Source organism: Coenobita brevimanus, chromosome 47 (genome assembly GCF_032717465.1).
Source record: "Coenobita brevimanus isolate Jiangsu-jjx chromosome 47, ASM3271746v2, whole genome shotgun sequence".
NCBI classification, from domain to species: domain Eukaryota; kingdom Metazoa; phylum Arthropoda; class Malacostraca; order Decapoda; family Coenobitidae; genus Coenobita; species Coenobita brevimanus.
In genome coordinates this window covers 9,959,242-10,031,330 of record NC_137000.1, presented here as the reverse complement: position 1 = coordinate 10,031,330, position 72,089 = coordinate 9,959,242, and the positions used below count along the sequence as shown (strand labels likewise).

The following is a 72,089-nucleotide window of genomic DNA, read 5'->3' as shown; positions in this document are numbered from 1 at the left end:
TATTTTAGTTTATGGCTCTCCTGCCATTTTGTGTTCTCTGCATATTTTTTTTTAATTCCTCTTATGACTACTGCTTGGAACATTTTATATATTTGTGTGATGATATCAAATAGGCTACCTTCAAAAACACAGTGTGTAGCCATGGTAAAATAATCTGTATCCTATATAGGTTTTGTACACTGCTGTATTATCACTTGTATAAACTAGAATAATTGTTTTTCCATGGATTTCACCCAAGCCAATACAATTCTGCAGCTCCATGGATAAAGATGGATGTATGCTAAAACTGTTAATTTCTGTGAATGTTTTTGCTTGATCCCCAAATCTGGGAAAACTGAAAACGCATGCAGTATTTTCAATTAACCCTTTCAGTATGGTGATATATGCCATCCTCACCATGTTCTTGCTGCCCACAGATGATTTTATCCAGTGTAGGAAAGATTTCTGTTTGAGAGACTGTTTTCAGGATGAATACGACCATCTGGTGGTAGCTACACAAGGAATGGATGTCATCATACTAGAGGGGTTCACATCTGTGTGGAATATATCTTAACTGTTGCTGCAATGTTTGAGAAAACATCTTCAAGGCATACTTAATAAATTGTTGATTGTTTTCTAAAATCTGAGTGTTCTCTTAGCATAAGAATTGTAAGTTGTGCAGATTCACACTCCTAAGAGAATTTGCCAGAATGTTTAGTGTTTCCTAGAGAATGTTAACCACTTCACTTTGATGATGCATAGTGTTTTGTTTTATTCTGGCTGTCGGACAGATGATTTTATGCTACTTGTGGGAGACTTCCTACAGTTGTGGGGCTGATGAAGTTTACATCTGACAGCTCCATTTTAAGAACTGAAGTCTCTTCCAAGCAGAATGAATTATCATGTATCATTAAGAATGAAATAAAAGATGCATCCTTGGGTTGAAGTGGCTAAGATTAAGAACTGTGTGATTGTGCTGCCATGCTTGTTGGGAATTGTACAGAATTTCCCATCGAGAACTAGATAGATACTTAAATACTGCTGCGTGGCATGGGGTAGTTTTTATGTAATTTATATTTTCTCTACCATAATCGTTGTCTGCATATGGCAAGAGTGTAGGTTCATTTTCATGTTTTTTAGATAGAGAATGAAGAATGAGAGATTAGCACAGTAATAAATAATTGACAAAACTAAGTACAACAGTAGGATGTGTATATGTTTGTGGGACTTGTATACATAATTCACAAAGAGTACACCCTCAAAATTTGCAGGGGTTATAGTAGGTAAAAAAGCTGGAAAGAAAGAGAAATTACAAGTACTAAACACCATTAGCACTTGTAACAAACCTGAAATTGCTTCTTAATTTACTGATAATGAAGCTGCCATGAGTAATTATACTGTATAATACATGTCATAGGAAATAATAGCTTAAAAGTGCTTTTCCATCCTTAAAGAGCTATAAAAATTTTAATGTGTACAGTTACATACAGTACAATACGAGTTGTACAGTAAAAAGAAGTTAGTGTAAAGTAAAATTTAAGATAGATAGTAACTGTACTTGCCAGTCAAACCATGTTTCATTACATAGGTAACAGTACATCAGCAGCAGAAACTAGCATCATGAAATCTTTCATTGCAGTTCATATCCTGGATGACAAGCAGCGATTATAAACCCATTAAGTGGAAGCTACAAACTATAAATCCACAAATTTTAAGGGTATATTGTACCAATTATTGCTCTACTGTTCATATATGCTACTGTGAAGTTGTATAAAAATGTCTGTGATTTTTTTTACTTCATAATTTACTTGTGTTGATACTTGCCTGGGTTTGGTCAGATATCTAGGGATCATTTTTACCGTATCAACAAAAGCATCCCCATAAGTTAGGATATTTCAGTATGAATTTTGTACCAACTGCTTTTTTATTGTTATAATAATCTTGATGATGCTGATAAATAATGGCTCGCTGACCTCTTCACTACATTGATTTATTTTTTCATTTTAATGACACCTCCACTGGAGGAGTTTATTTGGTTCAATGGAGATTTCTCGTATTGAAGAAGATAATGAGGGTTGAATCTAGGCCCTCTACGTAAGAAAATCTCTCCTAAGGTGAATAAAATCATCTGAAGCAAACAGAAGAAAATATGAGACATTTAGATTGAAGGATAATGACCATGCAAGACAGGAATACAGTAAATACTCTAAACCTTGTTATTTTTATTTTATTTTTTTACCTGTAAAGTTTATTTGAATTTTCTCCCAATTTACTGCACAAGTGAGAAAAACAAGAAAAAAGTAATATTTTGGAAAAGTCCCTGGCATATAATGAGGACTTAATGGGCTCTCAGATGAAGTTTTGTGCTACGAATTCCTTGACAGTGTTGTTATTAGCTTTCATGTCTGGCTGTGGGGAGTTCCATCTTTTTAGTTGCTGACTCTTGGTGACCCACTTACCGTTTTTTCTTCTGTTGCTTTATTCAGCTTCGGAGAGAACAGTGGTAGCCAGAGAGTTGATTAAGGCTTCATCTTCTTCCAGTTAAAAAAGGTCATCTGTAAGTTAAATAAAATTGTCTGAAGATAGTAAGATTATAAAAAATATGTCCTTAGGGTGAAGGAGTTCAGCCTGAGCACTTACTTTGTGTGTTATTCTTACTACCTTCAGATGATGTTGTTCAGCATAGGATAGACTTTTCAACCATAAGGGGTTAGATGTGGCTGGAATTAGCCCTTTCACTACCAGAGATCCTTCATGCAGTGAATAAAGTCATCTTGTAGTAGCAAGAAGAAGAGTTATAATGGTAGTGAAGAGGTTAAGGACACCCAACATGCATCCTTAAGTGATGCTGCTAATACAGCATGCTAAATAGTCTGTGAAAATTGAAAGATTGGGATTATTATTTTTTTAAAACCATCGTACTGAAGGGGTTGAAGTTATTTTATGCTTTTAGTTTGCATTACACGCCATTTATTCAGAAAGTTTTGTTGCCATCTGCATACTGACATCTTTGGTATTATACTTTTGCTGTTGTCAGTCAGTTATATTCAGCTTTGAGGAGACCTCATGTAGATAAGTGTTAGCAACAGACATCAGTTACCCCCTAACTACAAGAACTCTCCTCTGTGCCGAAGAATATGTTGTGGCAGGAATAACTGAAAAGACGTTTGTACTGAAGGGGTTATTATGATTATTATTATTATTATTTTTTATTATTATTATTTATTTATTTATTTTTTTGACTGAACAAGCTATGGCAGAAGGGACAGACTGACCACTTTCTGGACCCTTCAGTATGATAGTCTTTATTTTATTCTTGCTATCTCCAGATGATTTCATTGAACTTATAAAAGACCTCTCATATTGAAGAGACAAATGAATGCTCTATAATATCTAACCCTTCTAATTGAGTGTCCTATTAGTTGAATAAAATTATCTGGTGGTAACAAGAATAAACAGAATAGGCATCCTTATACTGTACTGCAGGGGTCAACAGTACAGTAATTTGTTGTAATTTATTATACTTTGCATTTGACAAAGGGTGATACTTAACTGTACCTTAAAACAGTTTGCATTCATACACTGCTGTATTTTGCAATCATTTATTTTCCAGTTACCATTATAAACCATTTACCATATTAGTGGGACTAGCAGTACTGTACAGTATGCATAGAGTACTGTTGTTATATCTGAAGTTTCATGGATTACTGTACTCTCTTATGGATTTTTCATTAAGTAACTCTTGAATATTGTACTGTAAATGCAACACATTATGATCACCATCCATTTACATCATAGAATTTCTGCATTATTGCTTTTGGTTTGAATTTCCATCATCTTTCATCCAATAATTTTGTTAAAGTTTTTCCAATATCACTCCTAATAACTTTGTTTGACACTAATGAGAGATGTGATTTTCACCATGCAAATTAAAATTAAAATATACATACATATCTAGTGGTGCTGATTCCCCCAGACACTTTCATAATATACATGGTATATGGTAATGTTAATTCACCAGAGGTGGTATGTGGTGGCGACCATCATCCACTCACTTGATGTAAGCCTTCATACTTCTTCCATCGCCTTTATGACTATTTCTGTGTCTGCCCTCATTTCTCCCTATTTCTCTCATCTTTCCTGTCACTTTTTATTCCTTTTCTGGTGGATTTACATTGAGTGACAAGGCAAATGGTTTGCTGTAAGCCAGGAAACCTTTTACAATGCTGGGTGGTAACCATATGACCAACACATATTTGTTTCCTGCGTGTCAGCTTCCCTGTAAAACAAATACTGTAACTCTTAGACAAATGGTCACCCATTACGGGATTATGGCATATGGCTATAGATAGATAGAAGTCTCTGGCAGGTTTGTTAGTCTAAGCACAGCGCTTTTGAAAATATTAAGGATTAGCCAATTATCACTGAGCACTCCAGTGATGCTGCTGTTAGTAGCTACCTGTCATTTCACTTGTTTCTGATAAATCATGACCTGTTCTTGCATAAATTTGCTCATGTTTCATTATGAAATTATTTTAAAGTCTGAAATCAACTTTGTTGTAACTGCAGGATTGGGCAGCTTGATTTAGTTGACATTTTTGTGGAATATGAGTGGCACTATTAAAACCATAAAGGTGTGGACAAGTCTTTATATTTTAACTACAGTAATTTCTGAAGCATATAATGGTGATAGATTGTGTCTGATTTCTGTGTATTAATGCTAACAGGATGTAGACTGATCATATGTAACTATTACCATCAAACTCTGCGAGCTTCCATACGCCTTTATACATCTGTTTGCATATGACCACTAGGCACAGAAGCATCATATTTGTTTCGTCCAGTTGCTTGTTATTGTCAGCAATTGGATACAGTAGTTATATTTTTGTGAACAGTTCCAGTAGGTTTGTTCCCATTTAGTAATATATGTTCAGTCAAAGTTTGCAGGTACTTGGAGCAAATGTGAGCAGTCTTAAGGGATTGAAAAACTCCAGGGAGACTGGTGGAGACATGACAAATGCCATTTTACATGGAGAAATGCAAGGTGATGCATAATGGCCATGCAAATCCTGGGCTGGACTATTCACTTTTGGGGAGAACTTTGAGGGTGATAGATTTGGAAATGGACTTGGGTGTATTGATCACTCGCGACCTAAAGTTTTCCAAGCAGTGAATTGAAGTAGAGAAAAGGGCCCAGTAATTGCTAGGCTACATTCAGAGACAGTTTTGTCATAAGAATAAAGAGATTGTTCATACACTCTATAACTCCTCAGTGTGGCTGCTTCTGGGGTACACTGTGCAGTTCTGTTCACCTAAACTTAGTAAAGAGTCAATGAAAGAGATCAAGCTAGAGCTACATAATTTAAAAAATCTCTCAGGAGACAGTTATCAGGATCACCTGAGACTATGGTACTTTTTTCATTAGAAACTCATAGACTATGAAGTCAGCTTATTGCAGTGTTTAAAATATTAATTGGATTTGACAATATTGACCATAGAAAGTTGTTAGCCTCATCACACAATCTTGGTTGGAAGCTGGAGTTGAAAAGATTTACAATAGCATTTGTGAAAACTTTTTCACATACAAGATCTGCTCCACCTGGAAGACTCCTCATGATGTAAATAACACTACAATCGATCAGTATAAAAGAAGCCTCGATAGGAACTTGCACAAGGATGAGTGTCTATTAGGTATGCATCATCATTATTATCTGGAGGTCCAGGTGATGATGACAGCTCAAATTTGCCCAGTCCAATTGGCCACGATTCTATTCACTCATCATTCAAGCCCCTGGAATCCTGGCTCTATCTGATACCTGGATCCAGCCAGGTTTACATTCCCAAGCAAATATGAAGTATCACCTCAGTGTGGACTGAAGGTCCAAGATACAAACTTGTAACTCCTAATGACACAGGACATTTGAATGATAATTTTTGAGAATGTCACACTGATCCATAATACTTTCTGCACTCTTGTGTCAAGTAGTTACGGTAAGCTTTTGCGCTACCAGTTGTTTTCCAGCATCATTAAAGACACTAAGAATTTTCAGTACAAGGATCTCTAAAAAAAACACCAGAACTAGTTACTGCAATACTTTTCACAAGCGACCCCCGAAATGTTACAATTGTATTCTCTTAGAGAGCAGTCTGAGTAACCCACTCAGGTAACATTGGTTTCATAACAGAAAAGCAATTTCAGACCAGTACCAGACATAAGCTGCTTCATATGTAGGTGATGCAGTGTTTCTGAAGTTGATTGATACAAGGCAATATTTTTATATAGTAGGGAGGAGAGATTGGACATAATTTCTCGTCTGATTTGTGTCACCTTAAGATTGTAGAGCCTTGCTTTAGATCTCCCTGCTCACTGTGAGCATGGGAAATTGAAATTGATTATCATATTAGTATAACCACAAAATGGAGGTGAAGAGGGTTTTGAAAGGTGTCATGTACTTGGTTAAATAAAGCCAATTGCTTTATAGGGGAAAATGATGCCAAGACGGTGTAGTGAACATCTTTGTTTACTCATGAGGATGAACGTTAATTTATCAAGGGAAAGTTCAATTTTGAACTCGTTTTACTGTGAAGTGCCACAACGTACTGTCAAGCTGAAAAAGATTGATTGCCATTAAATATACTAAAATCTGAAAGCGTGTCTCTGGCATAATAAAAATGTATACATATTATATGGTTATTTAGGATAAAAAAGATTACGACAGTAAGTCACGGATCAAGAACGTCTGATGTTTTTTGGACATTGTTATTTTGTTTTCTGTTTTATGCCACTGTATCACCTCGCCTTCCTCGTTTGCTCTTCTATTCACATGCATATTATTTTTTATTTCTCTTGATTTTGGTGGAGTTTTCTCATCTGTGCTCAAGTGTAACGAGGTGGTACATGTAAACGTACACTGACCTGCCTTCGTGAACTGCGTCGGGAGGTTGGGGTTCCTGGTGAGTGTAATCTTCAATTTTTCCCTCTTAACTGTCTCACGGTCACTTCCTTTTACCTTGCATGACTTATCAATGTTCGTAGAAGTGTCTGCTGTGATTAATATGGGACTGTAATCTCTAGGAGTATCGTTAGCTACATTTTCCTGGTTTTTGCCCTCATTGCTGACCACCATAGAATTGTCTGGGAGAATACTGATCTCTCCATTTGATGTGGTAGTGACTTTACTATTTACTCTGTTGGGACTCCTTTCGGGTGTACATTTGCCCAAGTGCTTGTTTGGATAATAAGTGCCTGTCTTGTGTTCGGCTGTTGTTTCCACCTCAGTCTTTGGGGTTTCAGTTTCATCATTGTCCATTTCATTCCCATTACCCTCCGAGTCTGCTCCTTGAAGAGCTTCAGTTATGTTGAGGATTTTCCATTTACTCTCAGTGTCGTGCTCTTGAGTTTCTGTCATATTTTGGTAGCTGTTAGATGTATTTATAGTATTTGGGGGGATGCAGGATGAAGTGTTTACATTTCCTATCGAGTTTTGTGTCGTTCTAGAGTTATGAACTATATGGCATTTCCCGTGACCTTTTTCGGCGACCGAGTGATTCTGTTTTAATTTTTTAGCTCTGCACAAAGGAGTGAGATTTTGTTGGTAGGAATCTGGTTCGGGAGTTTGAAGTGTGGAATTAGAATTAGTATCGCTGCCAGCTGATGTCCCGTACCTGTCCATTTTTACCACCAAACATTTTTCACGACTTTCTGCTCTACTTTGTGGCACCCCGTCAGAAACGCTGCACGGAAATTTATCTGACATTTCTCTGTTTCTGGGTGTTATGCTACTGTCTTCACAACGTAACGAGCTGGAGGAAATTTGGGCTGGAAATTGGTTAGCATCACTGGCCATATTTTGAAACGAAAGTGATGTGTCAGGCTGGAAATTTGAGTCTTTGGGTATAATTTGAGGAGGTATAGGGCTTAAAATATCACCAACTTCTCTGGGAACAAAGATAGGTGGCCTAGTACAACCTAACATAAAGGGGCAAACACTTCTAACGTTAGATGGGATACTCGTGTTTTTTAAATTCCCCAAATTGCTGTTATATATTGCATCGGGTCTAATCCAGCTCATAGGGGTGTAAGAAGACACACCATCGTCCGTAAATATTGGTATTCTTTGTAGGGGCGCGTTCTCATAATTACCCGGCCTCACGTTGAGTGTGTATTCGTCGTTGTTCACGTTACTGTGACCATATGGTTCCAATAAACAGTCCATTGCCAGTTTTGGGCCAGATTGCTTGAGTGCCGACTGTTCACGGTGCTCTTGGCTTGCGTCTTCGTCTGTCTGAACGCTGGTGCTCTCGAGGAATTTCGGCAGCTTTTTATCCCATGAATTATCACAGTTATTTCCTATGGCTATTGTTCCTCTGAAAACCCCGCCGTAGCCATTGCTAACGTCGACATTTCTGATTTCTTGCACAGGATTGACGGTAATAGGTTTAGAATTTGCGACATTTTTGTGTAACGATGAAGGCGCGTCGCGGAACCTTGGGCCGACGTTGCTACATGGTGAAGAGCTGGACATTGAGGCATCGGAATTACAGAGAGAAAACTTGTTGAAATCTGAGATGGTTGAGGTAGAAGGGTTGGCAGGGTGGAGAGAAAACTTGTTGAAATCCGTGGTAGTTGAGGTGACGGGGAGGTTTTTGGGAGGTTCATTGCCAACTGTCTCCCCGGCTTGGCTGTGGGTGGCGCGAAGGATGCGGTTGATGGATGAAATGGAAGGGAGGTGTGCGTGTGGGCATATACCGTCCCTGGCCAGTCTGGATCGGATCTCCCACGCAAACATACCCGGGTTGCGTCTCTTGTACTCCCTGATGCTCGCCACCACGTTAGGGGTGGAGACTCGCGGCTTGCTTCCTCCTGTGGAAAAGAAAAAAATAACTATGGAAATGTACAGTGAAAGCACTCCACAATAGAAGAAAATGAGAATTAGTTAGTTCAGCAGTTGTGACTGATGATAGGTGTTCACGAATATAGTCAAGCAGTCAGCGCGAGATGTAATCCACATATCAAGTTGAACGGGTAAATTGGTAACCTACATAAGACTATAAATTATTTGGGAGAATAGGGCGCTGCCTAAAAAAAAAAAAAAAAAAAAAAAAAAAAAATAATAATACAGTGGGAACTTTTGTTTCATTATGTTTGTGGAGAAAGCATAGAAAATGGTCATATAGATGTGAAATGACGCGCCTTGCTGCTGATCCGTTGTTTTTAGTGCTTTTCGTCACCGCGCCTTAAAACCGATAAGTATCTTACATGGACACGACATGTGCCCATTGACCTTTTGGAAGGGTCTTAATTAAATTACCAGTGGTACAGGTATGTGAAGCTACATGCGAGGAACAGTCTCAACATTCCGTTAATGATTTTTGTTTTTCATATTTACTGGACTTAAAAAGCGAAGTTTATTTTATTTAGGCTAATTTGGAATATAATAGTATGGTCAAGGGTGGGAGGGCAAAGGTAGCACTTAATCATTTGGGAAGATGATGGGATCCCACCACCTTCCACGATTAATTTCTTAATTGTAAAAAAAGTTTATTATTATTATATTATTATTATTAGCAGTAGTAGTAGTAGTGGTAGTAGTATTTAGGCATAGGAAAATGTGGTGACATACTCTCTTACAGATGTATTGGAGTATGCGGCCGGATCATGTATCAGGCTTAGGGAAGATGGACGTCCCTGCCCTGCATTGTCCTGGGTCACCCGTGGGCAAGGTCTAACACCTGTTGCCCAACAAAAAGGTAGCACATGGGTGCTTACCATCGTGTCGGGAAGTACTACCATGGTAGTGACAAGAGGCCAAGGCCCGATACCTGGCCTTGCAGAACACTCCCAGGCTGGGTATTCAACTACATTTACTAAGTAGCTAGTCAAAGTCCGGACCGAGACGGCTACTCATATGTATCTTCTATACACAGCTCATCTTCCAGGGGGCGTTGGCCGCATTTGTCATGTGAATGGACCCTTTTCAGACCCTGGCGAGGCGCTGTCTGCCTCAAGAAGGCGTGTGCTTCCATGTGGTCGATGTGTCTTCTTTGACAGACAGACCGGAATTGAGCAGTAGCAACAATATACATACATATTCACTCTGAGCTGTACAGCAAGTATTCTGTTTTACCCCAGTACAATGTATTACCCTCTATCATAATATCTCCTCCGTCTCACCTATGGCGCCAGGTAGGATGGAGCCCGTCTCGGCAAACCTGGCGAGGATCTTTGAGACGCATCCGTGTGAGACCAGGAGGTGGCGGGAGATGTCACAGGGACGGTACCCCAGCAGTGCCAGGTGCAGGATACGCCACCTGCACAACAAATAGTAAGTGCTGAGGTTTAGAAAGTCTCCATTAACTCCTTCCGTCCGATGACATTATTATTATTATTATGATTATGATTATTGTTTTTTTTTTCTTGGTATGCGAAGGAGAGAGATCCTCGGTCTGAAGGTTGAAAGGAGGACAAAGTTGATGTCTTGTGCTTTCTACATGTCTTGTGTTTTCTGCATGCCTTGTGCTTTCTACAGTGATTGACAATTTTCCCCAAGTTTGGAAACCTAACATCTACCGTCTATTTATGGTACTAGGGATAGGGTCAGGATGATGATAATGAGGGAGATAAGGTGTGAGAGTTGGGATTAATTATGGAAAGAAAATTGTAGGTATGTAGCCTGGGTAACAGTGATAGCCCGGAGATGGAGAAGAATAGCCAGCACCGGAACTACTAAAAAAAAAAAAAAAAAAAAAAAAAAAAGTGTTGGGGATTCTGCAAGGAACTATTGGGATATACGGAAGGAGCATATATGAGAGATGGGGGAAGGATGTTAAATAAAACTGTAGTGCTGGAGCTACATAGAAAGAGGAAGAAATTGGAAAATGATGAGCCGAATAGAAGGGGTAGGTAAAATAGGTGGATGATTGGAAAGTGGTGCTGAGAATAAGAATCGTGGGAAGTGGTGTTGAGAATAATTATCCTAGATCATACTAATTATAAAGGGACAAGAAGACTGATTGAGGGGAATATTTAGATAACTGAATAGGAAGGATAGTGAAGAGAGGGGAGATGTTGAGCATCAAGTTGTAGCAGCTAAGAAGTATAGAGACAGATAAGACATACTGTACATGGGACGTTTTACCCCATCACTCCCTTGACTTTTCCTATTTGGATCTGTGAACAGAGTATGACTATTAATATGAGGGCCAGACCACCTCATTAGGATCGTTAAGTCTCTGTATCTGTGTAGTTGGGAAAATATGTACAGAATAAAGAAAATGGAATTGGTGTAGAAGCGGTTAGGTACAGGGATTTGTTAGGTTGATGCAGGGGTGTGTTATGTGATCATTTCGGTGCAGTGAGTTTGTGAGAGAGGAATAAAATTGTTACCTGCACTCAAAAGCTGGAATATTAAACCGTTCCAAGATCTCGCGATAAAATGTTCATTGTGATAGCTGACATTTTTTAGGTAATCTGTATTTTTCCTGATACTTTATAACATTTTTGGTAACCTGTATTTTTCCTGACACTTTATAACTTTTTTGATAACCTGTATTTCTCCTGATACTTATAACATTTGTGATAACCTGTATTTCTCCCGGTACTTAATTACATTTTTGGCAATATGTATTTTTCCTGGGTGTTGTCATCATACATTAATTGATTAAAAAAAAAAAAAACAACATAGGCAGATAGCAATAAACAATAGGGAGATAATAAACAATAGGGAGCTAATACTTGATGGGATTGATAAAGAACACGAACTGGAAACAGACCACTTGTATGTATCTATCTATTGCCAGACGCCATAATCCCGTAAGGGGTGGCCATTTGACTTTGAGTTATTTGTTTTACGGGGAGGGACACTAACCCATCACCAACCCTCTTGCTGACACGTAGGGAGCGCGTATGGTTTGGTTATATGGTTATCACCGAGCGTTGTAAATGGTTTCTTGGCTCACAGGAAACCATTTGGCTTGTGAATGTAAAGCCACCTGTGAAGGAAAGAAAAGCAATAAGAAGTGACAGGAAAGATGGGAGAAATAGGAAGAGAGGAGGGCAGGCACAGAAAAAGAACGATAAAGGCTAAGGAAGAAGTAGGTAGCACTACATCAAGTGAGTGGATGATGGTCTCCACCGCCTACAGACCACTTGATTCATAATAAAGCACCGTATTCTCCATGACAGCTTACTCTTAACTATTTACCTAGGCTACTACACTAGGATATTCGCATCCACTTTGCATCTTTATCCCGGAATAGTTTTCATCAGTAATATGCAAGAAAATGTGGGTGGGATGTTTATACCAAATCACCGAAGGAAAGACGATGCGGACTTTGTCTTATGGTCCGTGTTTGCTCATCGAGAAAGTATAATATTAAAGGAAAATATACTCTCAAGTCTACGGTATACCTGTACTCACCTTTGTATTTCAGTTGTACGTTAATTACTTATCAGTGCAATATGTAAATGTTGGCATTGTTATTGTTATTACCACAACTACAACAACAGCAACTACTACTACTGCTACTACTGTTACTAATGCTGCTGCTGCTACTACTATCATTATTATTATTATTATTTAAAATGAAACTATTCACTCTTGCTGACACCCACCTTGTGACGGCAGGTAGGGGACGTCCATTAGCATAGTGACCCCCCAGCTGATTCACCCCACACCGACCTCCTGACAAACAGAAAACGAGACAAAAATGAAAGCCTACATTTTGAGAGGTTCATTAGGGGAGATAAAACCGGTTACGGCCCCATTATATATGGGGGGGAGGGGGATTGTGGGTAGGAGAAAGAGAGATGAGGAGGAGAAGGGGGAAAGAAAGGAGGGAAGCTGCTGGAATACTGTAGGTGTAGGAGAAGAAGGAATTGCAGTTTTTACTCAGACAAGTAATCTGTGGCAGGTATTCTCATTAACACGGGAGGCTTCGTAACATCTTTTCCCTGGCGATTTATTATGCACATTACACCATAATATTATCGTGTTTTTAATGTACCTGTATATATAAAATCGACATAGGTTACACCCTAACATACAGGAAAATAAAACCTTAAAACACAATATATCGATCAGGAAGAGGTGATATGCCCTCAAGATTAAAGCCATTGGACCTCTCTCTCTCTCTCTCTCTCTCTCTCTCTCTCTCTCTCTCTCTCTCTCTCTCTCTCTCTCTCTCTCTCTCTCTCTCTCTCTCTCTCTCTCTCTCTCTCTCTCGACAAACTTATTTTCTTAGCCCACAGTTACTGCTCCCTAGGTTTTATACAGGACAGGTTGATGGGCGGTGAGTCTCGATAAATAAGTAAATAACATACAGGGAAATAAAATCATGTCATCCGGCGCTATTATGTCTGTTAGGATATTTTTCCCCCTCCATTACTACACTTGACACTTCATATTGCGGTACCTCATAACTTTACATTGTCACACATACTGCTGGACTTCATACTGCCATACTTCACACACGGTACACTGCCACACTTCATACTGCGATACTTCACACACGGTACACTGTCACACTTCATACTGCCATACTTCACAAGTTACACTGCCACACCCCACACTGCTGCATTTCATACTGTCATACTTCCCACACGTCACCCTGCCACCTATCAGACACTAACTCGTCACTTACATTACCCCACCACACACGGCCACACCTCACGCAGATTAGCCGTAATGACTCGTATCCGTCACACGTCACACAAACATTACAAACATTGCAGCTTGTCACACATCACTGCCACACTACACATTATAAAACTACACACACACACACACACACACACACACACACACACACACACACACACACACACACACACACACACACACCAAACTTCTCAGACTGCCACTTTTCCCATCGCCACTCACCTCTGGCTGTCATTACGCCGTTCTTCCCGCCGTTCTTCGTTCTTTAGGTAGCACAGTGAACAGAGAACGTACTGATGTGTAGTTAGTGAGGGGCTTGGTTTGTTTCAGGAAGTTGCAGTACGTGGTTTTTGGCGGAGTTTTGTATCCTTAGTGTTCCTTGCACCGGATTTCATTAACTTTATTCGGAAAAATTCTTATCCTTTCCCAGGAACCAGATTTCCTTTAACTTCATTTGGAAAAACTCTTATGTACTCCTCGTTTAATGCTTATTCCTCGTTTCTGACAGTTTGAGCAAGACAGCGTACGAGGTGTGATATTTTTTTGTAAGGGGAGAGAAATTATTGTAGGAATTCAGGTACCTTTTTTTTTTTTTTTCCCTGAATGTCAGTATGCTTGTATATATGTCGTCAGCGTGAATGTGTGTGTGTGTGTGTGTGTGTGTGTGTGTGTGTGTGTGTGTGTGTGTGTGTGTGTGTATTTAAAAAATGAGTTCAAGGAAATGAAGATGGACGTGCTTAGTGTAGCGTAATGAAAGGAGCTAAGTTTATAAATTTTCAAGGAATCGTTTGTTTTGGAAATGAACGTGCGTGCAGATTTGTGTAGTCAGCTTGAATGTATTTTGGTTTGATTTAAAAAAAAAAAAAAAACGGAAGTCAGTTATAAAGTTGAAGTATTTTTTTTTCCTGTGGGATGAAGCCGACAATTTTGAAGACTTGAATGTTGAGGGAATATGATGTATAAACGTATTTCTGCGGGCACTGTGTTTACAATTTCTCCTGCCTTGTGTTTACCTTTTTCCCCATATCGGATCTTACCTAGTCCACTGAAATAGTGAGAAAATGGGTTTGGAGGACTGTGATAAAGGTAATGATGCTCTTTATGTTTAACGGTTGAAAGTTGAGGTAAAGAATATTTACTGCAAGAATGAGGATGCAGGTCAGAGTGAGTGAAAGATAATGAGTAGGAGGATGAGGCAATGAAGTGAATAATGTTGGGATAAAAAAAAAATAATATGTGTATATTTTGTTACGAGGGATAAAACTGAAAGAAAATAAAGAATGAATAAAAAAGAGTGTAAGTAAATTTTAACTTCGGTAGAATTGTTTAAATGATACAAAAATATCAGTAATATTGAATGTGACTGAGGGTGTGAGACAGGACTGAGACACGTGGATGTTGAGTGTTGGGAAGTTGAGAGTGATTGAAAGAGGTCAGGCTGGATACTGGGTTTATATATGTTACCCCTGCGACCCCCTCGTCTCCGCCTCCTCTCCCCCTCGTCCCCTTTTCAGCCGCCCCCGACCCGAAATTCTCCCCCTCTCCGCCCCATCCCTCCTCCCTTCTCCCATCCTCCTCCTCCTTCCCTCCCGTGTCCTTATCCCTTCTCTACTTCTTGTCCGTCTTTTACTTTCCCCCTCTTGTTTTCTCTCCTTCCTCTCCGTTTTTTTTTTTTTTCGCTCCCTCCTTTTTTCCTGTTGTGTATTCTTTCTCTTCCCCCTTACAAATTCCGGCATCCTCTTCAGTCTTATCCCTTCGTTCCTCCCCCTCTCCCACTCCCTCATCGTTGCACACATTGTGATGTTCATATGTTCTCTTTCCATCCTTCCGTCCTTCCTTCCGTCCGTCCGTCCGTCCTTCATTCCTTCATTCCTTCCTTCATTCCTTCCTTCATTCCTTCCTTCATTCCTTCCTTCCTTCCATCCATCCATCCATCCATCCTTCCTTCATTCATTCATTCATTCATTCATTCTTACCTACTCAGCAGCCTTCCTGCATTCTCGCTTACCTTTCCTCACCCTTCCTTCATGTTCCGCGCCTTGTGAAAACAGGGGGACATTAATTTGCCTTTGTCCGTCTAGCTGTTCGTCTGGCACACTTTGGTACCGTACAGTAACTTTCCTAAATATTATCCAAATGGTTTCTAATGGTTTTAAATGTGATTGCGTTGGCAGGGATTGATTTTGGCTGTCATCAGTCACACGTGATTGGTTTGTGGGCCAAAAAAAAAAAAAAATGCTGACTAGTTTTCCCAGTAAAATAACCAGTTTCATAGCAGATAAGTTGTAAATGCGTAAGAATGTTGTTGATGGCATGATTGCCAAATGACATTCAAGCAGAACGATATATTCCGAATCAGGACACTAATTCCCCGACTTTGCGTGTTCCCTCCTCCCTTTTTCCTTCCTTCCTTCCTTCCTCCTCACTCTTCCAGTACCCCTTTCAGTTTCTTTTTCCCTTTAATTCCTCCATATCTTCATCCTTCTTCCTTTCTCTTCCTACTTATCCTTTTCTTCGTCCTCCTCTTACCCTCTCACCTTCCCTCTCCTTGCCTTCCTTTCACATCTCCCCTCTCCTCCTTGTTCTTCCCTTTCCTCCTCACCACCTCCTCAGTCTTCCTCCTCCCTGCCTATTTTCCACACCCCTCCCCCCTCCTCCCTGCTACTCCTTTTCTCCTCACCACCTCCTCAGTCTTTCTCCTCCATGCCTTCCTTCCACACCCCCTCCCTCCTCCTCCTTCCTATTCCTTTTTCTCCTCACCACCTCCTCAGTCTTCCTCCTCCTTGCCTTCCTTCCACATCCCTTCTCCTCCTGGCTACTCCTTTTTCTCCTTACCACTTCCTCAGTCTTTCTCCTACTTGCTTACCTTCCACACCCTCCCTCCTCCTCCTTGCTACTCCTTTTTCTCTTCACCACCTCCTCAGTCTTCCTCCTCCTTGCCTTCCTTCCACACCCGCCCCTCTTCCTTGCTACTCCTTTTTATCCTTACCACCTCCTCAGTTTTTCTCCTCCTTGCTTACCTTCCACACTCCTCCCCCCTCCTCCTTGGTACTCTTTTTTCTCCTCACCACCTCCTCAGTCTTCCTCCTCCATGCCTTCCTTCCACACCCCTCCCCCCCTCCTCCTTGCTACTCCTTTTTCTTCTCACCACCTCCTCAGTCTTCTTCCTCCTTCCCCCTCCCTCCTTGCCCTCTCACACGCAATCCGATGTTCTCTTTTCCGCCCACTTGGCAAATCCCTGTTATCGGATTCCGGTGACGAGGAATGAGAGGTAAACACAGATCCAGAGACTTCGCCCACCCTCTTCCTCGGCTCTCATGCTCCTTCGGCTTAGGTTGGGTCAGAGTGGTTTGGTTTGGTGGTTGGGTTGGGTTCGGGTGGACTAGATTTGAGTACAGGAAACAAGACGGGGTTGGGATGGGTTTTTAAGGCAGATTTGGTTAGGATAGGGCTGGATTAGGTTTTGTGTTGAGGGTTGGACTGGATTAAGTAAGAATATATTTGTCTTGGACTGAGGTGGGTTAGGTTAGATGTGGTTGGGTTAGGTTAGGTTAGGTTAGGATTGAGGTTGATTGGGCCTGGTTAGGGTTGACAGGGTTCGGTTAGGTTGGGTTGACATTGGTTAGGTAAGTTTCGATGGGGTTGGGCTGGTTATGTTTGCTTAGATGAGATGAGCGTGGATGAGTTAGGTTAGGCTGGTTTGCGTCCGTTTTTCTGCACTCGAGGTTATCCCAGTCAGAGAGAGAGTTAGTGTAGGATTGGTGAGGGTAGGTGTAGTGTAGGATTGGTGAGGGTAGGTGTAGTGTAGGAATGGTGAGGGTAGGTGTAGTGTAGGATTGGTAAGGGTAGGTGTAGTGTAGGATTGGTAAGGATAGGTGTAGTGTAGGATTGGTAAGGGTAGGTGTAGTGTAGGATTGGTAAGGATAGGTGTAGTGTAGGATTGGTAAGGGTAGGTGTAGTGTAGGATTGGTAAGGGTAGGTGTAGTGTAGGATTGGTAAGGATAGGTGTAGTGTAGGATTGGTAAGGGTAGGTGTAGTGTAGGATTGGTAAGGATAGGTGTAGTGTAGGATTGGTAAGGGTAGGTGTAGTGAAGGATTGGTAAGGGTAGGTGTAGTGTAGGATTGGTAAGGGTAGGTGTAGCTAGGTTAGGTCATGTTACACTCTTTGGGGTTGAGTTTCATGGTTAGAATCTGTTGTGCACGATTGCAGTGTGGTTGTGAGTCCATGTAATGCCTTTTTTTCTTCATCATCATCATCATCTTTTTCTTGTTCTTGTTCTTCTTCTCTTCTTGTTCTTGTTCTTCTTCTTCTTCTTCTTTACCCCAGTCCATGTCCATCGTTCCTCTTTCCTCCGCATTCGGAAATAATGTCTTTTCTTTCTTTTAGTTAATACCTTTTCTTCCTCACTTTTATATCCCTCACGTATTTAAATTCTTTCTGCTCCTCTAACCTCGACCGATGATAGCTTTGTTCTTGGTTTCTTTCCTCCCCCTCTCAAAATCATAATTCCTTTTTCCCCTTTTACTTCCTATCCATACCATTCCTTCCTCCGCCCCTGCGTCTCTTTCACTACTTCTTTTGCATTTCAATTCCTCTTCCCCTCCCCCCCCCCCACCCCGCCAGCATAAGGGTAATTGGCCGAGGCTCACTTTTTCGCGCCAATAAGTTCCCGAAGTCGTCTGGGTTCGGTTTGTTGACGGACTCGGCACCACCATCTGATTCTCTTTTGTGTCTTGACTCCACACACACACACACACACACACACACACACACACACACACACACACACACACACACACACACACACACACACACACACACACACACACACACACATTTACGTATATACTGTCACATGACTACACACGTATAAATATCACAGGAATACACATACTTCATGCTTACTCTCTCTCTCTCTCTCTCTCTCTCTCTCTCTCTCTCCGGCCAGACGATTTTACCAAGTTTAGGAGAGACTGATTGTGAAAGAGGTTAACTAAACAAGGAAACGACCTCACCCACCCACCCACTCAACCATACCTCCACCCACACCCACTTATAGCTTCCCCACCCACTTTATCACACCTTCCCACCCACCTTAATGATTCTTCCTATACCGTTATCGTCCTCTCATCCACTTCGACCACACCCACATACAACATCCACACTCATCCACTTCACCCACCTGTCCTTACTCATTCCACCTCGTTCGTCATCCTCCACCTCACCCATCTCGTTTCATGTTCACCCATCTACAGCATCCACACAAATCCACTTCACTACCAGTCCATTTTCACCCCCTTACAGCATCCACTCCATCTCCCCAATCCCTCCTCTTCCCCAACCCCCCTTCCCATCCTTTCTTGACTCCACCTTCTTCATGAACCTCTATCCACTCACTAAACCGTCCACATCCACACAAGAAACCCACCTGTCCACACTCACCCACCCACCTATTCACACCCTTCCACCCACCTACCTACACCCACTCTTCATCCACACTTATCCACTCACCAAACCCGCCTATTCACACCCGTCCACATTACTCACCTGTCTACCCACCTTACCTATCCACACTCACCTATCCACCTGTATTCATCCACCTTCCCATTCCCTCCCGTTCATCTCTCTCCCTTTCCTCCCTTTACTGAAAAAAGTCTACCTACGCAGGGCCAAGAAAAGTTGCAGAGTTGATGGAGAGCAAAATTATCTCTTCATAAATCTATCAAATGGGAGAAATCTCGGTTAAGCCTTACGAAGTTGGTCAGGCAAGATGATAGTCTTTTGTCCTGCGTCCCGGCGACCTCCCGACTTGGCCTGGGCTCATTTTAAACAAATGAATTCCCGTTAGACCCGAGGTATTTAAAAATTGCGTGAACAGAAATACGGTATGTTTATTCATTGTCAACTGATATATTCTGGTGGTGTGTGTGATCGTGATGTCCTTAGTATCGTGTTTGTTGTCGGTGAAATCTTGAAGGAGGTGCACGGGTTCGAACGCAAGAGGGCGATTATGGCGCCAAAATCTGGACTCGTGGCGGGAAAGTGGACATCCGGCGGGCAGCTGAGCCTCACGCGCCGACAGACACACAAACAGCCGCCATTGTCCCGAATTAGCCTCACACACGTTTGGAATATTTGAGTTGGCGCGCTGGAGGGGGGTGATGGGGGAAGGAGACAACGTTGAGGAAGGTAATGCCTTATTCTAGGTGACATGAGGCTTCGTAGCGTCCTTTTCTTGGTTTATTTTGATTATTATACCTTAACACTTGTAGGTTCCTGATATCTTTTTAATATTGACAGACATGTAATATAATACTGAGGTGTAATGTACAGACAAAATCGCAAAGGAAGACGTGATACGAAATCTCTGGTCACTCCCAAGGCGGTCCGTATTCTGAAGTTAGTTCAGGAGGCTCCGTAAATTATACGTTGATATTCTACTTTTAATTTTTTTTTTTTTAATGCAGTTGGAAGAATTATATCAGTCTTTAAAGTGTTGTTTATGTAGATGATACAAACAGTTTTCGCTTCACTTGGACACATCTTTTTAATAAACCCCGGCTCATCGAAGACAACACACACTGTACTGGTAATATCAAGGTCCAAGCCTCCTTGGACCTTGGGTAATATGAGGATTGGCACAACATACGAGATTGTTAGTGTGTTAATGTGTATAGTGGCAAATACTGTATTCAGTTATTGCAGATGGTTTGTAGAGATGTTAACACCATCACTACGATGACGTATTGGTCTAGTTCTTTGCCACCACGAACGATTTGACTCAACTACGGAAACACTGATCGTAGTGAAAAGGTAATGGCGACTACATCGAAACCTCCAGTCCTTAGAAAGTCTATCTAAAGCTGAATAATAATAATAATAATAATAATAATTTGCATCATCGGACTGTAGGAGTTAAGGCCACGAAAATACTGGTGTTTTGTTTTCGCTGTGGTTGTCTTGGGCTTCTTTTGGCTGGTGTTACAGGCATTGTAGCTGGCATAAGAGGATGTGTAGCACCTTTTCATTAGCGATTTATATTGCTTGTCACACCGTAACTATGTAGTGTTACATAGTTTTATCTGCAGTTCTACGTATTTTGCATTAGTAGAATATAAGGGGATGTTGACCTCATTGCGTTGTAATATACATAATAAATAACGAATCCACAGGTAAGTAAAAGTGTGTGTGTGTGTGTGTGTGTGTGTGTGTGTGTGTGTGTGTGTGTGTGTGTGTGTGTGTGATTTATTTTCAGTCATGTCTGTCGTGCTTTGTTCGTGCTTCCTTGATAGTGAGTTTTACCTTGGGATAGCAAAAGATGATAGATAGATAGATAGATAGATGTAAAGATAGATGGAGAAATAAGTAGAGAAATAATGGGTTGTAATGGAGAGGATAGTGAATATTACCTTGGGATGACAAGATAGATAAATTGATAGATAGACAGAGATGGAGAAATAGTTAGACAAGAATAGTGAGTTGTAATGGATAAAGATAGATGGAGAGATAGATTGATAGACATTAACAGTGGGTTGTAATGGATAGATAAAAGATAGATGGAGAGATAGATAGACAAATAGTGGGTTGTAATGATAGTATAAAGATAGATGGAGAGATAGATAGTCATGTTTATAATTTAGAGGATAGTTTCGTGTTCAAGACAGGTCCAGTCGTAATAAAAGTTACTTTGGGGTCGACTCAGGGATTAGGCGTCTGGCGGTAGATAAAACAAGTAGATACAGTTGTTGTTTAATTGTGAAGGGAATTTTGTTCAGTACAGTGTCGGGTATATTAAGGAAGCAGCTTAGGGATGTGGCAGTAGGTGGACGCAGATAGACAGGTAGATAGATGGATAGGTAATGTGATAGCAAGGGTAATATTTTGCTTAGGATAGTTGCATAATAAGGGGTTAGCCGAAGAATCAACTGTGGGATTAGGCGTGTAACAAGATAAATAGATAGAGGTAAATAATGTAATACAGAGGATAATATGTTCAAGACAGTTGTTTAAGGGTGTGGCAGTGGAGGTAAATAGAAAATACAGGCAGGTGAACTGACAAAGAAAAAAATGTTTAAATGATACGAAAACTGCCGTATTTAACTCTTTCGCCGCGATTGATAGGCAACATTTGGAGATTTTATTCAGGGTCACACACACACACACACACACACACACTATATATATATATATATATATATATATATATATATATATATACAGTATATTTATATATTTATAAGTATAAATGTACACTACATACATACATAGAGAGAGAGAAAGAGAGAGAGACCCAAGGAGTCACAGGGCTAAGACAATCCCATATCAGACAAGGAAGCAGGTTAGAGAAGGTTAACCTTGGGACCTGATATAGGCCTAGGGAAGAGAAAGGGGGACCTGCTGTCCAATCCGCATTCTCTCTCTCTCTCTCTCTCTCTCTCTCTCTCTCTCTCTCTCTCTCTCTCAAAGTGGCCATAATATAGCCGTGAGATCACTAAAATTTTGTAGCCCTTTCACTGCCGTCCGTACTTTATTTTATTCAGGCTGACAGCAGATTTTGTTCATTTAAGAAATCCTATAGTTTTTTCACTGTAACTTGGCCCAGAATTTCGCCTTTTGTAGCTTATTTCACGTACCTTAGTGGCAAATTAAGACTATACTACGGCTCTACATCCTCTTCATAGCACCTCTTCATTACTAGCGCTGTGTTCATGCATTAATCTCTTATTATAGCTCTGCATTCAAGGTAAGAGAGCAGTTTTAGGCCAAGTTAGAGTAAAAAGGGTATAGCATCTTATTCTAGTGTTTATCTTGTTACAGCCCAGCAGTGGAGATAGGAAGATAGCGATTTAGATAAGGAGATGGCTTTTTAGGCCAAGGTAAAAAAAAAAAAAAGTATCAAAGTAACCTTTTCTTTCAACTACCACACTTTTGGATTTTACACTGATACCAAAGGATTATTTTTATCAATTGTAGGGTTGAGTGTATATTCCACGTTGATTTCTTCAGTACGAGGACGACTTATGGTAAAAGGCTAATTAGACTCAGAACTGAATGTGGTGTCATGTATCGCACTCATACCCGAGACCAAAAAAAAAAAAAAAAAAAAGGATAGTACAGTATCTACAGTACATTATATGCAAGCGTTTGATTGAAAGGCTTAGCGCCATAAAAGTATGCAGTCTATGCTTATAAAACAAAAGATGTTTATCAGATCGATGTTTCAGTGTTTTTTTTTTTCTTTACCCAAGAATCACGTGAGGCGGGAATGCACCGTTATTTTGGAAGTTAAAGGACAGTTTACGTAACATATTGATTAGGAAGAGTGAGTGCGTTGGCGAGGAAGATGTTCAGCATGACTGCACTGTTAGATTATTTTGATCTGATAGCGCGTAATCAGCATGGTATGCGGTATACTCTTTAATAGAGGTCTGCTTATCTGATTATGCATGTTTTAGCAAGAACTGCGCAAATAAGAGTTAACATGGTGATAATACGCAAAGTTTTCCTAGTGCTCCCGGCAGCGAGGAAGGATTGACCACGCTGCCAGACGTGTCAGCGTTGCGTGGCAGAAGTGACGGTTCAGTTCTCTTTAACTTTGTGTTCCGCGGCGAGGCAGTTCACACCTTCTCTGTCATATCACTCCCTCGTGATTTCGATAAAGGTAACGTGCCCGTGGTTGTAGCTGGTCCGTTGTTCTCCAGTAAATGCCTCGAGAAGCAGGTTATTGATAAGGATTGTGACACGTGCTTTTGAGTTTGCCTCCGTTTGCTTGCGGTACGCGCAGTTGCAGATGTGTGATGAGGAGAGGGTGCATAAAGAATTGAATTGGCGGTAATCAGCGAGTAGTGTAGGAAGACTATTTACTCTGCATCTTTAACGTACTATATGGACGTATAATTATCATAATCATTATCTTGACCCCTGTTTTCGTGAAGTAGGTTATCATTATCGTCATCCTACGCTGTTTTCCGCTGTTGACAGTGTTGGTGGATATAGAATCATCGTCGTCGTCGTCGTTTATTGCAGTGTTAAAATTAGGAAAGAGTTAATTAAAAAGGGGGGAGTAAGGCCTTAAAATAAAAACTGTCGTCAAAGAATACAACGCAGCAAGCCACGTCTCCATTCGCGCTTCATTCAAACCTTGCTCAAACCCTAAAAGATTTTACCTATTAGGATATAACCGTGTCGTGTTTTCTTAAGGTTAAAGGTTAATAGGTAATTGTGTTCATCCTTCCTTCCTTCCATTCATCCAGCCACTTTGCCCCTTCGAGGACGTTGGGACCCTGGGCTAGGCAACATAATTACTCATCAGCTTATTTATCATCATCAACCGGACCTCCATTCTCACCCAAGGGCGAGGTGAGGAGTAGCAGCATCCAGATAGCCAAAGTTTGCCCAGTTCAGTGGGTCACGCTTCCATTCACTCATTCAAGCCCACGGAATCCTGGCTCCATCTGATAGGCCAAAAGGTTTTCACCACGTGCTGTAGCAGCACATATACGTATCCGATCGAGTAATTCCGAACGATGTCACGTTAAAAAGGAGTGTCAAATCCCTGGTCATAAGGTTTGCACAAAATTCATCAAGCCAGCTCGATCTCTAGTCAGTCCCGTAACCTCATCAACTTCCATACCTCTCTTCCTCACACACCCATTCACCATATCTCCACCATCTTGGCCTACCTAGCCCCCTCCCTCATTCAGATTCACCCAGATATACATTTTTCACCACTTTGTTATCCATTCTCTCCACATGACCATACCATCTCGATAGTACACTCTCCTCGATTTCTTCGGTTCTGGTGTCCACAGACTTCCTCACTCCGCATCTTTCACAAGTCGCATTATTCTGTATCCAATCCACTCTCTACTCCGCATACGGTACATTCCTGGACTCCCCATCTCCACTGCTCCTACTCTTGACTTTTCATTTTCATGCCACACCATAGTCTCACATCCATATGTTAAAGTTGGCACTAACACTCCTTAATGTAAGCCTTGTGCAGCTACAACACTCAAGTGTTTGATCAAGGCCTTCATAGCATCAGCTGTTTTCCCTCCTTGGGTCACTCTGCTTTCCATTTCTTTTGCACATTTCCCTCTTTTCTATCACCGTACCAAGGTATTTGAACTCTCACCAGTTCCAGTCTCTCTCCATTCATTGTGACATCACACTGGGAGTCACTTCTCTCAGTAACCATCACTTTCCCCTTTTCTACATTTGCTCTCAAGGCACGACGCTCACAGACATCAGCAAAATTCTGCACCAGACCAAGCTCTAAACCGGTATTTGCAAGCAGTCTCGTGTTTTTACTTCTCTTCACCCCATCCATATATATATTTAACAACCATGGGGACATCACACGCCAGCATTGATCGTGAATTATTCACTTAGATGCCCATTTACCCATACACGTGCATCACTACCATAAAAGCTCTCAACGGCACCTAGCAGCTCACCATCTACATCGTACTCAAGCAGTACCTTCCACAATCCTTCTCTATTTACTTTGTTGTATGCTTTTTCCAGATCCATAAATGCCATAAACACCTTACAGTCCTTCTCACAAGCCTTCTCTACTATGTCTCACTGCAAATATTTGATACACACGTCCTCTGCCACTCCTGAAACCACCCTATTCCTCAATCACTAGGCTTTCTGATATCTCTCTTACTTTATATATATATATATATATATATATATATATATATATATATATATATATATATATATATATCTTCCATATACCGGTGCCTTCCCTACAACACTCACAGACTTATGCCACGATAATTTTTGCACTCACTTCGCTCACCGTTATTCTTGTAGGGGTACAATCACAGCTTTTTTCCACTCTACAGTACAGGCACAGTTTCATTTATCCATGCTTTCTTACATATCTCCAACAAGCACTTCGTTCCGCTCTGTCCACTACACTTAATCATCTCTGCATACATCTCATCAGCACCAGCTACTTTCCCATTTTTCAGCTGTTTCACAGCACTCTTCACTGCTGCGAGTGTCACCTTTCCTAGCACTACATTCCGTCTCTGCACACCCCTGAAGCTAATCATGTTTACTGCCGCTCTGCAGTCTCCATTCACATTCATCAGACTTGAAAAATATTCTTTCCATCTGGTCGTAACTTCATTCCCATGGTTAATAATCTACCACTTACATCCTTCACACTTTCTCATCCTTCCACTGTCACTTCCACATTTCCGTACCTCTTTACAGAATAACTTACTATTTTCAGAGTAATTTGCTTTCATTTTTTTTTTTTTTTTTTTACCTAGACAATCATTTACCTCCTTCTTCCTCTTCACTAGGCTCTTTACATGCTTCTTGCTCTCGATATATTCTTTTTAGTTCAATTGAACCCCTGTCCTGTATTCACTCTAGCCACTTCGTTTCCTCCAGTGCCCTCTTAACCTCTTTATCTCACCATGCCGTACCTTTCTTCCTCGTTATTAGTCTTGCCACACCACGTACCGCTTTAGCATTCCTAACTAAGCAATTCCTATATGCATTCCACAAGTTGTCTAGATCCATTTCTTTCCAATTCACGTATTCCAACTCCTCCCCTACTTTGGCCTTGTATTCATCTGCCCTTTCTTAATTCCTCAGCTTCTCAACTTTGTCTTTCTCCGTGACTGCTCATCTCTTTCTCTTGGTCCACCTCACTCCTCTCAGCATGATCTTGCATACCACAGTCATATGATCTGACAAACTTCTACATCGTCCTTTCACTGCCCTCCTTTCAGCATCACTTCCCAGCACTGATTTCTCTGCGAGCACGTAATCAATCAGGCTCCTTTCAGCACGATCTCCATTCCCTCTATACCATGTGTATTCATATGCATCTTTATGTTTGAAGTAAGAATTACAAATGCACAACCTCCTTTCCTGACAAGTCTTTCACTCACTTTCCTTTATCATTCTCTCCTGGTACTCCATTACTACCCATTATATCATTCACAGGACCAGTGCCTACTCTCCCATTTACATCACCCATTACAAACGTTTTGTAACTCCTAGGCATTTCTCCTACTACTTCATCCAGCTCATCCCAAAGCCTGTCTTTCTCTGTCTCGCTCCTGTCATCACACTGTTCATATGCTGCTGTCAGAACAATACCCTTTCATTGTGGAACTTAGGGTGTCACTTCTGTCTTTTTTATATATAAGAAATCGTAGCAGTTGAATGAGCCCTTTCGCTTCCCAGTTTGTATTTGGTTTGATGCAGTACCGGTATTTAGTTGTTGCCCTCCCCAGTCGGTTGTATTTAGGTATGGAGACCTCTTCCAGATGAGTTTGAAAATACCATCATTAACCCCTCCAGTGCCAAGACGTCTTTTATATTATACTATGGCAACCACTGTAGTCTGTTGGTTTTCATCCGACGGAACTGAACCACTCAGCTTCAGTACTATGTCGTGGTTGCTTGAAATTCGATGAGCCATAGTTAAATAGGGATGAGTCTCCTTGGTTACTAGTCAGATGAATCCAGTCGTACCACATTTGGCTGTCAACCGAGCTGAAAGTTGTCAGGAAACTGCCAAGTTAGAGTAAACGCGCTACAGACTTTCGTGTAGCCTAAAGAGAGGCCTGGTAGTGAAGGCGTTGATATTTGGATATGTAGTGGTTGAACATTATCTGCGCGCCGAATGTAATACTTTTGTGCAGGGATGGCCAACCAGTAGCTACCAGTTTTTGTCCAGCTTATTCCAGAAGTTACCCCCCCCCTTTTTTTTTTTTTTCGATTGTCCAAATTATAGCCAGTAATATTAGTTCGCATCTCCTGAGCATTTTATGGTTAGTTAAGTAAGGATTGGGATTTAATTAGAGAATAGTTAGTGTATTTGATTTATAATGCCCTTGAAGTGTTCGTTTATTTGTTTATTCATGTGTATATTTTACTTTTACATATACACAGCAATTAAATATAGAAATCAAGGGCGCGTGCTAAGTCTAGCCGAATGTACAGTCTGAGCAGCCCTGGTTTGTAGGTTTCCCATCAGGAGGGTGTAAGTGTTATCTAGTCAGCAGCGCAAGTGTCCCGCCGGACCGGATAACCCTCCCACCGGCGCCTCTCCTCCCCTCCCCTCCCCTTCCCAACTAAGCCCAGACGAGTACATCAGACTTCCCCAAGGCTAACACGCTGTTCAGCCTGGTACGCTGTAGTCATCACGCGACAAACATTGCTAAGCCCTTTTCAGCTCAGTTGATGGTCTGGTGTGGCCTAATCATGCTGTCGGCCTGCACAATAAACATGACAGGTAATCAAGAATATTCGTTCCTACGTCATACCTAAGGCTCCTCATTTCATGCAGACACACTTGTCGACTGCCACCACCTCCGTCAGTAATATCTTGCGTAGATTACTTTCGTATAGGACTTGCAGTTTATATACACCAAGTCCATAATTAACGATCCACTAGAAATTCTGGTATCTTAAGTGACGTGGGTGATGCTGGCGGGATGACTGTGGGAATATTTATACAAGGTAGACCTTGATACCTAAGGCGTCACAGCAACACACTGGAAAGCTCCTGGCGTCGTGCAAGGAGCGGTGTATTTAGATCACCTTGAGTATGTTGCACAGAATGGTTTTAAAAGTAATATCCGCTTGATAAGTGGTGTAATCTAATCTGACCAAAACAATCATGTTGAAATGCAAAGTAAGGCACCATCGTAGTGAAAGGTAGATGTAAAGTAAAACTAGTGAAAATTGTGTGAAATGCAACCTGGAAATAACACGTCTTTAGCTTGAAGGGATTAAATTTTCTGCACTAACTTTATATTATGTGGCTTAGAGAGAGGCTTTGTATTTGTAGCATAGAAATAGGCTTTATGTTGTCTGGCATAGAGATAAAGGAAGACCCCAGTTAACAGTGTCCTTGGATCCCCAGTGAGGCAGAACTCGTCAGCCTAGTCATCTTTGTTTACACACGTATGCCTGGGCGTTGGGGAAAGTGATTAGACTCGTGTTTGTTTTTCTTGGCTTAAAATTGTCTTCTTTCCGTCATCAGGTACTATTCTCTTCTTATTTTAGCCTAATTATATCATTTTCCCATGAGTGCTCAGTTTGAATACTATACTCCTTTTATCCTAACTTGGCCTAAAATTGTCATATCTCTATCATCAGTGCTGGGTTGTAACAAAAGAATAACACCACAGTATGGTACTAGTCACAAAGAGATGTCGTGGAAAGAACCGAATGTAGAGCCGTAGTATTATTACCTTATATTTTGCCATTGATCTGTGTGCTCTTCATGCAGTCTTTGTCAGTTTTGAAAAACATATAAGGAGAGAAAAAATAGGATAATGGTTAGTTTAGAAATAAATCGGTAAGGAAAAGGTGCTAGGAAGCCGCCTTACCCGACGAGAATACGGGCCTTGAGCTCTGTCCTCTGTGTCTGCTCTGTTTTCCGGCCATTTTTTGTCCATAGCTTGAAGAACCGTATAGAGATGATCCTTATACTGTGTGTGGCATATAGAAATAGGCTTATATTCCGTAACGTATTTTTATTTTTGCTACCACCAGACGATTTTATTCAGCTTGATCTTTTAGTGAAGGGGTTAATGAAGGCTGTATCTACCCTCCCCCCCTCGTTCGAAAAGTCTCTCTCTCCAAAGCAACATATATTACTGAAAATTGCAGGAATAAAAGAAGTCGTGGTGGTGAAGAGTTAAAATGAATGTAGGATATTGGGTAGCGGTGGTGTTGGTGATGATGATGATGATGATGCATTCTGGCCGCGAAAGGGTTCCTGACTCTTTCTGATACCGGTATTTTATATTATATTTATGTTGGTCGTATCCTTTCGAAAATTTGGCCGACACATTTGTAGATTCAAAATGAATGCTGCGAATGTTCAAGGACGCCCATCAAGTATCCAAGTGTTTTTACTCTCTCTCTCTCTCTCTCTCACACACACACACACACACACACACACACACACACACACACACACACACACACACACACAACAAGGATGATAGTGCAACTTCCCTTTTACATTAAACATTGAATCAAATCCATTCCCTTGCATGCATCCCAGCTCGTTCAATATGATGTTCTTGTATCTTACTCCTGTTACTCCCTGACAGTTTTATTCAGCTTAGGAAATACAGTATATTTAGCTATGAAGGCCTCAGTAAGGTTAAACCTAACCTATTCAGTTCATTAATCTCTCGAAAGGTAAATAAAATCGTCTGGAGATAGAAATAGATAATACTGACGTTTTAGGTGGAAGGCGTTAGCAGAGGGAGCATTGTTACTTTAAGTCATCCCATTATCAGTATAAGAAGGCTGGTAATGCAAGATAGATGTTACTTCTTAATGCTTTGTTGCTCTTCTAGATTATCCATTTGTCAGTAGAGGATTACTGAGAAAACCATGTCGTTTATCTTAGGCTACCTTGAGAAAGTACTATCCTTTAAGTAAGGATGATGGTGATGATGAAGGAGGAGAGGAAGAAGAGGAGGTTTTATTGATTACACTAGAAAGGTCGTGGCGGCATAACAACAGAGGTCGCTGCCTATGTACAAAAGAAATAAAAGCAGAAGTATAGCTAATTAGAGAGAGAGAGAGTTCATAAACTTTGATATAAATTGTCATTTGACCATTAAAATTCTTACACAGCGTCAAGGACACCATAAAACTATGCATAAACAACCAATTAAATCTAAGCATGAGGAGGCGGAGAACAACAACAACAAGAAAGAACCCTGTATAATCTCTGTTACCTTATTGCTTTTCTAAGAGGTCACGTTATCATCACGTTAATCAGTGCAAGCTTATCATAGTTCTTAAACAGTGGGGGTTGGTGTACTTCCCGGCGTAGAGGTAATAGGGGTAGACTTATCTCAATTCCCAGACGTTGGTTATCTGAGGAGTTGTGTGCAGCTCACGTGATGGAGAGATGGAAGTAGGGTCCCATGGCTAGTCTTCCGTACTTCCCTAATCATTAACAGGGAAATACTTACACATTTATCAGACACCTGTTATCAAAGGAGGTATGTGCAGAACACGTGATCAGACGCACTGAGCTACTTCGGTACGATGATGATAATGATTATTTTTGTTGCAATTATTATTATCACTATTATTTTGCCACCATCTTGATTTTCTTCAGGTTAGGGGAGACTGTTCGAAATGAAGGACTTGGATATAGATTTCAGTGTCCCCCTGAACACTTAAGGATTTTCTTAAGTTGAATAGTGTGCAGTATACCATGCATACTGTCTAAAATGGCGTTTAAAGTACTGAAGCTGTTAATGGGTACCGTATCCTTTTCAACTTAGCCACATGCAACATATCAAGGAGTCGTGTGGAAAGGAACACGTAATCACAAATTCCTTTTAACGTCTTCACCCAGGGGATTTATCTTCACTTTGTTCTTGAAACCACCTTGTTGTTTTATTTAACATGAGGGGGATTATTTTTATAATAAAGTTTATGGAGATTGTTTTTAACTCATGTCGACTGATTTTTCCAGAGATAAAGGAAATCGTTTAGAGATGGCAAGGAAAAAACTTGACGTCCTTGAACTGATAGGGTTAACCTGTTCGCAGTGAAGATTTTTTTTTTTTTTTTTAATCCCCAGACGATTAGATTAAGCTCAGGGGATACTTTTCGATCTGGAGAGGTTTGGTACAAGGCATTCATTATGAGAAGCCTTTCCTAAGTTAAGTAAAATAGTGTAAAATAATGTGGTGTCGGCAGGAATGAAGTGAAGGCAACATGGCAGTGAAAGGGTTACTAGTAAAGGAACCGATTTCACAGCCATTACTTTTTTATTTTATTCTTGCTACTACCAAGCGATCCTTTTTGACTCCAGACATCCCTTTCCTACAGGAAGGGTTGTATATAGTCTTCATTAACCCATTGACTACGTGAGCTGAATCAAGTCGTCTGTAGGTAGATAGTTTTAAGGTGTTTTCCATATTTCCACCGACATGTCCTAAAAATTTCCCCTGTAGTACCGTCCTACCAGTCCTGAATGAGATCCTCCTAGCAAGTATTCCGTACGGACGATTTAGTATCCAAGGGGTGTCATGTGAAGGTGTGTGGCTTCGTCTGTTAAATGCAGGAATGCCGAACCTCAGGAACTAATACACACACACACACACACACACACACACACACACACACACACACACACACAGTAGTTATCAGTTGTGTTTGGTTTTCGTGGTGCTGTTCAGATGGTATGTGTAAAGGGTCCAGTGCGGGCCGAAACCGTTGTCAGTATCTATCATCCAATCATTTCCCCATCTGGAGCATAGGGGCCCGGGGCTAAACTATCCAGTCCAGACATTTGAGGCGAGTGTAACGAGTCGCGTTTCCTTATCAGTGTTATGTGGGCAATAAACCCAGCCAACCCTCGGATGTAACCCCTAATGAACCACATCCGGTTAGAGCGCCTTAATTCACCAGACCACCAGGCGTCAGTGTGGTTGTATGATTACCACCCAACGTAGTAAATGGATTGCCTGGATTAAAGGAAGCTTTTGGCGTGTCATTCACTGTCGAGTCATCCGAAGGTAGCACTGCATCACGTGATTGAATGGTGGGCTCCCCCACCTGTCAGAAGGTTCTCCCACGTATTCCATGTGTACAACTCTTATATGACTTGGTGCTGTCTCATCTTGCTTCCTCTTACCAGTTATCTCAACTTTATCACTTATGAAGGTCATGACCACACATTCTCGAGGCTCCCTTGCGGTACCTCATAGAATCACCAGATGCACGGAGGAGCTTTATTTGCCTTGCACTGCGATAGACGAACTGGGATGATACATTCACGCTAATCGTTCACTATTCATCAAAGAAATCCTGCGTCGCCAGAGGACTAAAAAGTCTCAAAGCATTGCACTGCGAGGCAGTATCTAATACCGACCATCGCGATGATCGGAATTAGATATTTTGTTGTGGTTACTTCCGGACGTTGACCTCTAATAAACAGTCTTAAGGTTAAGATGTTTTAAACTTTTCAAAGCATGGGATCTGTGCTTTGCTGAATTGCATCGTCTGGGGTTAGCCGTGCTGTAATATAAAGTGATGATACAGAAAGTTAATGGACATACCTCATCTTCCGAACGAGAGGTCGCTAAGAGAGATAAACACTAGTTCATCTTGCAAACTAGCCGCGTGGCCATCACCCTCCTGTATTTTTGTCAGCATTCACAGGTAATTTCATCCCCTCACCAAAACCCGTAACTCATTCTAACAACACATATATTCGGCCTAGTCTGACATTACAACACACCTACGTAGTCCATGCATCTCACTCTTATTACTAACAGAGCTTCACTTTAACCTCTGTCTCATCATACACATTTGACTGTCACAACAATCCTTCAGCAACATCTCTCTCGCCTTAACTCTCACAAGTCCTTCACCTAATATATATATATATATATATATATATATATATATATATATATATATATATATATATATATATATATATATATATCAGATCTCTGGTGGCGTGTGGTTGAAGTGGCCAAATTCTACAGGTCATGGTCCATGTGATTACTCGAGCCATAACAACAATAACAAAACGAGCAACAAGCCAAACCATACCATCTCCAGTCATCTCCCAACTCTCCCAGAGCAGAGAGAGAGAAGGAAGGGGGTACTTCATGATAATTCCTTGTCTACCATGAAAAAACTTGTCTTAATTCTGTGTATCAGTTAATCTCTATATATATCTGTATATCGCATTCTCTTAGGGTTAGCTTCGACAAAGTGACCTCCAGGCATTTTTTGTCCCTACTCACAACCCCTTTTCTCACGACGCCCTGCCCTCCCTCACACACTCTCCACCTTATCTCGCCTCTTCTTGTTCTGGAGTCTTAGTTACAACATAGAATTTATCATAAGTGGAGATAATGAAATCTTGTTATCTGACGGTGTATGCTTATCACAGGCGTATCCGTCGGCACCTCTGCACTTCCCCTTATCGTGTCCTGTCCGAGTGCCTTTACTCCTTCACAACGAGGACGTCCTATCATCATCATTTTCATCATCATCACCATTGCAGTCTTAGTCATCATCATTATTGTCATCATCATTATCATCGTAATCATTGTAATCATCATCATCATAATCATTGTAGTCTTCATCATCATCCTGCCACATCTCGATTATTTGAATGTGCTTTTACTTCATTTTGCATAAGAATGACGTTTGAATGAACTAAATAACTGATGTGCGTTTTTTTTTTTTTTCTGGCGATTTTTTTGCCCATTTAATCCAGGTTGAGGTGATTGACAAGGGTGTTATTTTTACGTGCTTCATATCGATCTATCTCATGCTCCCTACACGTGCAATCCACGTGGCTTATTCCATGAGTTTGTATGGTGATCACGTGCTAGGAGAGAGGCTGTGAAAAGGAGAAATGAGCAGGAGATGTGGGGAAAGGAAAAGTAGAAAAAAAAAAAAGGGGGGGGGGAGAGGGGAAGCAAGAAAATGATAGTGGAGGAGAGATAGGAAAAGCAAGCCTCCCAGCATGGCATAAAGTCATAAAGTTCATGAAATTTGACCCAAAATTGACAAAAAGCATAAAATAGCATTAAAAAAAGAAAAAATCTTGAAAATTTATTGTATATAGTGTAAACCCTCCAAAATGGTGAAAGCAAAGGGCGACCTCGTAGTTTAGTTTCCCAGACGTCATGTGTCACACCGCCTTATATGGTAGCAAGGGAACAAAACATGTTGAAACAACAAATTTTGAGCGGACACTCAACTCAAACCCTCTTTGTAAAAACTGGGAAAGGCAGTCAGTTGTCGAAAGTTGACATTGTACTGACCAAGGAACAGCTTGTTCTTTAAGCAGAAACTATTCAAGCTCTGAAGGTTGTCGGCTCCAATTATTCTTTTGCAAGCACAAATGATGAGTTTTCAGATTCAGGCATAGCAAAAAATGACAAACAAGGAGAGACAAAGGTGAAAGCTGAGAGACATTCCTTCCAGAAATACCAAGCTGACCTTGAGGCCAAGAGAAGATAAGGGAAGATGAGAAAAAAAAAAAAAAAAACAAGAGAAGGAGGCAACTGAGAGCAAAAGGAAGTCAGAGAAGGTTAAGAAAATATAATAAATAGATACAGAGATCAAGTTGAAAAGATCTGCATTCACAGTGGCTAATGTAGCAATTTCTGAGGGTAATCAGAAACTTCAAAATGCTCTTCGTCAACGTGTAATGTCCAGGACTGAATTGCAGAATGCCAAGGCACATATTGACGTGGGACTGGAAAGTAAATTTTCTCTGGAGAAAGGAATCTCCGTGCTGAGAAACGGAAAATTGACATTAAGAAACAGAAGAAACAATGTTTATTCATACTTGGGAATCTAATAGTGTTCCAGATGTATTTGATGTTGCATCTATAATGTAGTAGATAGAATATGTTGCACAGTTAATTTCATAGTAAACTAAGGTGTTTGCATCGAATGTGTTTTTTGTAAGGTTAGTTACCGTCCACTCTGAAGGACATCTCAGCTTATTTGAGTTCAGTTATTATTGCAGAGCCAGTACAAAATTCTGAGGTTTCAATTTACACCATAATAAATGTTTTTAGTTATGTTGTATGACTTACCACTTGATTCATGGTTAACTCATAAGAAAGCATTATAACACTATAGGTACCAGCATAAAAAATATAAGTTTTAATTGCCAGTCTCGTAAAGTAATTTTAAAATTTGACTGAAAAACAACATAAAATCATTAATATAATTTCAAAAAAGTGGTTGGGGGAACATGGAAAAAAGTAGTAGAAAAGTCTCTCCTGCATATGTAATCTCTATCTTATCATCATATCGAGTGCAGTTTAATCATTTCCCTTCATTTACATGCTTCTCATTTTAGTCTCCCCTCTCATCATGTGCATCTTCCCCATCTCTGTCTCTCACATGCTGTCTTTGGCTTAATGCATTCGTATAACTTGGTCATAGATGGGGCCTTTCGTCCACAGGGTAGTTCTCTCTCTCTCTCTCTCTCTCTCTCTCTCTCTCTCTCTCTCTCTCTCTTACCCTACACTGAGCGTCTGGCGGTTTCCTGTATCCCAGGAAACCTTTTCCTAAGCTGTGTGGTAACAATATAACCAGCTGACGCCAGATGGTTTACTGGGTTAAGGCGCTTTAGCCGGATGGGGGCTGTTTGGGTTCATCAGAGGAGTGGTTGGGGTTTCCTGCCCACGTAATGCCGCTCAGGGGCCACTGAGGCTGGTCACCCTTGCCTTAAATGTCGGGACTACGTAGCTTCATTGTTGCCGTTATAATTTCCATATCTCATTTCATATAATTCATTTGAATATTGAGAGAGAGAGAGAGAGAGAGAGTTATCTCGTTAAATGCCTGAGTGATTTTTTGATGATTAGCCTACAAGGGTCCAGAAGCCAGTAGGGGCGAAGGTCTAGTTTTATGCGCATCAGTTTTGGTCCGCAATATGCCACTGGACTCTCTCTCTCTCTCTCTCTCTCTCTCTCCCCGCCAAGGTTATGTTTTACCCTGCGTTGGTTTGTTTGTCTGAGCATGATTACTCAAAAAATTATGAACGGATTTTAAATTTGTGGAAGGGTGGGCCATGGGCCAATTGACAAGTGATTACATTTGGGGCCGGATCCAAATCCGGATCTGGCATATCCCGTACAATATTTTAAAAAATCTCAATGAATTTCAATGAAATTTTGTAGAAAGGTGCGCCATGGCCCTGGAAAGAATTTATTGAATTTCGGGGCGGATTCGGACCCGGGATTACTGAAAAAGTTACGAACGGATTTTGGTGAAATTTTGTGGAAAGGTGGGACATGGACCAAGAAAGAAATGATTAAATTTGGGGGCGGATCCGGATCATTTTTAATGACATTGGCAGAGGTCGGCGCTGTCTGAGTGCCTTGTAGTTAATGTCTCATTTGCCCTTGTATGTTCCGGACAGTGGTAATGTACGGTAGCCGTGGACCCATACGTTTCATACTAAACCCCATAAGTGCGATTTTTTAGTCCATTGCCACCTCCAGACGATTTTATTTAGCTTATAAGAGATCTTGAATATTACTTTCTTTACCATGGACAGTTTTAGGTGCTTTACTGTGCCTGACAAGACAATTTTGCTCAAGGTGAAGGCAATCTTATCAGCCCGTCGGAAGCAGATTTTTAGATTGGACCATTTCCTTCGTGTGGACTCACCTTGTCTATTTAACTTGGCTTATAGCAGACGATTTTTCAACTGAGAATAATCCTAGCAGTCATCATTTTTAAGGGGTTTGTGTTAATCATGTAGCTACGTGTTATTTTTGAAGCTGATGGTTTTTGTCTCTATCAACCCATTCGTTACTCTGGCCGGAACTGTTTCATGCAGACTTTTTTATTTATTTATTTTTTTTTAGCTGTAGGATTTTGTAACAGGATTTGACACTTCACATCGGTAACATTTTTGTACGGTAGTTTATTCCTGCTACCACGAGGTGATTCTCGTATTTAGGTGACTTTTTGATCAAGAAGTATTAAATAAAGCCTTCAGTAACGCCTTCGCTGCTAGAGGTCTTCAGCATGCTGTATTAAATCGCCTAGTCATGGCAAGAAGAAAGAAACTAAGGGATAATAAGTGTCTTTAATATCAGTAAATGGCGCTGGAGGGGGACGCCTTCACGTGGTGGCATAGATACAGTCGGGCGGTTGAGTTGGCTGGGTGTACAGACGCCCCTCAACTCTATCCTCCGAAATGTGGATGGTGGGCTGCGGGAAGGGTGGATCTTTAGCCTGCAGTCCACTGGGTTCACATCCAAATGAACCAGGGACCACAAGTACTGCTGTCAGAACTTCAAGTGATGGAATGACCTTTGTATTTAATTGGGTAATTTTTATACGTGATGCGTCACTGATAATGATAACGGCACACTTTCCATCGTTGTTAGTGGATATGATATGATGAGAGAGAGTACGATATGCAACATGTCGCTGAGAGAGTACGTGTGCAACATGTCGCAGAGAGAGTACAGTATGCAACATGTCGCTGAGAGTATGGAGTGCAACATGTCGCTGAGAGAGTACGTGTGCAACATGTCGCTGAGAGAGAGAGAGTACGGTATGCAACATGTCGCTGAGAGAGAGAGAGTACGGTATGCAACATGTCGCCGAGAGAGTACGTGTGCAACATGTCGCAGAGAGAGAGAGAGAGAGAGAGAGTACGGTATGCAACATGTCGCTGAAAGAGTACGTGTTCAACATGTCGCAGAGAGAGTACAGTATGCAACATGTCGCTGAGAGAATGGAATGCAACATGTCGCAGAGAGAGTACAGTATGCAACATGTCGCTGAGAGTATGGAGTGCAACATGTCGCAGAGAAGGGGGGGGGGTTGTGTAAAATAATTGTTTAATGTATAATATTTTTACAATGGGCTGGGTGTTTGTGTAAAATAATCATTCAGTGTGAGATATTGGAAAAAGAGGAAGGGGCGGGGAATTGTGCATGCCTTGGAAATACATATTTCTGTATTGGATGTTACTCTAATCAAAACCAAGAGAGATTGTTATATTATTGTACTTCAAGAGAATTTGGGATGTTATTGTACTTCCTAGACATTTGTTAGTATCATGTATTCTGTCAAGATGGTAACGCCCTTTGTATTTTATTTTTACTTTAAATAGATAATTTAATGGATTGTGGGAGAGCCCCTAAATAGTGAAGGAGTTAATGGTGGTTGTAGAGGTTGGAATACTGTTTTAGTTAAGCCAAGCGAAATGTAATAGTCTGGTGAGAGCAAGAATTAAAAAAAAAAAAAAGTCATCATAATGTAAGGGTTAAGTGAATAGAAGTGTAGGAGTTAGTATTTTTATCATTGCAGCTTTGCTTGTTGCTACCTCTTGTCTCATCACATGACCTTCGCAAGCTCATTGTTTCCTTATCTTATGCCACATCACATTATCTCACTGAAATTTAGAACACCATTGGCTAGCATGCAGTACCTCATTATGCCAGGAGAAAAAAGTAAATACAAAGGGGGGTTGCATGAAGTAATGGCGCCACCAAATCTGCAAGCTCATTGGTTGGGACATTCATGGACACGGCACATGATAGGCTGAGCGACGGCCACACCTCCATGGCGCGCATTTGAGATAGAGAAGTATGCTGTGGAATATTTTTTCATTGTTGAGAGCTTAATGACTGTTGGTGGATGTGTATGATGTTTGAGTGTAGTATATATTATTTGTTATATTACTGACGTGTTCATTTATTTAGCTTCGTTTGCGTACTTTTGTTTGCCTTCGTAACCAGCTTCAGTACTTGGCAGGAGGATTGTAAGAGAGGAATAATGTCACTCAGTCGTTTTTTCTAGTAAGATATGTTCTGTTTTATGTATTATTTCTTCACGATAAAGGAGAGGGTATTTTATAAAATCTATCTTTAACTACGTACGAAATCTAATGCTCTTTGTAACGTAATCACAGCAAGCAGACCTAACACGCAATGAAACTGACTTCGCATGAGGTTTTTCTCCCCCCTCCGTCCCCCCCCCTCCCCCTTTTTTTTTTTTTTTTTTTTTTTGCCAGAAACAATTACTAAACCCGACCTTGGTTAACCAAGATGTCATAGTAGAGATATGAACAGGACAGTTACACTCAAGTATAGTTGAACCCTTCACTCCGATGACTTCTTGACGTTATCCTTGTCCAAATTTCGTTTAACGTAGGGATTTTTTTGTTTTTAATGAAAGATTAGTGAAGGCTATCCAACTTCTCCAATTCCGAAAGTCTTCCAATAGCTAATTCAAACTGTGGACATAAGAGTAAAATGAGAACTACGCCACCGGATTGAAGTGGTTAGCGCTGGTGTGATTGCAGCATGAGTACTCCTTGGTACTGTTGGCTCCTGATTAGTTTCAGCTGAATGCACAGTTATTACCGGTGACATCAAATGACTACCGATGACCAAATGACCTCGGAGGTCAACCTCACATAGTCTATGTCCGAACTGGAGGTCATGTGAGTCTCCATGCCAATAATTGGGTTGCTGGGTCCAGTCGCTCGAGCTTGTATTACCGGTGACCGAATGACCTCCGACTGGTGACCTCAAATGACCTCGGAGGTCAGTCTCGCGTAGCCTGTGTCCGAACTGGACGTCATGTGAGTCTCCATGCCAAACATTGGACTGCAGGGGTGCCCGGCATTGCCCAGGCAAAAAAAAAAAAAAAAAAAAAAAAGATGACCTCGAATGACCCAGATCTGAATTTTGACCCCCCTGAAACAATCCTTGGGTCACTCTGATTCAGAATATAAATGGGTCTGGGGGGTCTCTGGCCCATGGTTTGGGCGTGATTGAAGGACAGACAAACAGAACGTGGCTCTTACAGATCATAAGATACAGTTTGTTGGTGGTCCGATAACATAGTCTAAAATAAGGCCGTAAAAATATACGGAAACGTTACCATACTCATCTTACCTTGACCCAGGTTTTCGTCCTTTTGTAAATTATTTCATGTAGCTCGGTAGCAAAATAAGTCCGTGCTACAGTTCTGCACCCTTTCCATTGTACTTCATGATTAGCTTCATTTTCTAGTGCTAATCACTTGTTACAGCTCAAGATTCAAGATGGAGAGATAGCAATTTTAGGTCAGATTTAAGTAAAATGAGTATGGTGTTTATGATATCAGTAAAGATTTTTACTAGTACAGTATGTATATTGGAAATTCGTTATATTAATGTATTTATGTCGAAGCATCAAGTACTGTACGTATATACACACGGACTGTGGGGAGAGCGGGGTCCAGGCGGGAGGAAGACTGTAAGTGGCTGAATGAAAAAATGAGATAGGTAATAATAGGTAGTGACTGGCGTACGTGACCAGGGGTGGGGATGCTCGAACATTTTACAATCGATTCTCTGTCCAAAATGCGATTCCTCTGTCTAAGAAGGACAGGAAAAGGGAGATTCAGCCCGCATTTTTCGCCCCTCGTACAAAAATAACAGTTACGAGAAGATAATAATCATGAAGATATATTTGCTTTAGGAGGAAAGACAGGACGAGGAGAGTACAGAATATTCCGTGTCTCGTGCTTCATGCGAAAACATGAGTTATGAAAGGGAGTTTATTGTAAATGTGTTTGAGAATCCCACGCCAGGGTTCCCAGAGTTGGCTGATCAGTACTTGGTGATGGTCGAAATTTCTTAGTGATGCTTGAAGGGTGGTAGTAGGCAGAGATATTGAAGGGAGAGTTGCAAGAGTGTAGAAAGCGACCGTAACATACCCGTAGCTTAATCCCACTCCACCCCACCCAACCCAACCCTACTTCACTTCACTCCACGCCGCTTCACCCCATCCCACCCCATCCCATCTAACCAAACCCCACTCCCACCCCATCTAACTAGTCATGGCCTAACCAAGCATCCAACCCCCCAGCCTAACCTACCCAGACTTACCCCACCCACCCTAACCTACTTAAACCCCTCCCCACCTCACCTAACAACATAACCATTGCCAACCTTACTAAACCTGACCCAGGCTCACCTCATCTGTCTCACTCTAACCTAACACCCTCCTAAGTCCTACCCTTGCGTGTACACACTGATGGGAAGAAAAGCCTACTACGAGGGAGTCTTGAGGACGTAATATGGGTTGGCTCATCCTTGGCAGCCCCTCTTCTGGCGTACGACTGTGGTACGAGAAAGTAGCAAGGGTATCGGAGGGAGGGAAGGGGAAAAAAAAAAAAATCCCCCTTTCAAACCCACCTGAAATCGTATAATGTGACAGTAATATAGCATTTAACCTTTCTAGTCACTGTGTGTTGGGGGTGGGAGGGGGTAGACAGGCAAGTAGGAGAGTGGGGAGACATGGGGAGGTAAGATGCCACGGGATTTCATCAGCCACTTCGTATTACCCATCATCTCAACGTAGCAGCAGCCTCAGTGACGTGGCGATCATTACTGGGCAATATCCGCCGTGCCTCTTATTGCCATCCCACCAGCCTCCATTGAAACCTCCTTGCGGCAGGACCAGGCGCAGATAAGGATGCCGCCTGTGTACCCTTGCCAAGTTCGCTGTTATCCGCAAGATCTAGGCCAAGGTAGCATATTCTCCGCTAAATCTAGGCCTGTATTCTCATGGACTTAGTAGAATCTAGGACTATCTCCATAGAGATTTATTTTGCTTAGTGTCGGTTCGTTTTCATGTGAGAACTGGGCCACCCCAAATTTGAATGGTAAATCATGGCTACATAAACTTCGATGCGACGTAGTTCTGAGGTAGGAATGAGTCTCCTTGGTTGATAAGACAAATTGACCCCTCAATCTGACAGTACCTATACATCAACCGAACTGAAACGGGTCAGGGATCTTGGTCAGTTTAGGATAAATACACCATACACCCATTTATTATCATGTATGGTATTCGTATCTTCTTAATAGCAACATAGATTGCATAAATGGCATAAAAAGGAATATTAACGTGTCCTTTGCAGAAACATGCGAGTCAGGAAGAAGTGCTAGTGAGTCTTTACAATTGACTAGAATACCGGACTTTCAGACAGTCACGTCAAGAATTCTAACAATTCTTGAGATTATATAACTTGACTCTCTCTCTCTCTCTCTCTCTCTCTCTCTCTCTCTCTCTCTCTCGCTCGCTCGCTCGCTCGCTCGCTCGCGCGCGCGGGGCAAGTTTAGTGATATTTACGAAATGGACTTCCCACATCTGCGCTTTCCCCTGCGGTGGAAGAAGGGGGCTTGGGGTGGAGTGGGGTGGGGAGAGGGGAGTGAGATAAGAATGGTGAAGGGGTAGTGCATGTCTTTTAGTGGGGGAGGGGAGATGGGAGGGAGGGGTTGAGGTTGATACCTATATAAGTAAGGTGGAGGGGATGTGAAGGTGTAGTAGTGTCCAATACTTTACCTGGTCAACAACACCACCCCTTTCCTCCAGTCTTGTCACCACACACACACCGTAGTCATGAGGTAGCCACTCTTCCCCGTGTCTGCTTACATTCTTCTTGTATTTGCTGCTACTTCTACTACTGTAGTACTGCTGCTACTACTACTACTACTACTACTACTACAATTACTACTACTACTACTACAATTACTACTACTACTACTTCACAGCTACTTCTTCCTACTAACGATTTTATTAATTTCTACCTGATCACTCTCTCTCTCTCTCTCTCTCTCTCTCTCTCTCTCTCTCTCTCTCTCTCTCTCTCTCTCTCTCTCCACACACACACACACACACACACACACACACACACACACTCACTAGTATTTCCTCTGCCACAATGAGTTTCCGACAGATTGTCATTATTATTGTTACTGTATTATTATTATTATTATTATTATTATTATTCTCATCCCTACGTCAAGTGGGGTTGGTGGAGGATTAGTGCCCCTCCCTGTAAAACAATTAACTCTAAGCCCTTGGCCACCCCGTTTGGGATACATGGTGTCTGGCAATGAATGAATGATGAATGAATGATTATTATTCATGCGTCATCATCACAGTCCTCATGGCTCCACCACCACCATCATGATCATCATCATCATCATCATCATCATCGTAACTGAAACTAAACTGGCCTTTCCTTGTCTTTTCTTCAGGGAACGAGTCATAATGAATAAGGCATCGCCAACCTCAGAGCCAAAATTAACCTTGTCTGACCCGGATCGCCAGCAGAAGGTAAGAAGGAGCAGGAGGTCATGTTAGGTTAAAATAGTAATTCTTTTTTTTTCCGATGGCGAGTTGTTCCTTTAGTTTTTGCTGCCTCAGACGATTTTATTCAGCTCAGAAAAGCATCTCGTTGTGGAGGATTGGAGGCAGTGCTCATTAACCCGTTCAGTACGAGGGATTTTTTTAAGTTCAACCAGATCGACTGAAGGTAGCAAGTATGTACAGTGTAAAGACGTTATCGGATTGAAGGGGTTGATTGGCCTCAGATTTTTCCCTTTGTAGCTTATCACATGGTTCAGTGGCAAACAAATATTTAAATGAAACTGCTACTGCTCCATCTTTTCCATAGCGCTTCTTCGTGACTAGCATCTTATTTTAGTGTTTGTTATTACAGCTCAGTACTGGGGGTGGAGACTTTTTTACCCCTAAGCCAGGCGGTTACACACACACACACATGGAGAGTAGAGTATTAAGCCAAGGCCAAAATGGTTACACACACACACACACACACACACACACACACACACAAGGAGAGTAGAGTATTAAGCCAAGGCCAAAATGGTTACACCCACTTCGCTATGTGTGCATCATTTACATACTGTGTGTGTGTGTGTGTGTGTGTGTGTGTGTGTGTGTTAGAGAGAGAGAGATTTACCTTTCCCAGATGTCCTTATCCGTCACAACGAGAGAGCTTCCGTAAGTTGACCACATTCGTCTGACGGTAGCAATAGGAATAACAGAAAAAGGGACGTCATCGTAGTGATATAACATAAGGAGATTTATTTTAATCCCTTCGGTACAAGAGATTGGCTTGGCGATATTATGTAGGCTGAGGTGGAGACCGAGGATGATGTGTAGGTGGATGTTTGGGGTGAAATATGTGAATGAGGGAAGTGAATTAGATGTCTTTTATCGATTTAATTCCACTTTAGGCACATTCAGTGATTCCTGTATATACATATTGTTCTGACATTTTAGCCAGGCAGGGAGTTTCGTCCACACGCAACTTTATTATCCGTAGCTCAGGGGCAGAATAAGACTACTGCGACTCAAGATGCTTTCCATAAAACTTCCCGAGACTAGCACCGTTTTCTAGTGTTAATTTCATTTATGAGGGTAAGACGGTAATATTACGAGTAGCCAAAGTGAACTGAGTAATGACATCCGTCGTAAGTTGAATATATTCGTCACGCTGCGAGAAAAATACTGTAGACAGACGTCATCTTAACAGGCACTGGACATCCTGTCACCTCTGGTACTGACGAAGACGCAAAAGGAAAGGGTGAAGGAGGTGTTTATAGAGGAGATGAAGTTGGGTCTGGCTGCCTCACCGGAAAGGAAGTCATCTTTACTAATGGAAAACACCTTTATTCCCGAGTTGGTCAATGGGACAGGTAAGAAATAAGCCCGCCTAAATAATCAGTCGTGCGGGTAACTTTTCCCATACAACTGTCGTATGTTTTCATCTGACATATGCAGCATAACCCCTCATCTCAGTTGATGGCCAAGTATAGTCAGATTGGTCACTGGTGGGTCAGTTTTGCTGCTAACCACGCTTTATACGACCACGACATTGTGTTCAAGTTGTGCTGTGTATGGCCGAGTTCCTTTAGATGAAAACAAACTTACTGTTTTGTAAATTATTAACAGGCTATTTTCCTGTAATTTCAAGTGGACTTAATGCCAAAATGAACATTGAATAAGAAGGTTGAAAAATCATTGTAACGGGGACTTGCATTATTTTTTGCCCATACACATACTTTTTATAGGACACAAAAATGAAAGACTGACATAGTGTTAACATTTGAGTTTGCAAGTGAATAATTACTATTCACTTCTGTTCGTAGAAAGCGGCGAGTATATGGCGTTGGATCTTGGAGGAACGAATTTCCGGGTCATATACGTGCAGCTGAAGGATGGGAAGATAGAAGAGGAGGTCAGTATTTGTCCAGAATTTCTTTGGTGTAAAATGAATACTCTCTTAATACTGAAAGCCAGTTTTCATTTGAAGGGCATAAATATTACTACGGTATGAGTGGTAGATTTCTTAGAAGCAGACAAACACACTGGGAAGAAGGAGAAGAGCGACTGTGTACCGGTAGTCATTGCATTACATATTAATAGGCATTAATCCTAAAGGGCAAGTTAAGCAGAATCAGATGCATAGGTAAGTTCTACAGAATCACTTGGCGCTTGTAATGTCATTTCAGTTGTGAACTTTAGTTTGTTTCATACGAGAGAAAGCTTCGGTGACGTAAATGCTTGTTTGCCAGTCCACCTTCACGATACAGTAGCCAGAGTTAATAGTGAAAATTTTTAATTTAGAGGTAGTTATTAACCTCTTCATTACAGTTATATATATATATATATATATATATATATATATATATATATATATATTATATATATATATATATAATTTGCATGGATTATTTTTGATTCAGCTTGGGATGAATGTTGCAGTGAATGAATTAGAAATTCTGCCCATTTAACTCAGTTGTGAAATGTGCCCTGAATTTAAGTAAGTTAGTCTGGTGGTAATAAGAATAAAATAAAAACTACATGGTTGGACTGAAAGGCTAGAGTGATTTTTTTAGGCCACAATGTCTGTGAGTACTCTTATCCATTGTTGTCATGAGTAATTACAGGCAGCTCTTCATGGAGGTAATAGATGTGTTCTTAAATATCTCACTTTCTCACACACAGTTCCTTCTGTAGATTAAGGGAAATTTGCATATTAGCATCATAGGTAACAATGGAAATTTAGTACCATTAGGCAATTTTACATATTCCCTTCTATGAGAACACTACAGTTATTTTTTGGTCATACTACCTCAAGATAACGTTATTCTGTTAAGTTGATTTAGAATGAAGAGGTTAATGATCCTTCTTTCCCACCCAAGGGCAGGGTGAGGAGTAGCATGTCCACTGTCCAGACAGCACAAACTTGCCCAATCCAAGTAGGCCACACTTCCATTTACTTATCATTCAAGCCCCCGGAATCCTGGCTGTATACCAGGTACGCCAAAAACATTCACCACATTCACACAAACGTATCCGATTGAGTCAATCCAGACGCTTCCATGCTCACGAGGGATGCCAGACTCCCTGATCATGCACTTCTCCTCACCACATTCATCCAGCCAGCTTGATCTCTTGTCAGTTCCTTAGCCTTACTGACTTCCAAACCTCTCTTCCTCTAACACTCATCCACTATATCTCTCCACCTTCTCCTTGGCCTACCTCGCCTCCTCCCTCCTTCAAATTCTCTCAGGTATACCTTTTTCACCACTCTATTGTTATCCATTCTTTCCACATGACCATACCATCTCAGGACATTTTCTTTGATTCTGGTGTCCACGGACTTCCTCACTCCACACCTTTCACGAATCACATTATTTCGTATCCTATCCACTCTCTGTACTCCACATACATTCCTCAGCAGTCCCATCTCCATTGCTCTTACTCTTGACTTTTCATTTTCATGCCACACCAGTCTCACACCCATATGTTAAAGTTGGCACTAACACTCCCTCATCTAAGCCTCGTTCAGCTGCAACACTCAAGCCTCTGTTTCTTATCAAGGCCTTCATTACCAGCTACTTTTCTTGTGTCACTCTACTTTCAACTTCTTTTGCACATTTTCCTCTCTTTTCTGTCACTTTAGTCTGAATAAAACTGTCAGAAAATAGCAGGAATAATTCAAAATTCCATTGGATTGAAGGGATTAATTTGCTGAGGACATAGGAGCAAAGAAGATTGTCAGAAGGGCAACTTATAACAGACTTATTGTATACCAAATCCCACTTTTGTGTTACCTTGTTTATGTTTTCAAATTTTTGTTAATTTGGTGATAAATTACTAACATATTTTATCTTCATTGATGCCAAAAAAGTTGGTATCTCAAGTAACCCCATTTTACAGTACAAGTTCTTTGGAAAAGATTCTGATGCTGAATTTTGGAACACGTCCATGACATACTGAGGGCTGCTGATTTTTTTTTTTTTCTTTCTTTTTATTTTGGGGGGGGGGGAGAGGGAGATGTCACTTAATGTCTCTTCATTATTTAAACCCAGTTTCCTACTGGTTTGAAAGGTGGAAGAATCCAGAAATGTGAAATGGAAAGCACTGAATAACAGACTATCCTTTCACATCTCAGTAAACTTCTCTCACCCATAGATCATCGACTACTACCATGTGCCAGAGGACAAGCGCCTGGGGCCAGGGACAGAGCTATTTGATTTCCTGGCCTATTGCATATCAGATTTCGTCCACAAGAGAAACCTAAATCTCACTGGCCGCACCTACCAACTTGGTCAGGCATAAGTTTTGTTTTTAAAAATGATATTATCCGTATTTGATTTTTTTTTTTTTATTTTTTTTTTTTTTATTTTTTTTTTTTTTGAATTAACTTTTTTTTTTTTTTTTTCCAACTTAGACCTGTTCATTATTTTTTTTTTTTTCCAACTTAGACCTGTTCATTATTTTTGTTTTTTCCAACTTAGACCTGTTCATTATTATTATTATTATTTTTTTTTTTTTCCAGGTTAGACCTTTTCATTATTCAGTATAAAGTTATGAAATTAGAAGTGAATATTTATTCTTTTAGCTCTTCATTACAATGAAAACATTGTTCATTCTTGGTTCACTTTGCCAGCACACATAGAAGGTTGAAGCAGATCTTGCTAATACTGTACATTGTGATAGTATAATTACTTGAGTTGCTTGTTTATTGTTATGTAAGTTAAGATAGCAGGAATAGATTTGGAAGTAAATCCTCATATTGTAATGGTTAACCTGAGTAAAATTGTTTGGAGTTGGCAAGATGAAAATGAAAACTGCATTGTCCGACTTGAGGTTAACCTTTTGAATCCAGTGATGTCCTTTTTTAATCAGTTCTTCCTAAATTGCAGATTATTTTATTTGGCTTAGGTGACACTTTAAACTATGGAGTTGAGATATAGCCTTAACTCATCCATTACAGGGTCTGTTCAGAAAGTATCTGACCTTAGGCTCTAAAAAAGATAAATAACTAACTGGTTGAACTAGGACAGTAATCCCCTCAAAATAGGCTCCTTCTGAATTGACCTACAACCCAGCATTCTTCCCATTGCCTGAAACATTTTTCAAAATCAGTTTTTGGTATCTCGTTGCATTCCTCATGATCTCTTCTCTCGGATGAACGTTGCTCAAGACATTTTGGGGTGTGCAAATTATGTGAAGTCTAATCGCTGGAGATGAGACTTGGGTGCACGGGTACAACCCAGAAACCAAAGCACAGTCATCCCAGTGGAAGCATGCAGGGTCACCTCGGCAAAAAAAAAAAAAAAAAAAAGACAGTTCCATGGCAAGGTGAAATGCATGTTGACAGTTTTTTTCAGCTACTGTGGTGTTGTGCATCACAGATACACACTGGAAGGTCAGACTGTCAACAATCATTACTACCTTGACATATCCATCACCTTCATGATGCAGTTTGGTGGAAGAGACCAGACCTCTAGAAGGCGACAAGTTGGAAACTGCACCATGACAACACCTGTGTCCATTCTTTCATGACTGATTAAGGAATTTTTGGCCAAGCACAACATCCCTGGAGGTCCAGCAGGCTCCCTGCTCACCAGATATGACTCCTTGCACAATATGGTTATTTCCCAAGCTCAAAACTCCACTGAAGGGTTCCCAATTTGAGAAGAGAGAAGAGATCATGACGAATATGACAAAGCACCTGCAGGAAATACCGAAAACCGACTTTGAAAAATGTTTCAGGCAGTGAATAGAACACTGGGCTACGTGTGTCAAGTCAGAAGGGACCTACTTTGAGGGAGGTTAGTGCCCTAGCTCAACAGGTTAGCTATATATTTTTTTAGAGCCTAATGTCGGAACATTTTGAACAGACCACATCCATCTCCGTGACTTTATCAAATCATCTAAAATTATCTTGGAGCAGGGAGGATGAACTAAAAAGGACATAAGTAGGTTTCAAGGGGTTAACATGATTTCATTTCGCAGGCTTCACATTTTCATTCCCGATGACCCAGAAGAGCCTGAACATCGGACTGCTGGTGTCCTGGACCAAGAGCTTCAATTGCTCGGGTGTGTTGGGAGAGGATGCAGTGCAGATGCTGACGGATGCCATCAATCGCAGGGGTGACTTGGATATCACTGTTTCGGCCATTCTTAATGACACAACAGGTGAGTGGTTGGAACACGTCGGCAGCCCAGGTGATATCCTGGCGTATTATGTAGTAGGTTGGAGTCCCAAGGTGACTTCCCCCCCCCCCCCCCCCATAATTATAGTGCCACCAGTTATGCTTACTGATGCCATGTCACTATCTTGGCTATTTATAATGACAGTGAGTGGTTTGAATACCCCTGATGGAATGACTTCAGTTCATTCATCCACTCCACAGGCACACTGGTGATGGGATCATATCTGGATCCTCGTTGTGGCATAGGGATGATCCTGGGTACTGGTTGCAACGGATGCTATGTTGAAAAGGTCTCACGCATAGAGAAGTGGCCAGGCAAGCACTCGGAAGCAGAGGTTAGTAGTGAGGATGATGGAGTAGTGGTGTATGTGCTTTTATCCCATGATCTTGAGGATGTGACTTTTGTTATTCAGTTATAATTTGTTTTAAAGTGCTTCACTCAGAGTTGTTTCAGTATCAGGGCACAAATGAGTTCTGGTAACATCATTGCTTCACTTAAAGTTTCTTAGGTTCCCCCCCCCCCTTCCTGGAAGTAGAGTATGCGTATTTTTCTGTCTTCAATCTCTGTCATGAATCAGCAGCATGTTTCACTTAAAGTAGCATTTTGCCTGCATACATGCAAGTCCAAGTGAAGACTGAATATTATGCTCTAAGTCTCTTCAACCCTAGAATGTACCGGTAATTTTCAATGCAATATGTTCTTACTATCTTTAGAAAGTTTTACTCAGCATGAGAAAGATATTTGGAACAGGAGGTTGCAAGAATAAGATGCAAAAAGATGTCATCAGTTTAAAAGGCATAATTATAGACCATGGAAAGTAAAATAGTCCTGATATTTTGTTTTTTTCCTCTCACACCAGGTGATTGTAGACATCGAGTGGGGAGCATTTGGTGATAATGGAGTGTTGGACTTCATCAGAACCAAATGGGATAGAGCTGTGGATGATCAGTCTCTCCTAGTTCATTCATACACGTGAGTACTGGAAGGGAGAACAGCTAGTATAGTTCTTACACTTTCTTTGTCCCATAATTTGTCTTTGTTCAGCTTATTTCATTCAGGCTAGTTGCAGATAAAGATAAAACTGGCTTTACATTCTTTCAATATCACTTCTTTGTGACTAGCCTCAATTGCTAGTGTTAATTTAATGTTACAACTTGGTATGCAAGATGAAGAGTTGGCATTTTTAGGCCAAGTTAAAGTGAAAAGAACATAGCAAGAAAGTAAAGGTTAGGTACAGCTGAATAAAATCATGTGGTCTAATCATTAATAATACATCATCATCGTCATCTGGACCTCCTTTCCCACCCTAGGGCAGGGTGAGAAGCAGCAACGTCCAGACAGCCCAAGTTTGCCCAATCCAGTGGGCCATGCTTCCATTCATTCATCATTCAAACTTCCGAAATCCTGGCTCTGTCTGATACACCAAAAACATTTGCTGCGTTCTGTAGCTTCACATAAACATATCCAATAGAGTCGATCCAGAAGCTGTCATGTTAAAAAGGGGTGCCAGATCTCTGATCATACACTTCTCACAACATTCATCTAGCACAGCTTGATCTCTTGTCAGTCCCCTAGCCTCACCAACTTCTATACGTCTCTTCCTCACACACTTGTCCACCATATCCTTCCACCTTCCCCTTGGCCTACCTCGCCTCCTGCCTCCTTCAAATTCACTCAGATTTACCTTTTTCACCACTATTGTTAACCATTCCCTCCACATGACCATACCATCTCAGAACATTCTCTTCGATTCTGGTGTCCACAGACTTCCTCACTCCACATCTCTCATGAATCACATTATTTCATGTCATATCCACTCTCTGTACTCCATGTACATTCTTCAGCAGTCTCTCTCCACTGCTCTCATACTTGACTTTTCATTTTCATGCCACACCATAGTCTCAAATCCATATGTTAAAGTTGGCACTAACACTCCTACAGTTACATCCATCCATCCATCATACACTCCTGTGTCGCCCCACAAGGAGCGTAGGAGCCCGGGGCTAGGCAAGTTGGTCCTGACGTTTAAGATTAGAGTGACCAGCCTCACTTATCCCGGAGTGGCATCACGTGAGCAATAAACCCCAATATAAAATACATAATGAGAATGAAGTGGATAATTTGAAGGAGTATTTACTGTATATAGTGGTAGGTGGGGGCTCTCACCATCCACTCACTCAATGCAGTCTGCTCTTGGGTGACTGCCCATTCCTCTCTTCCTTCCTTCTTTCCTTCCTCTTCTGTCGATGCAGTGCTGCTCTTGGGTGACATCCCTTTTCTTTCTTCCTTCATTCCTTCCTTTCTTATCTGTCTTTCTTTCATTCTTTCCTCTTCTTTCTGTCTACAGGTGACTGTATACTGAGGGATAAGCCAAATGGTTTCCTGTACACCAGGAAACCATTTACTATGCTGGGTGGGAACCATATAACCAAATTGTGGCTTCTGGTGGATTATTGGGTAATTAAGGTGCCCCAGTTGGATTAAGCCTGTGTAGGTTGATATCCAAGGGATAGTTGGGGTTTATTGTTCATATGATGTTACTCAGGAATGAGTGAGACTGGTCACTCTTGTCTTAAATGTCAGTTTTAACTTGTCTAGCCCCAGACTCCTATGCTCCTCTTGGGGAAACACAGGATTAGATGATGATGATGATTTACTGTATATCAATTGCCTTGCAGGTTTGAAAAATACTTTGCTGGAAAATACCTTGGCGATCTGTACCGAGAGGTTTTGCTGACACTGGCAAAATCGGGGGTGTTCTGTGAGGGGAATGTGGGAGGCGGTGAAGGAGGTAGCCTGACAAAACATGGCTCAATAACAACCAAAGACATTTCAGCCATTGAGAGGTGAGATTAGAAGTAGTGGTATTTTTAATGGGAGTCTTGGTAGAGTGGTTTTGTAGTTATCCAGTTATTTCATGCATTTTTAATACCCCCCTCCTCTCCTGGTATTCGTCAGCCTCTTCTCCCTCCTGTGGATGGGGTGAGGTTGGGTCGAGGTAACAAGAAAAAGCCTCTTAGAAGATGAAATAGCTAAGTCTGTCCAGTTTATTATTCCATCCCTCCAGCTTATTATTATTATAAGTACATTTATTTTTCCTCCATGGCATATCGGTCTGTTAGTGTGTTGAAGATGTTATTATCATTATTAATACATTTATTTTTCCTCCATGGTATATCAGTCTGTTAGTGTATTGAAGATGTGTATGTGTGTATATATTTATATGCTTTCTGCCACTTTTCAACAAATGGTTGTACTGACTGACTGTGCAGCATCAGAGCCCTAGTGCTTGACAACACAAATTTTTTATTCGTAGCAGTGATTGAAGTCTTTGATGATGGTTGAGATGTATACATGTACAGTGACAGTCAGTTGAACACTGGAACCCCATGCAGTTTGTAAAATCCATGCTATCTTGTATAATGCTGTAAATAAGAAATTGTAAAAATATCGAGTTAGCCATATGTTACTTAACAGGCCTTCAGCTTTCTTGTTCATCAGTCCTAAACTCACCCCTCTGTCATATACCAAATATCAGATTCTCCATTATACCCAGATTGACCCCTCTCTTGTTTTATATCCCATGTCACCCCCCTTCCTCCACTTACTGTTATATTTCTACATCAACCTGTATTCCATCCCATAAGCCTTCATTTCTCCATCCCAGTGAGCACTTCCACGGAGGCCGGGATGATGTAAAGAAGGTGCTGGAGAGGTTGGGTCTGAAGCCTGACGAGGATGACTTGAGTATAGCACAGCACGTGGCCGGTGTTGTCTCCTACAGGGGTGTTGTTCTTGTATGCCTGTGTAAGTTATGCTTTACTAAGTTTCTGGTTTGAAGCTTGTGTCTCCATCCAGCATTTCATTTTGCAACAAGAGCACCCTGCCATCATTGGTGATTTGCTCGTATATGTTTCTGGAGAGGTTGTAAGTAAGAGTTATGTGAGATGGGTTGAGGGTGCCTGGTAACAGAGGACAGGGTGACATGGAAGCAGTTTGTTTGTTTGGCATAAAGGGTTAGAGCTATAGTAGTTAACTTTTTCAGCCCAAGTATGTCATGTCTATCATATTCTGGCTAACACTAACATATCTAATTGAATGTAGAGAAGACATCCCTAGGTAGAGGGGTTTAGTATGAATATGTGAATTTTACCCACATATGAGTATGTACTGAAATATAGTATAATGTGAAGATATCCTGACATCTGATGGAAACTGCTTGTATTAAAATTGCTTTTCGTAAGGATGCCTTGACTTTGAATGAGAACTGCCTGTACTGAAAGTGTGTTTGTTGTGAGGATATTCTGACTTTCCATTCTTAAATAGTTTGTTGTGAGGTTATCATACCCTTTAATGAGGACTGCCTGGACTGAAATTGTTTATATTGTGAAGACACAAAAGTTTTGGCTCAGCACAGAGACTGTGAGCAGTATCATCCTATGGGAATAATGCTTCCATTCAAACAGCTCATGGCACGGTTAAATCAAGACCCAAAAATGGGCTTAATCGTCTTGCTTGTACATCCTTGAATTATAATGGTTCATTTTTCTGCCTGGTCACAGTGATTGGGGTGCTTTTGGACCGTATGGAGCGAGAGCACTGCACCATTGCCATTGATGGGTCACTCTTCCAGCATCACCCACGCTTCAGACCATTAATGGACAAGCTTATCTCAGAATTGGCCCCAGGCCGACCTGTAAGTTTACCTTTAATAGAGTTTAATTAATTTTTTTATAGAAAAGGTTATGATTACCCATTCAGTTATTATATCTTTTCAGGTTATTCTTGATACATCAAGAATTATTGAGGTCAAGAGCCCCCATTTTAACCCCTATACGCCGAGATTATTTGGGCACGGTTGCCCTAACCCTACGGGCACATTTCCTCACGTTATGTGGTAGGTGGGGGTGCTCACCATCCATTCACTCATTGTAGTGCTGCTGTCGGATGATTATTCTTTTCTCTCATCCTTCTTTCTTTCCTTCCTTCCTCCCTCTTGTCTTTCTTTCCATCTTTCCTCTTCCTTCAGTCTATTGGTGACTCCACCCTGAATGACAAGTCAAATGGTTTCCTGTACGCCAGAAACTTATTACTACACTGGGTGGTAACCATATAACCAAACTGTGACGCCTGGTGGTTTAGTGGGTAGTTAAAGTGCTCCAACCGGATTGAACCTGTGTAGGTTTATTATCCAAGGGGTGGTTGGGGTTTATTGGTCACGTAGTAATGCCACTCAGGGACGTGTGAGGCTGGTCACTCATCTTAAATGCCAGAACCAACTTGCCTAGCCCCGCACCCCTACGCTTCCCATGAGGCAACACAGGATTAGATTATGTATGTATGCCTTTTTACAAACCTTCATATCTGGGAAAGCATAGCAGTTAGAGGAACAAATGAAAGACCATGTTACCCACCAACTTTTCTTGCGAATGAAAGCATCACCAGGCCTGCAGGTGGTCGTGTTGATGAGCATGGACATGAAGTAGATGAGTAACTTTAATGCTTGAAGTAGGATGTCTCCATGCTTGTGCACGCGACCCCGACTTAGGCTTCGCTGTCATTGTGGTACCATCTCCACTACTAGATAAATTGGACACAGTGGCATCCAAGGCACACCCTATGGCACCATCACTGAGCCCTTTCCTAATAACCTTGGGCAGAGGCTTGGCATGGGTGGATGAGGCAAAGGGTCAGCATGTTCCGGGAACAGAATCGGACATGGAGGTTTCAGAAAACATCGTTCAGCACTTGGCTAAGTCACAGAAAAGAATGAGGTATGCTTGCGTCATGTGGCGGGCATCTCTCCCTACCCTTCGGTAGCAAGATCAAATTGCGCGCCATTCAAACTGGTGGGATTGCATTTTCAGTTCCTACCAACACCCGGCAGTCTCTGTCCACCCCTTTAGTGTCGGTCCATACGGACACCCGGCACTTAGGGGTTAATGAAGGAATTATTGAAGGTTGCAGTTCACTCCTCCAGTTCATAAAGTCTCTCAGGTTTATAAAATCATATAAAAGAATAATAATAATAATAGTAATGCATCATTAGGGTGAAAAATTAATAAATTGAGGTTATAATTCTCGCTAAAAATAAACTAGAAACTGTCATCAGAGTGATGGGGAAAATGGAAGTCTCTCTCTCTCTCTCTCTCTCTCTGTATATGTGTGTGTGTGTGTGTGTCATTAATAAATATATTAGTCATCTCATTCATATATGATATTTTTGTACATTCTCATCACAGTTTGACTTGCGCCTGGCATCTGATGGCTCTGGATTGGGATCAGCTCTGACAGCAGCTGTTGCAGACAGACTACAAAAGAAGAGCTGAAGAAAATGGCATGAATGAAAGATCTACCATAGAGTCTGTTAGGTAGGGTGGGATGCCATGTGAGTTTGGTTTTGTACGTGGTGTTGTTGTAGCCTAAAATTTTCTGAAGCTCTTCTTTGGAACTGGAAATCAAGTACAGGTATAGTACTATGAGTCCCCCCTGCCCCCCCCTTTTTTTTTTTCTTTTCAAATTGGACCAAAACATGACTGGTACTGTTTCTCAGCTACTTAAAATCCTGATTGGCAATTTCACCCCAATTTACAGTAAGCCCAGGACCTTTATACAGCATTTTTAAAATGAAACAATGAATTACCAAAGTCGTGATTCTTATTATATAATTGTTTTAAAATTAAGAGAATGAAATTGCAGCCTCTAAAGAAATTATTTATTTATTTTTTATTATTATTATTTTTTAATAAGCTTTAAAAGAATATTAAAGAAATTTATAGGTTGTAAGGAGATATTACCAAAGTTTATAGAATATTGCTAAATTAAAAAAAAAACTAATGCACCTAAATTTCATCACTGGCCCTCAAAAATTGGCACCAGATAGATGTGAATATCTCCTAGTTAGTGCTAAATTTGCAATTGTATGCCCTCTCTCCACTCATGCAACAGAGCCAGGCCCTTTCTGCTCAAGTCAGTGTGGCTTATCTCCTATACAGTGCTAAATTGGCAACTGCGTGCCCCCTCTCCCCTCCTGCTACAGAGCCAGATCTGCTCTGCTCAACTCAGCGTGGCTCATCTCCACTTCATATCCATTTGCACACCTCACTGGTACCTATAGTACTAACAAAATATTTTTAGTACCTGTAGCTCCTTCAGTGGATATTAATAAAGTTGTCTTGTAATTCATTCTTACCCGTAGTTTTTGTACCCTCATCACTTCTTTCACTTTTCTAATCCATTCTTATCAGTAGCTTTTCTACCCTCACCATTTCTGTCACCTTAATTAATTATTTTCCAAACTTTTTCATGTAATATCTTGCCCTTTCTCTATGATTTCAAAAATATTTTCAATACTAACTCACAGTCAGGCTTTCAATACATGGACCTTTTTTCCACCACTACTATACTGTCTGTGTTTTTCTTCCTGCATTTCAGTATTTTTTTTCCACATTATGCTTTATTTTTCACAAATTTCACATCTTCATCTTGTGACAGAGCAACTTGGAGGCGTTTTGTCTGCGGCCACCCTTTGTGGGATTAGGGTGTTGGGCTATAGATAGATAGATAGATCTTTCTTGATGTACTCCATATTTTTTCTGCACTGTTTTTCACTAATTTCATGTCTGTTTCACTTAATTTTTTGTTGTGTCCATGTACATGTTTTATTTACAATTCATATTTCAGCTTACCTGAGTATGCCAAGATGCTCACAGATTTAATCTGACTCAAACATCAATGCCGGCACAACCAGATCATCATTCATGCCATTCAATGCCTGTACTCTGATGGGGTTAGGTGGCTCTCTAGCACCTCATCCTTAATGCAGTATTTTGCACACTACACCCAACTGTTACATTCCCGTACACCCCCTTTTTGATATTGAAATTAACTGCATAAATAACATAAAAGTGAATGCCTATATTAACATGCTATTTGCAGAAATAAACTGGTAAAGGAGAGGTGCTAGGGAGCCTCCCTGGTTAACAAGAATAAGACCACAAGCCATCCAGCACAGACATGCTGGAGGTAGCACATGACAGCATGAGTCACTAGACAGGGTGTCTATCCTGAATGAAGTCAAAGCTGAAACAACTCATTGAAAAATATATATATATATATATATAGGTGGGGGCGCCCACCAGCCACTCGCTCGATATATTGCTGCTCTCGAGTGTCTGCCCTTTCCTCTCTTCCATCCTTCTTTCCTTCCCTCCTCTTCTGTCTTTCTATCCTTCATTCTTTCCTTGTCCTTCTGCCTACGGGTGACTTTACACTTCCTCTTCTGTCTTTCTTTCCTTCATTCTTTCCTTTTCCTTCTGTCTGTGGGTGACTCTACACTGAGTGACAAGCCAAATGGTTTCCAGTACACCAGGAAACCATTTACTACACTGGGTGGTAATCATATAACCAAATTTTGGCACCTGGTGGTTTAGTGGGTAATTATTACGCTCCAGTCGGATTGAGCCGGTGAAGGTTTATATCCAAGGGATGGTTGGGGTTGATTGCTCATGTAATGCCACTCAGGGATGAGTGAGGTTGGTCACTCTCATCTTAAATGTCGAGACCAACTGCCTAGCCCCAGGCTCCTGCGCTCTTCTTGGGACAATGTAGGATTGGATGATGGATGGATGGATGGATATATATATATACTGTGTATATATTTTTTTTAGGGGAAAAAATATATTAAATAAATTTTGACGACTTTTAAAATAATTGCACAAAATGAATTGCATGAAATACATAGGTGGTTTCTCGCCACCAAGGTTTCCATGTTCACCACCTTTCGTTGGGTGGGGTATGTAATAATTTGGGGGGGGGGGGGACAAAATTGTTGCACTTATTTTTTTGTTGGTTTTACTGAAAATTTTTTGGCAGATATTTTTTCAGTTTACCTTCATATTCTCAACTTTTATAATAGCATATCTTATGAGTGTTCAGAGAAGACAGTTTTAAACTCATCTAGAGAAAAGGATGTAAGGAGTGTGGTGTTTGTTCTCTACATCTGCTTGCTGATCATCTTCAGTCATGAATATGCACTGCTAGCTTCACTTGCAATATAATCTGACCAATATCTGTGTTACTTTCCATATCAGGATTGTGGTCATCAGTACACTTCCAAAATTCAGTGAGTATATTCATAGCATTTTCGGATTCTGAATCATGAAGTCCATTCTCACAGACTTGGAATAGGTTTTTGTTCTCAGAGGTGCGAGCCTTTCCCAAGGAATTCATTAGTGCTTGACATATGACATTACTTGTACAAATCTGATTGGTAGAAGTGGCAGTAATTAAACTGTTACAATATATCGGTATGTCTCTAGGCTGTATCTTTTTGAAAAGGAAAGGCTTTGAACTGCTCCTTAAAAGATTCAGCAGAAGTCAGTTGCCACATTGACAGTGGCAGTATATGGGCTTTGTGGAAAAAAGACTGATCAGAGAAAGATTATTGATGAGTTGCTGGTGGCTTATCAAGGTGCATGGAAACATCTTCACGTCATAACATCATACTTGGATGTGTCAGCAGTGTTTACAGTTCAGTGTGATATTTTGGTTCACAAACATAAGAACCTTGAAGGTAGTGATACAGTTTAAATGCTGTTCTAACCATTACTGGCTGCCAGTGCAGCTGGATTAGAAATGAGGTAGTTGGGGTCCGTGGGGGAAGACTAAAGATAATCCTTGCTGCACCCTTCAATACAGACCAAACCTTCTTTAATAGATTATTTGGAAGACGAGTCCATAACAGATTACCGTAATCAGCATGAAACATGACTGCACCAGTGTTAAGAAGAAACGTCCATTCAGAAACAGTCTCATAAAAGTATAGATTTCTGATGTGCAGGTAACAACCACTGACAGTTTGATTTTTGTTCTCTGATATTTATTTTTGAATTAAAATACAGTATACACCCAAAGTTTGGACAAAACTGACAGGACAGAGGTGTGACTCACCAGTGTTGAGAGTCAGGGTATTAACAGCATCATCACCCTTTCTGTTTCCTTGAATAATATTGATTTCTGCTGTGCCATTACAGCTAAAGGTAACTGAGCAAATGTGGTTCACTGCCATTATTGAGATCTGTCTGATAGATAAAACTTCGGAGCAAAGGGACATCATCATGGATGCAGTGCAGGTACTTACAGAAATATAAATCTTCTAGCAGTAGTTTATGATCTCCCTTACTGTGTCAAAAGCTGCAGACGTGTATAACTAAACCAAGAGAGAGGACGTCTTGCTACCGTTGTTTGTGACCAAGTCATGCTGAATCTTTGTTAATGCAGTTTTGGGTGAGTGGTCTTTCCTATATGCCAGTTGAACTAGAGGAACAACTCTGTTTCATTCGGGTAGTGATACGAGTTGATCAAGTGTAGTCCACTCTATAATCATAGATGAGTGATTTTTTTTTTTTTCCGACTTTTTGGGGCATAGGCTTCACAGCCTGCTTTCAGGGCCCAGTAGTCCTCCTACATAACAGGGTGATAGTTTAACTTATTCGTATCTTTGACACATAGCTTCTTCAAGTAGGAGCTGGAGCAAGGCATGTTTCTCAGGATGCAAAAAGGCACCATCTAAGAAATATCTGTTTACTATTTTACAGGGAAAGTTTACTGCATATTCATGCATATATGGTAACTTTATTGTTGTTGCTTAACCCCGATCTGTTTGATGTAGCTGCATGTTGACCGCAGATAAGCAACCACCTCTATGGGACTGCCCCACAGGTTCCCTACGCCGTTGATGTTGATATGATGTCTGTGTCTTAATGCGCCATGTGTTGTGCAATGCTCCATCATGTGTGTTGTGTCTTTTGGGCATAATATACAAGTTGGGAACATCATTTGTGACCACCTAACCATAGCTAATCTGGTAGATCAGAAGGGGTAGGTGGTGCCCTGGTCTAAGCCTAGCTATGTGAACTAATTAGCTTTGTTTAATGATACCTCTGATGAATAGATGGGGGGGAAGGGGGGTTGTAACAGTGTTCCTATCAAGGTGTTGTATTGCCCTGCACCTGAAGTGGGTGTGTAGGTGGTTATTCATTGTTAGTGTAGAAGTGTCTAGAAGTGGGATGTTGTTGAAGAAGGTCTGGTAATGTTTGTGTGAAGATTATTTTATGTGCCTAGTTGTATAGTTGTCAAATAATGACACAAGCTGCTGCATAGAATTGTGTGCCTTTCATTATCAGAATAATGGCTAACAATGAGGACTTTAGCTTCAGAATGGAAATGAGCTATAGTAGTACTGCAGGTGCAGCCAGCATAGAGCATTGTTTGGCAAGGTTTTGTACTGAGTTGTAGATAGGCTGGAAGCCCATGCTGTGGAAGCATAGGACATCACTGATCTGATGTATATGTTGAAACACCAATTTCTCCCCTTATTGTAGAGACAGCAGTGTACTTAAGCACGTTAAGAATTCCGCGTTATACTTGGTTTTCAAATGTTTGGAGTGGTTTTACTTCTTCTATATAGAGTGTGATGGCTTCTGTTGAGTGCAGAATTTATGGTAATGCTAAGCAATTCCAGTAGGTTTTGCCTGTTAGTAATCTGTTGCAGCTCTTTAAGGTGACTGAGTAGGCTGTGTTAGCTAATTTTTTGGCTTTATCTAGACATAGTGTTTTGTGGCTTGCAAAGCAGTTTTTGTTGTTGATGGCAATTCCTAGGTATTTAATGCTGTTTACTGTGTTATTGCCTTCTATTTCAGGTGCTGGGAGTAGCTCATTAAATACTAGTACTGTATGTTGTTTTTCTGCATATTTATGCTCAGTCCACAGTCAGTTGCTGTGTCAGTAAGTGCTTTTATCCCATTTATTGCCTTCTCCTTTGAGTGGGCAAAGAGAACACCATCTGCATAAAAAATGGCTGGGATGGTGGACTGGCCATTTCTAAATGCTACCCAAGATTTGTGTAGTTTGTTAATTATCAGGTAGGTTATCAGTAGGAAAAGTGTGGTGGATCCATTGCAGCCTTGTCTGATGCCACTTGTCACTTAAATTTCTGCATGTTCTTCATTCAGATATACAGTGGTTCTGTCATGTGTATATTTCTGCAATAAACTTGTTGATCTTGGGTTGGATGTTCTAGTGTTTCAGGGCTTCAATTAATTTTTTCCTGTTTGATGAAGTCAAAGGCCTTATATTACATAAAGTGGCTTTCTAATTTTGTAGCTTTCTTTAATGCAGTTTAGTATGAAGAGGTTGCCTGCTATTCTCCAGATTTCAGTAAAGTCTTGTTGTAGGTCATTTATTTTTCCAGCATTTCTTAGATGGTTTTTGATTTTTGTTTTAGTTATGCCCATAGTAATCTTGTATGAGGTATTGAGAGGGCTATTGGTCAGAAGTCTTTTGGTGATGGCTTGGGTATTTTGTGCAGCAATTTTGTTTTGGAAGTTTTCCATTCATGGGGTATGATTCCACTTTGTAGGATGTTTTTCAGTATTTTTGTTAATGTTGTAATACAAAGACTGCTGTCTGTTTGGAGTTTGAAGAGTTCTGTTTTGATGCCATCTGGTCCTGGGGCTTTCTTGTTTTTGAGTTTTCCTTAGTTGGAGTTTAACATCATTTTCTGTTATTTCGGGGTCCTCCATTATTGTGGGTGTATGGCCATTTGTTTTATGTGTATTATTGGTCGTTTCCTGTGAGGGAGCAGAATTTGGTGGGTACGCTTTATTTTGAAGGAGTGTTATGTAGTTCTTTTCTTCCTGTTGGTTCCAGACATCTTTATGTTGTGTGTGTGATAAATGCATTGTCAATGCATTTTTCAGTTTCTCTTATATGCTCTCTGGCTTTATTTGTGTTTTGTTTTCATATTGAGTGACTGGTGTAGTGTCTGATGCTTTCTCCTTGGATTTTTTTTATATTTTCCAGCAGGTTTCTGCTACTGTTTTTATCACACTATTTCTTAAGTGATCGTTTTTTACCATTTCCATATTGCCTCTTTTATAAGCCTTTGAACCTTATATATTTGTTTGTAATATCCTCAAATTTTTGGGCTTCATTTTCATTTTTTGCGGTCCTTTTTTTAACTGCATAGGCTTATTTCTGACGATTTCTTGTGTGAATCATATGGGTTGTGTGTGTTTTTCTTTGCTTGCACTTTTATTTTCCTTTCCAGGTTTGTCCTTGCTGTTGTCATTTTATATTCATAACCCTGAAAAAAAAAAAAAAAATAGCCTGGGGGATCATTTCCCTTTCCATTTAGGTTGTGGATAATGCGGGGAAGGAACGTTATTTTTATTGTTAGTCTTCAATATATGATCGCAAATAATTTGTTTTAAATAGAGTGCTGGAAAAGTATCATTAAATGAGCATATAATTAGCAAACAGAAAAAGTAGTATGTAATAATAAATGTTAAAAGATCTCCTAGCAGATAATGATCATTGTATATTGCATCGTTATTCTTATGTCATCTTCGCACTTTTGAATGACCAATAATTATTTAACTGATAATTAGACTGCAGAAAGGGGTAGCATAAAATAAAATATGGTGTTTTATCGCATTTAAAGCATATGTCAAACAACGAGGGTGTGCCGTGAGGCCCCCTTCGACTCTGCGTGTAAACCCCGTTCCCTCTTCTACTCTCGGCGTCGAGGCGGATGCATCATGGCTCGCTTTCTCGGGTAACTTTTTTTATTTTTTGGCACTCATTTTATTCATAGATGGAATATTAGTTAGTATAGAACCCACTGTCGATGATGAGGTTAGAATGGGTAATGGTTTTTGAGCTGTTGCAGCGAAGTAGGCTGAGCTGGGGGCAATATGGCGTCCGAGTATGCTTGTATCAATGCCGACCTAGATTTTCTTTCGTTTTCTCCCCGTTACCTATTACTCAGCTTGGAGGAGTACCATGGTAGTCTAGGGATTTAATGCAAGCTATATCTCCCCTCAGTAGTTTGAAGTCAAGCCGAATAAAATCGCACAGTGATAATTACACGGCAGTGCCTTGCCCCTAGAACTAGTTTAGGATCTGCAGCTCCGCGTTAGCGATTTTTTTGTATGCTCATTGCTCTCTAACATTCTTTTGTGCTATTAGTTTTAATGTCGACTTGGGTTGCATCAGTATCCTAAAGAGCAAATTGCTAAGTACGAGGTGCAACAATGCCAAAGGATGTATTTGTAATTTGGTCACCTGACGATTTTACCATTTAGGATTTTTATTTTATACATTTTAGTTGTATGTTTGTATTCAGCTAGAACTTATTTCATAGCCTTTTCCAGTTGATAACTTTTTTTTTTAATCTGGAAATTTTTCATTTTAATGTCAAATTTTTTATTTTGCCCTAACATTTTTCCTGCCCTTAGTATTTTGTGGTTTTAACATTAAGCTTAACCCTGGAATACATACGCGGGCGTATCACACCCGACGCGTACCTGAGTTCACGTGATCACCGAGTGGGTTATTGTCTGAGACGGCTGGGCACCCAGATACCCTCCTTCCACGTGTTGCCCTAGTAGGGAGAGGTAGCGTTGCTCCGCTCTCTTCGAAGGAAACTTCCATATCGGCGCCCTTGGGTATCTTACACCCATCGTATGTACTCCCGTACATATGTGACACAGAGTTTGTCATATCCAGCAAGTAGTTTGAGTATGATTTCTAAAGTGCTTTTCCTTGCAGGAAGTGAATATTTCTTAGGACACAGATATTTCTTTGTGAACTGTGAAATCATGGCCGACCATTTTTTGAGTGATGAAGAACTTGATAAAACAATGAACACCACTGGGTGCTAAGAATCAGAGTCCACCTGTCCAGTGCCGGGAGTGCCCTGTTGGGACTGACAGGAAGACATGCTTCCGGTGCACCAAATGTCAGAAGGCTGTCTGCCAGGGGCATTATTACCCTGTCTGTGGTGATTGTTTGAGAGTCCAAGTAAGTGCTCATGATTTTGGGAATTGTCAAGGAAAATTCGAACAAATTATTTTTCTCACGGCCATAAGTACACCACAAATGACAAATAGCAACTATTTTGGATTGCATACCACTGTGTTTTGCAATTATGAGGTTTCAATAGTAAAACAATAACATTCACTACTCAAGAAATGACATTTCCTGATCATTGTAAGTTCTATCTTAGTTACCCCCTAAAACAAGGCTGTGGGGGTGGGTGGGTGGTCAAAATCACTGGGTAAAGCCTTAGAGAGGTCCAAATACCATGTAGTGTTCAATTTCAAGGGTCTGGGATTGCATGAAAAATTGCCAATCTTTGTACTCCATTTTCTTACTCTAAAAAAAATACCCCATTTTTTGTCTACCTCCACCACGGCCCACCGTGAGTCTGTAAGGATTAGAGTGCCATGTGCTGCAGCGCCCATGACCCAGGAGTGTGTGTGTAAGTGCAGAAGTCCACAGCTCCTGTTTCAAATTTTCCGCATATTTTTTTTTAGTTACATCAGAATTTTTCCCCATTTTTGATACTTTTTTTCAAGTTACCACTTAACCTCTAATGATATGATATCATACAAACTCATTTACATAAGGTTCAGGTGAAAGTACAAAGCTTGTATTTTTTATATATGTACTTGGTTTTACTAAATTTGGATTTTCACATAGGTGTATGATTTTCTGAAAAATGAGTTTATCAAACCCAGCATATGTATTAACCCTTTAACCGCGGGCATTGTTTTGCCCCGACTGGCCTCTCCTGCGGGGGTTCCAGCCAAAATGTAAACAAACTTTAAACCTTTATAACTCTGCACAGAATAAATCTAGAGCGAAAAATAAGGTACCATTAGAAAGTACTAACCTTCGGCTTTGCAATGATGTAGGTTTCATGATTTCGTTGACTATCACTGGATGGGCAGTGCCGTTAGAAGTGAGCAATCTAAAATCACTATTTTTCGTTCACACCATTACCTTCACTCACACACCATTACCAAATGCCAACCTCATTCTGATAATAATACTATAAACATATATGAACACTGCACACACGATAAACGCCCACTCTGTGTTCACTGAGGCAGGTAAAAGGCACTGTAATTGCCCGCACTTCACTGCCACATCAGCAGTGTTGTAATCACTATTTCTCGCTCGCACACCATTACCAAATGCCAACCTCATTCTGATAATAATACTATAAACATATATGAACACTGCACATACGATAAACACCCACTCTGTGTTCACTGAGGCAGGTAAAAGGCACTGTAATTGCCCACACTTCACTGCCACATCAGCGATGTTGTCACTCACACAGCTGGACAGATACTGATGGGTGTTTGGTCAGGGTTGGGGTGGGGAGCCCGGGGGGTGGGAGGAGGGAGGTGGAGGTCGGCTGGAGTGAAAGAACTTAATAGCTACTCTCCCTTGAAACAATTGGCGCACGGAAAAAACGTGGGGTATTCAAAATATTCACAAACATTCGAGAATGACACCTGCGGTTTGGTCCAGTTTTTGCAATGTCATTCTGGGATGACACCCGTGGTTAAAGGGTTAAGATGCAGTAAAATTAGCGTATGTATTCTAGGGTTAAGGTACATAGAGCCCAAGAGAATGTACTGAAGGTTAGCAATAATTTGTCCTTTCATTGTGATGTATTTTCTGATTTTATTAATGTCAAGTTTAATGTAGATAGAGCCAAAGAGAATGTACTGAATGTTAGCGTTAATTTGTTCTTTCATTGTGACTTTTTCAGAGTTGTGCTGTGAATTATGATTAAAGTAAACTTTTTTTTTTTTTTTTTTCTACAATACTCTGTATTCCCTCATAACAGCCAACCCTAACCAGAAATCACCCAGCATAACTCCCAAGAATGATTCATCCATGACAATTTTCTTTGCTTATAATAAATGTCCCATCTCATCCCAACCAAACTCAAGCAGAATTCACCCAAATACACCTGAAATAGCACCAAAAACTATAAAAAGTATAGTAGTATGTACTGTATAAAATAATAATCATTTGGGGGCGGATTCTGAAAGCTCAAAAATCCTCGCAAATCCATCATCTTTGGGTGTAAGAGCAACTTTTCCCTTAAGTGTATATTCTGGAGCTCTAGAAAACAAGCGCAAACCCTATGCGGCGTTGTCAATTCGTCAATTCTCATCGTAGAGTTGCGCCATGTGAGGGGCAGCCATAAGTACATTGTAAGCCTTATAACTCTCCTATTTTTACAGATGTTGTAGCTCAAACATCCCCCAAATCCTCAGAATTAAATCATGCCTCAATTGATCCTTAAGTGCATACAGCTGTTGCGATTTTTCAAAAAATAATAAGTACAAGTGGCAGCAGATCATTGTAGACGATGCGAGAATACTATAACGGAGGAAGTACTACCTCGACATAAGTGGTAAAACTAGCATTGTCGGCCAATATTGCCTTTACTGCAAACAAATTACAGCTTAATATAATGTTCACAAAAATTCGATTAAACAAACCAGTGTAAAGAAGAAACTCATTTAAAATATGGTTATAGTCTACATGACAATGTTGAAAAAATTATGAATCGGCGCACTTATTTCTTCCTCTGAGAAGTTCACTGCCCTTCTATGCATAATATTTTGGTGGTCCTCCACTGCTTCAATATCGTCGTGGAAATTATAACTGGTGGTGTGGAAACATCGTCTGCTACCACTGTGACGTCATACTCTGGTGTACTGTGATTGGTTACCCAGGTTTAAATAGAGAAACCTTCCGCTCCTTGATTGGCCAACACTTGCGCTGGCGCAACCTGGTGTTGGTCTTAAAATTGTCGTACAACACTCTCCAGAATACCACTTATCAAAACCCCCTACACACAGCGCAAAAGTTCTTGCAGATTTTCTCGTAACCCAGACACCTTTCAGAATCCGCTACCTGGATCTTTCCCACTGTAGGGCGCAGTGAGGAGTAGCAGCATCCAGACAGCCAAGGTTTGCCCAGTTCACTGGGTCACGCTTCCATTCACTTAGCATTCAATCTCACTGAATGATAATAATAATGTCATTTGGATTCATATAAAGTAGTGCATATAGCCTAATAACACAAAATGTCAATATAGTTTCAGCAAATAGCAGCCAAGAAGCTGCCTCAGGCGTAATAGCAAATAAGAAATAAACCATTAAAACCCAGTACATCTCGTACTTTTTTTTTTTTTTTTTTTTTTTTTTTTTTTTTTAAGCAAGAATGAGCTTAATATAATTCAAAAATCATTTACGCTCAATTTCAGTTTGGTCATATAAAGCAGGAAGGTAAAGGTGGGAGAGTATGTCATGAGGTGCTTAGCCATGGTGCTGATCTCTGTAACATAGGCCTTTGAGCCTGTGGTGGGATATTCACCCAATAACATGGGATATAAGGCCACTGCATCATCCAGGTCACCACAGTTACCTCCATTGGGTGTTATCCATGGTACTCATTACCTCCCCTCGGTGTTACCCTAGGTACTCATTTCACCTACCAACCTGCGAAGGGTGGATGGACACCTGAGTCAACTGACCCCAGCTGCCTGCACCAGGATTCGAACCCTGGTGCTAATGGGCTGGCAGCTTCACAGTTAGTGATGCTAACCGCTCAGCCACCACCGGTTATAAGTAAAAGCATCTATTATGCAAAATTCACCCTAAGACACCCAAGTAAAATTTTTAAGAAATTGTTGATCACCTAACCTAACCTTACCAAAAATTCTCGGCAAGAGTCAGAAGTAATGTCAGAACCAAAATTTAAAAACCAGTACACCATGTACTGTACCCCAAAATACACCTTATGCACCCCAAAGTGTCAAAATCACCTTTATTCCTAACTCTGTACATCCCCCCAAATGTTATATTCATTTAGATTATAAAGGCTTCATCATAGGCCTACTTTTATGCATTGGCCTTGATTACCCAATGGTGGCTCTCCATAATTATCTCTGGCAGCCTCCCTATTCAGGCCTACTTTTATGCATTGACCCTGATTACCCAATGGTGGCCCTCCATAATTATCTCTGGCAGCCTACCTATTCAGTCCCTTATCCCTGAGGTCACACACTATGACCGCATCCCAGGTCCGCCACTCGCAACCTTTCCCCCAACGTTCACACTCCTTACGTTCAGCACGCATATGTCATCCCCTGTCGTCTCCAAATGGGTAGATCATCTCAGTCTACCTCTCCTCATCACAGCACCAATACACTTCAGTCCCATTCTTTCTGCATTTCCATTGTAAACCTCCAGGTCTCATTTAACCTGTGGATTGCGCAAGTACCCTTTTTTATCCCACTCTGTTGTATGCAAAAAATGAAGGATTTTTTTTGTTTTTTTTTTTTTTTTTTTTTTTTTTAACTTGAAGATAAACACCCAGAACATGACCTGGTGAAAAGAAAAAATCTCTCTCTCTCTCTCTCTCTCTGTCTTTGCGTAGGGCCATATGTAAGTTTACATACGGGAGTAGTGAAAAAATGTTAAAAATATATTTTTTTGTTTATTATAAACTTGAAGATAAACATCCAGGGCATCATCTGGTGAAAAGAAAAAAATTTCTCTGTCTTTGAGTAGTGCCATGCGTAAGTTTGAGTAGTGGTGGAGTTGTTTACGGTGATGCACGGCCACCACGCCTGAGCTGTGGCTTGCAACGCGACGCTACCCAGCCTGAGCTGTGGCTTGCAACCCACGGGTTAAGGACACTACATCCACCCAAATTGTTGTTATTCCTGTACATTAGAGCCTTTGCATATCCTCATTACTGCCAAGGTCTCACTACCATACAACATTACACTCGAAATACATGCTGCGTATATATTCTTTCATTTATTGTTTTAAGAAAGGCATGTGTTGGCGCTGTTTACCTGATGGTGGCTCTTCATGCTGTTTAATCTCTGGCAGCCTCCCTATTCAGTCCCTTATCCCTGTTATAGAGGCACTAAAATATCATAACACACTACATGACAATTACGAGATTAATTTGCTGTTAATATGTAATATAGAGGTTTGAGGAGAGTTGTTCCTAAATTCAAGAGAGCCAGAGGAAACAGCAGTGGAAATTCTAGCTTGGGAATGTGGCACACAGCAGAATGTGACATTATGGAAAGTCACACAACGCACCTGATGGAAATCACCACAGACTCATACACATGCCCACACACCGCCCAACCAGTCACATACAGGGGAAATTGGAGAGACTGGTCAAAAGGGGGTTGGGACGCGATAGGAAACCTGAGGCTAGTTACTAAAGTCCAGAACATTTAAGAACAGGAGATTGACTTGTGTTCCTGATAGCTTTTACTGTATATCAGTCTAGAGCCAGACACTAATCCCATAAAGGGTGGCCGTTAGTCTATGAGTTCCTCGATTTACAGAGAGGGACACTAAACCTCCGCCAACCACTTGATGACACGTTAGGAACAGGTATGGGTTGGTTACTATGGTGCCTTTTGCATGATGGGAAAAGCTATAGGCACCTGTGGGGCCCATATTCTAGTTGGGTAAGGTCCCATACTCCTTTTTGCAAGGCAGTAGTATTTTGTGTATTGCACCTTACTCTCCCTGTGTTCTAAAAATCTTTTGAACATGGCCATCTGTCTGTCCATAGCCAGACTCTAATCCCGTAAAGGGTCGCCACAACCAGAGTGTCTCCATGTTGCCCTGTCCCCTGGCATTATGCTGCCCTCCATCTTGCACCCCCCCCCCCCACCCTCCAGCATTCCATCTTGTCCTCGATCTCCCCCTCCCTCACCCCCCTTCCACCTCACAAGGCTTTCTATCATAACACCACAATGGTCCTTCCCCCCCCCCCTCTCTCTCTCAAGTAACTCGTACTATGCATTAATAAGGTTGTGACAAAATACAGACTCAGCGCAGAATCATCACTTTTAATTGGATCCCCCTCCCCCCCCAGTTGGTTCAAACACCCAATCGTCTTCAATCATCAAAATTGTGATTAACTTACTTTTTAAAAACCGACATTTTGAGTGAAAATGCACTAAAGTTAGGAGTGTTATGCCTTCAGATTGCCAACTTGCTTTGAGACTTGTTTTGCATAAATGCTGTACTAAGGTGCAAAGAAATACGTTGACAGGCATATTTTGAGCTATTTACTGATATTTTGGTAATTATCTGTACTTAAATTCCACAACTGATTTTTGAGGTTTTGCAGCCCAACACCTAATTTCTAGAATGTTCCCCACATCTCTAGGTATGAAACACCACCCTAGTCCTACCAACATAACTGTGTTCCTATTCATGAAGAAGTGCTGTAGAAAGGATAGCTCTCTATAGCATTATCTTGTTCTTCCACTGAGCTGTTAACCCGAGGCATCCCATCGACGTATGAGTATGTTGCAACATTTTGTCACAGCTAGACCCATCGACGTACTGGTACGTCGCGCAATTGCAAGGTTTATAATTTGCACAATTTTCAATTTTCGCACGTGATTTTTGGTACATATACACGGGACACCTTCCTCTATTTCTCTACAAGATGCCAGGCAGGGACAATGCCTTACACCGCATAACCTCCCCTCCCCCCACAGCATTGTCTCGGCAATTCACCTGTTACCAGTGACCTGGCCAATAAAGGCATTCAGGGCCAGAGTGATTCCCCAATCGATGACAATGTAGAGGACAAAGTTTATGTAGCATTAGAGAAAGAAACAGTCAGAAATGATGATCAGGTATTGTCGCCAAAAAAGGTCAGGTATGTTGATGAGTTAGTGAGTGAAACAGTGCTCATAATGCCTATATTACTGTTTGAAAACCAATATACTCTTGTACTACATATAAATTCGTACCAAATAAATAAATAAATACCGTTTATGAGTGATGTGGAATAGTTACCCTCCCATAGAACTCATTTTCTTTGGAGCCAGCATGATAGAAAACCCAGTAAGGTAAGGAGTTACTGCTACCTGTATCGAGTATTTTAAACCTCAGATGAGCGATTTCTCTATGAATTTTCGATGTTTCTCACCAAAAGCGGAGGTTTTAGCAAAAAAAAAAAAAAAAAAAAAAAAGGGCTCGGGATTGGGGGGTATCGGAGGTGCGAAATTGGTCGGGACGTGACGGGTTAAATGGACTGCATAAGGCAAAATCAGTGGCAGTCAGAAGGTAGTAGTGTCATTTATTGTATAATTGTCAACTCTAAATGTAAATAATTTGTTACAGTCATTGCAGTGGTGTTCCTCTGGTGGCCTTGGGTTCATGTGGGCTCTGGATCCACTTAGAGGGCAGCCTGATTGCCTGGTTGGAGATGAGTGATGGGAGACTCCTGGAGAACTCAAGTAAGGAGGGGCCATGACTTTTGAGGAGACTGGCAGAAGTCTGTTCAGGTAAGTGTTGTTGTGCATTTAACTGGATAACTTCCCTAAGGATTTTTCTGATGTTAGTGTAGTTAGGTAATTATGGAGGGTTGAATTGACCAAGGACATTCGTTCCTACACGGTATCCAAGAATGAGATGGAGGAGAATGGAATGGAGATGGGAGAGGGGGTGCATTGGAGGCAGGGTAGCCAAATGGCTGCGGACGGGGCAAATGTGGAAGAATTTCAAGCAGCCACACTGTATTAGAGTTGGTATTTCAGTGAAAAATTTATAGCAACCAAGGACACTCATTCTACCCCTGTAAGTATAAAGTTAACGAAATTTTGTGTATTCGCCTAAGTACTAAAGTTCATGAGGTAAAGAACAAACTACAGTA

The 72,089-nt window shown here is 40.9% G+C and overlaps 1 protein-coding gene across 1 annotated transcript; it reads left to right on the top strand.

Moving 5' to 3' along the window:
* The first annotated feature begins 23,231 nt into the window (after window positions 1–23,231).
* On the top strand, window positions 23,232–56,653 carry LOC145398937 (hexokinase-2-like). Its single transcript, XM_080271675.1, has 12 exons — window positions 23,232–23,299; window positions 43,223–43,301; window positions 44,524–44,686; window positions 45,140–45,228; window positions 47,472–47,607; window positions 49,302–49,484; window positions 49,703–49,836; window positions 50,362–50,474; window positions 52,181–52,348; window positions 53,170–53,309; window positions 54,065–54,198; window positions 55,745–56,653. The coding sequence occupies exons 2-12, from the start codon at window positions 43,236–43,238 to the stop codon at window positions 55,829–55,831; spliced, it is 1,413 nt and encodes a 470-aa protein (XP_080127801.1). The 5' UTR covers window positions 23,232–23,299; window positions 43,223–43,235; the 3' UTR covers window positions 55,832–56,653.
* Window positions 56,654–72,089: the final 15,436 nt, after the last annotated feature.

Coding starts and splice junctions, on each gene's coding strand:
- LOC145398937 (XM_080271675.1), top strand. CDS start 43,236: ATGAATAAGGCATCGCCAACCTCAGAGCCAAAATTAACCTTGTCTGAC. Junction 45,229..47,471: donor ATGGGAAGATAGAAGAGGAG/GTCAGTATTTGT, acceptor TCTCACCCATAG/ATCATCGACTACTACCATGT. Junction 49,837..50,361: donor GCAAGCACTCGGAAGCAGAG/GTTAGTAGTGAG, acceptor CTCTCACACCAG/GTGATTGTAGACATCGAGTG.